At 38.5% G+C, this 72,089-nt stretch overlaps 1 long non-coding RNA gene and 1 other non-coding gene across 3 annotated transcripts; one reads left to right on the top strand and one right to left on the bottom strand.

Annotated features, from left to right (window-relative positions):
* The first annotated feature begins 16,116 nt into the window (after positions 1-16,116).
* TRNAL-UAA (transfer RNA leucine (anticodon UAA)) lies at positions 16,117-16,199 on the top strand. The gene has a single exon. It is a non-coding gene; the product is annotated as a tRNA-Leu (tRNA).
* A 6,929-nt stretch (positions 16,200-23,128) lies between these two features.
* On the bottom strand, positions 23,129-40,705 carry LOC140329987 (uncharacterized). Of its 2 annotated transcripts, XR_011920549.1 has the most exons (5): positions 40,655-40,705; positions 35,558-35,714; positions 32,479-32,516; positions 30,433-30,705; positions 23,129-23,360 (listed from the first exon to the last, which is right to left on the bottom strand). It is a non-coding gene; the product is annotated as an uncharacterized lncRNA (long non-coding RNA). The 2 variants fall into 2 exon arrangements; XR_011920548.1 differs by lacking the exon at positions 23,129-23,360 and having other exon boundaries at positions 29,990-30,705.
* Between the last annotated feature and the right edge of the window lie 31,384 nt (positions 40,706-72,089).

Here is a 72,089-nt window from a genome sequence, read left to right as displayed (position 1 = left end):
TGGTTTGCCTTCAAATCCCTACACAGTTAATGTCCCACTGACCTGGTAAAAAAAAGTACTCCCCCAGCCGCTCTCTTCACTCCTCCAATGACCTACTAATGACTTCCTCACTCATAACCCCATCACACGCACGGCTCCAAGACTTTTCTAGAGCTGCTCCGACTCCCTAGAATGGTCTTCCCTGTCCTATTCGGCTTGCTCCTACTTTCTGCTCATTTAAAAGAGCACTCGAAACCCATCTTTTCAAAGTTGCCTACCCGTCTCCTTCTGTCCCTCACTACTTCCCACCACTTCATATCTCCCTTCCTATTGTGTGTTACTTCCCCCACCTCCTAGATTGTAAGCTCTTCAGGGCAGGGTCCTCTCCTCCTCCTGTGTCACTGTCTGTATCTGTCTATCATTTGCAACCCCTATTTAATGTACAGCACTGCTTAATATGTTGGCGCTATGTAAATACTGTGTATTATTATTAATATTAATAATTTCTTGCAGGTTTAACACAGTTTTTGGAAGATGTAAATACTAATACCTTACAAAATTGGGCAAGGTTTGCCAGAATAAGGTCAAATTAGGGACAGGATGAAGTGTTCAATTTTTAAAAATTTTTAAAGCTGATAAATTGCTTCTGACAACTTTTTAATCCATTGGACCACTCTGGAATAATAAACAAACTACCTACAAGTAAATCTGACCAGTCAGGTCCATTGCAAACATCAAACACCATGTCCATATAGAAGGAACCTTAGCAAAGCTGGTCAGATATCATTCAGAATTGCTAGAACTCACAGACTGAAGCTTTCACTGAGTTTGACCTTTGACAAAACCAGGAAGGAAATGCTGAACTTTAACAGGCAGAAAATTCACCTTATTGGCCAAACGCGGGAATATAGTACAATCAAGAAAAGATGAATCATACTTCTGGTGAAACTTTCATCAAAAATAGATAACAGAGAAGTACATAAAAACTACATAAAAAACTGGACAAATCAGATTGGCAAAGTGAAATAAAATAATAAAAAGACCAATATATTAAACATTGTATTGTTTAGTGAAAAACTGCACTGCAAACTTGTTTTTTTACTTCTTCATAAAATAGGGAAGTGGTAGTTTTTGATGACTATTTATTATTTAAGAGAGTATATATTTCAGTAGCATACGTCTGCATTGTAAGGTGCAGATTTGTTAAATACCATGGCCTTATTGCAAACAACCCTTTGGGCTCCAAAACCAATGATTTGGGTTCAAACCTTTCAGCAGGGTTCTAATGACAGGGCTTCAGTAAGCAGAGTTTAACTCTTGGTGGGACCATTCTTTTGTAGTGGCTTAAAATGTTCCTACACAAAACTGGAGAGCATTTATGGAAGATTTGACATAGGGAAGGACTAGATACTTTGGGCCTAATTTATTAAAGCTCTCCAAGACTTTAGGTGATACACTTTCATCAGTGAAGCTGGGTGATCCAGCAAACCTGGAATGGATTTCTTTAATATAATTTGGTAACAAATGTTAAAAAACTTGGACCAGATTCATTCCAGGTTTTCTGGATCACCCAGCTTCACTAAGCAACGTGTATCCTGTCCAGTCTTGGAGAGCTTTAATAAATCAGGACCTTTGTTAACATTTCATGATGATTTGTGATTCAGGAGATAATGTTTTTCCATGGTTCTCTATTTGCAAATATGTAAAACAAATGCTATGATCAACCAGCCCAGTGGATTCATTTTGAAATCGGTAGCACTTTGGAATCTAAAAGTAGCAACCTTAGTTGAAACCTTGGTACAATCCTCCTTACTAAGTTTATACCAAGTGAGCTTTGATAGTGGGTTCAGAAATTTCAGGTTAAACTTCAGTAGGACCATAATTACACTACTTCTCACAATTATCATTTTCCAAGGTGGGTCCATGGTGGCAAGGAATTTTCAGGTTTGTTGGAATCCATGGGTTCTTTATACTATTTAGCGATAGTGTTATTTAAGTTTACAGCTAGTTATTTTTTTAATAGGAGGAGAGGTGCTAATAAATAGCTGGGAGTTATTTATAAGTAAGAGCATAAATAAAAGTTTTCTTCTATAGAAAGCTCTCAATAATTCTATGGTGGACAAAATGATAGGCTATGGCTTTCTTTGCAGGGTTTCCATCTGCTAGTCATAAATCATTGTAGTGTCTGTTTAATGTACAGCGCTGCGTAATATGTTGGGGCTATATAAATCCTGTTTATTATTATTAATAATAATAATAATTACAGAGCGCTGCAAGCTCATACCAACAAACGAATCCTTTAGAAAACCATGGCCACCAATAACTGCTGTACTATGGCTCCCTTGGCATGTCACACTTCATGTATCCAAAAGAGATTTGCCCTTACTATGTATCTATGTTGCTTGTGATGGATACTCCTTTCCTGTGGTCAGATAACTCTGAAGCAGATGACTTGCTTACAGTAGACCAAGTCACTACGATGATCTGGAATTTGGCAATGAGTTCCAGTGCCATGCCAAGAGAAATGATGGTGACATTCAACATTTGTGTATAAAATAGGACACAAAATTGACTTCTGGTTCTTCATATGTCTTAGAACAGTGGTCGCCAACTGGTATATCCTGCCCACTCTTCCATCGCAGGCTTAGACCTGCTTTCTAAACATACTGGGGGACACTAGTGCAATCTTTTGTTGCATCCACAGCCCTGCACTACTGTCCCCCCCCCCCCAGAATTTAGCAAGCAGGTCTGAGCCTGTGATGGAAGATTCTTCCCCTTTGAGTGACACATGACTCCCTGCACATGCACAGTCCGAATTCCATGGATTTAGTGGTATGTGAGGTCCGAATGCTTGGTGACCACTGTCTTAGAATGTTCAGGCCTATGCATAACATAGGTGAACTAGAGATGTCCATAAGCATGATATGAAGATGGAAAAAGAAAATGATTCTTTAGTATGAATATGCCCACTTTTTGTCAGCTGGGTGCAAATGGTTTTGGAAAAAGTGGACAACACAATAGGCATTGATATGGAAAGTCCAATATAGGCTATCGACTGGTTAGTTTGGGGTGTTATCAAAGGTCACAGCTGACATACCAGCATATGACTAATTCATATTTTACTTTATTAACCTCCCTAGCGGCAACCCCGAGTGTGACTCAGGGTAGAAAAAAGTTGCTACAAGTGGTAACCCTGAGTCATTCTCGGGGTTTGAACACCTAGGGAAGGTTAGTAAATAGAGCGCTTACCTGATCCGCCGGGGTCCCGTGCCATCCAGCGCCCCGATCTCCGTCTTCTTTCTTCTTCCTGCTTCTGCATCCGATGAGTCACCGAGAGAGTTCCCAGTGATGTTGGTGCGTGTGTACGTTGCTGGCGGGCGCGGCCGGGAATTTCAAAATCTATTTGTATTGCATTCAATACAAAATAACTGTATTGAATGCAATACATTGGATTTTTATGTGTAAAAGCAGTACATTGTTTTCAAGAACATTTATTTTACAGTATATATAATACTATGAGTATAATATGTATTGTTTTTTTTTATTAAATTTTTTTTAATTAAATTTTATTTTTTTTTAAATATATAGATTTTTTAATTTATTCAATTTATTGTTTTTAAATGATTTTGTGTTTCAAACTTTATTATACTTATACTATTATGTTATACTGTAAAATAAATTTTCACAAAAAACAATGTACCGCTTTTAGACATATAAAACCGGAAAGAAATGAACCGCTAGGGAGGTTAAGATGAATTGTTTGTTGGCCATCTCATGTCTACAAACATGTAACAGCTTCATTTCAACACCTATCATAGATAGATAGGCTATCATAAGAGAACATGGGTGAGCCAGCAAGTCTAGAATGGATTTCTTAAAAATCATTTGATATTAGTTGGCAAATTCTGGACCAGATCCATTCCAGGTTTGTATGATTACCCAGATTCCCCCATGACACTCTATCCTCTTCAGTCTTGGAGTGCTTTAATAAATCAGCCATGGAACGTGTGGCCAGCTGCAAGAATACACATCAAGTGTTCGTTGTTGGCCATCCTAAGAAGAGAGATCCGTGCTGGCTTGCTACAAAGGTTTGTTGAAGCAGATTTGTACCTGTCTATTATTCATCACAATGACTCAGTCACCTTCACATTACCTGTGTCATTGGTAACCCATCAGGCCATATCAGTTAGGCTGTATTATGAAGTGTAAGGACACGTGATTAATATTCAATTCACACGTCTGACTCAGGCTATGTGTGTGTGGCCTAGAGGATAAATCATAGGAGCGGTGCAACAACCTGAAAGGCATACAAGGAATATGAGTAGCAATGGGAGTAAGCACTTTTGATTAATAAATAGTAACAAATTACTAAGGGAGAAAGCATCAACTTTTCTTATTAGCCCCTGGCCACTTTTGCATGTATTTACCTTCATGTTTCATGATATTTTCCCCAAGTCTGAATAAAGCTTAGTGGAGGTTCCAAGATGGTCTGGTGAGAGCGTGCATGGGTCTAAGGCAGGGGTGTCAAACTCAAATACACAGAGGGCCAAAATAAAAACTTAGACAAAGTCACAGACCAACCTTGAAATTTATTGAAAAAATTGTGGAAGATTTTCCTTCTCATTAGATATAAAACCTTTTCATATGGAATCTTAAAATAGAGAAAGACACATTAAATTATTTTTTTTTATTTTATTTAAGAAAATATTTTATGCCTCTTTCTCTATTTGTAGCCTTCTGAGTTAAATTTCAATGGTAATCTCTTTGCACAGGCTAACAATAATAACAATATTCCTCTATGAAAATCTAATCCATGCCTTGGAATAAAAAGAAGAGAACAGCTGAGGGGGGAGTGCTGAAAATGCCAGACGCGGACAATGAGGGGCTAAATATTATGAGTGGCCCGCCGCTGGAACTCCCTCTTCATAGAAATAGCACCGCTACCAAAATTCTTAAAATTACTCGCATCTATAAAACAGTCCAATGCGGGGCAATGCATAGGTAGAGAGCCTGCTGGTCTATAGACGCGAGTGATGCCGGAAATTGTAGTAACAGCACTATTTCAATGCAGTGGTGGGCCAGCTGCAGTTCATATTTAGGATTCCTTTGGGGGCCAAAAAAAAGGACATTGGGGGCCAGATTTGGCCCTCAGGACAGAGTTTGTCTGAGGATCATCTGCTCCACTGTATCTAAAAGAATAGGGAATTTTGCAAGGCAGATAGCAAGAAGGCATCCTTCTTTTGGTAAAGCTGAACTCTAGTCATAACAAAATCAACAAAAGTATTGATAAAATAAAATTAGGCAACCTTTCAGGTAATGAATATGAATTTCCTGGTATTGCTGTAATAGGTCCTAGGAAAATATATAATTTTTGGGTAAATTTGTCTATATTGTTTTTTTTTTTGTTCTTAGATTAATAAAATAAGAAAGTGGAACTATCAGGAAAAAAAACTACACCTAACTTTACAGATGAAAAGGCGCCGATTCACCACAGTCCTAGTCCAGTCATTCCTGTGCTGGCCCGTCTTTCGTCTTTGTCCTGGTGTGGGCTGGACAACAGACGCATTCATCCTCTTCTGTCTTCCTTGTTCTGCTTGATGAGCCTTCTATAAAATATATACAAAAAATAACTGCCATTCCTATAGAGCGACACTTTTTTTTACATCATAAGGAAGCCCCCTCTGTGCCGAAGCCTCTTGGGATACGTAATGTATGTATCCTAGGGGACTCTGGGTTTGCCATTCAGCCTTTACTTACCGCTGTGGCAGTGAAATTAAAACAAACTATCATTATTATTTAAATTATTTATTTTTTATTTTTGGGCAGCATGGTGGGTCAATGGTTAGCACTCTGTCCTCCTATATCATAAAGTCCCAGGTTCGAATCTATGCCAGGACACCATCTGCATGGAGTTTGCGTGGGTTTCCATTATAAAAATGTGCAGTTAGGCTAACTGGTTTCCCTTCAAAATTGCTCTTACACTGTATTAAGATATAAGACTATGGGAGGCACATTAGATTGTGAGCTCCTTTGAGGATCAGCAAGTGACATGACTATGGACTTTTTGTACAGTGCTGCGTAATGATGGCGCTATATAAATACTGTGTAATAATAATAATTATTATTATTAAAAAAAAACACATTGTTCTTTAAACAAAAGGATTTGCATTCTTATTATATAAAGTGAAACATTTGCAGATGGTCCACTTTAAAACAGCATATGCAATTTGAATCTTAGAAATTCAGTGAATGGTCTAATAGCTTCTGAAATGAATACAAATATGAGCCCCTATTGGAGTAAGTATTCTTCCCTATTGATCTCCCTATCTTCATCCCAGGTAATAGCTACTAATCCGTTACTCTATTGTCCATGATACATTTTTTAGGTTACATTGCAGTACAAGTTTTCCTGTATTGTACACACACTCACATATAAAGTGAATTCCTAGACACACTTGAATGGTGACTGGTGATGTCGTTTTGGAATGAAGAGATCTGTATTTAAAGTGAACCTGTTGCTTAGTCCTGGTCCAAGTTAACTGTAATATAGACATGTTAGGACGTTGGTTGGTATTTGTATACATAAGTTGTGTTTTTGCATTTCAATCTACTCGAAAGGTATTCAACATAACGCAAAATGATTCTGAACTAATGAGGCGCATTCCAAATCTGTATTCATATCTGTATTGCCAAGTCTTTGGTGTATTTGATTGGGATTGTATTTCAGTCCCCACAATGAATGTCCCTTAAATTAAGCCTCTTTTAAGTAGCTGCCTTATAATTAAAAAAGTGTCCCAGCTGTAGACTCTAAGAACAGCTTTCTGGGCACTAAAAGCAATATAAAGAATATCACACAGACAGGAAACTGGATCTGATTACCGAGTACCTCCACATCAAAGCTTAAGCCTGAGCGCTATAACCTGAGCACAGAACCTAGGGAAATGACTGGAGATCACAGTGCCGGGTTGTGACACATGCTGCAAGATTTGTAGAAATAACTTGTAGCACACCTAACCTTTGTTTGCTTTATCTTAAGCTCTCTGATTCATCTTACAGTAACTGCCTCAAGTGCAATGTGAAACTGATTGCTGCTAAAATAGGTGTTGTGTACTCAAATCTCTTAATAATAAGCCCTAATCTCTTAACTGCTTGTGTGCCAACATTGAAAAGAGAATGAGCAGAAACAGCTTCAAAGGAAACCTGTGATGACAGAAATATAGGGCCAACATTGCCAATCTCAGTCTGAAATGCTAGTTGCCTTTTCTAAATCCCGTTTTAGGGAAAAATATTTTCTACTTCTTTTTTGGGGGGTCAGGTACCCAGGATTTATTAAATAAAGTGCAAGATATGGTATGTAAATTTCAGAAATGTTTTATTAAAAGTCATATTTAACTAAGTTTTATCATTTTAGTGATCCCATGGGTCTCACTTCTTCAAGAGTTGACAAATGCCTTTTATCAAAAGTTGTTAAGCCCTGATGAATCGATGGAACCCTTGAAACGTGTTGACTTGAACTGAATGGACTTTGGAAAAAAAGTCCTTTTTATCATTACATGAAACATTTGTTGCTCCTTGTACACTGATCTGTTAGAGACATATGCCAACTTATGGTTGGCACTGCCTAGAAAGGAATCCCTTTTTATATACTATACATGAAAATTAAAATAGTGTCCAAACAAATGATCTATCGTCCCAAATTTTTCTCATTACCATCAAAAAATATTAATGGAGCAGCAGCAGCCAACGAGTCCAATTACTGTATTGTGTTATGGTCATGCTTGGTAAATACATGTAAATAATGTAGTATACTTTAACACATTAAACAAGGTGCAATGGCCTTTAATTTGGCAATCCAAGGCATTTAAAGCAATACAATGGACAAATGTAAGCCACCCGTTTACTGTGGTTTGCTCCAGGTCATGGTCAATCCTACATTTCCATATACATATCTAAAATAGCCAATTTAAAATAAAATGGATGCATACAATACTGTGCAGAAAGCACCATAACATAAATGGGCCCTAAGATGTCAGAAGCAGTAGAAGACTCCCTATGTAAAGCTATGAGTTTCTCAAGGTACAGTAGTACAGTGGCCTGCTGGGATCTGGGACTGCTCTATGAATGGAATCATGATTTGTGATATTGAGAACGCTGGGTCATTGGGAATCGTTCATTCATAAGGACTTTTATATATTGTCTAAATATAGCTAAATTCTTTTGCTTTGTTGTGGGTAGAAAAGGAAAAGTTTAGAGCTTCTGTCCATTATTTGCGATCTGAGTCCAGATATAAATGATATGAAAACCAATCCAGTAACAATAATGACAAAATATAATATTAGTAGAGAGAAGATGGGTTAGAACTGATAACATTTATATTGTCCCTCTCCAAAATTTCCTCTCTGATAGGGTCACAGATGAACTAAAAACAGATATTTAATGTATAAGGCTGCATAAAATTTTAGCGATATATAAATACTTCCAAGGTCAAGACAAATCTCCCATATGTCTTTTTCTTGTAGTTTTTTACATACTATTAATTTCCATTTACCCAATTTTTCTTTAAATAAAATTTCAATTAAATTTATATTTATTTACAAGCTTTTGGTAAAAACAACAAATTATATACTTAGACCATCAGGGGTCCTAACACAGGGGTGTCAATCTCTGGCCCATGGGCCAAATCTGGCCCTCAAGGTCCTTTTTCTGGCCCCCCAAAGAATTCTGAAAATGAACTACATATGGCCTGCCCGCGTTACCACCTCATATCATCATTTTCAATCCATGCAATACATAGACATTCCTGTACACACATCATGCGACACAAAGCCTAGGCAATGATTACATGGTGCCTGATTACCAGGGGCATTGTGTTTGTTTCAATCCATTAGAGACTGCATAATGTAATATTTAGTGTCAAACAAACTTAATATGTGAGAGGATGAACAACACACAGCCTGCATAGATAGATAGAAATTAGTCTTTTCAACTCTAAAGTGTGTGTGGAAGGGTTTGTTTGTGTTAGTCATGGATGAAGTAATAAACTTTCTCAATTTTTTAAAATAAATTTCAAGTTTGGCCCCCGACTTGGTCTAAGTTTGTAATTTTGGCCCTCTGTGTATTTGAGTTTGACACCCCTGGTCTAACACAACAGTTACTGTATCCTCATGATTCATCCAGCAAGATTCCAACTTTCCAATGCACTAGAATGGTGGCTGATAATGACATCAATTCCAGTGTTGTGACTTTGCCCCGTCATTCTGTGCATCATAGCACGGGTCCTAACCTACTGTACCCAAAACAAAAAAAATGAAAAGGTGGTTTAGGTGACCCAATAGGAGCACATATTAATTACCCCTGAATGCAAAAGCAGACTGGAATTTCAGGAACCACATCTCCAAGGACATTTGATACATATCCTGAGTTTTCACTGAACAAGCAGCCAATATATAACCATTATTGCTCTGCTGGGTAACATCCTCCTGTGCTTTATTTTCCATAGCTTTGCCATTTGACTGTATTGTGTTATTACCCATCTCGCCCTGTACAATACAGCCTGGGAAACTGTCACTGTAATGATTTATTACCAAAACAGAAAACTGTTCACCATGACTATAGGGCAACAGACTACTGATAAGATAATCAAGCCATAAAAGCGCAGGAAGTAAAGAACATATGGATGATGGGGTTATATACACAAAGTGCAAACAGTCAGTTAAAAGTGATTCCGCCACATTCTAAGCCACATCGTCTGTTGAATATTGTGAAACAATGTAGGATTTTTATTTAATCAATAATGATATAAAGTGCATGTAAAAAAATCATCTCTGCAATATGTGCACATTTCCTTGTGTTCCAACTTACATACAAATTCAACTTAAGAACAAACCTACAGTCCCTTACTCGTATGTAACCCAGGGACTACCTGTATAGATGACAAAGTCTCCTGGGAGATGTAGTTCTGGGGAAGTGTCAATGCCAAGAAGAACTGACTCCCCCTAGAAACTTCCCCTATACAACCTACTACATACCTATATCAAATATATGTGTAAAATCCTACTTCAACCAGTCAAAAGAATCAATTAATAAGTTGATAGCCTTGGTTGTGGGTGTCGGTCTATGTGCAGGCTCCTATATTACAATTGCAACAATTTTACTCTCAATCTAGTTTGGATTATCTAACTGGATTGGGTACAGGTGAAGACTGGAGACTACAAGATAAATGTAACTGCACCAAATGGGGATTAATGTAGCCTATGAAGATCTCAGCACTATGCTCAGTCCACTTTTCACACATTCATGTTTGGTATAACTTTCTATTCACCACACCTCGCAAAGAATGCATAGGAAAAATCTCATACTTAGATGGGTGTGTATGTGAGATGCATGAAGGCAAATTACTAAAAATGTAAAATTATATATCACCTGTGTTTGGTATTCATTGCTCCAGGCCTACTGATTTAGTAGCATTTTATGCTAAACAGTACAGCAAAAGCATGGGACGTCATTTAAAAGAAAACTTTTAATATCATCTAGATTTGTGTGCAGGACAGATAGCAATTCCAAGCTATTAATGCTATTTAGCAAACATTAAACATACTGTAATTACTCAAATATAAACCCAAATTTATGAGTATACTGTATATACGGAAATCTGAATAAAAACCAAGGTACCTACTTTTACCTGAAAAAACAAGAAAACTAAGTATAAACCACAAAATGTGATAGTCACTACTAACATTCAGAACAGCAATCAACAGAAATACCAGTGAATAAATATTAACTTTATTTAAAAGTCGAAACAAATAAAATCATATGGGCTCAGCCTGCTTTTCTCCCCCCCCCCCCCTTTTATAGTATTTTGTATGAGTAATTTGTATTTTCAGTTGGTTATGATAGGTCTATTTCTAGTAAATGATCTTTTGTGTATTTATGTTGGCCACTAAAAGATATATACTGTGTCCTTATATAAGTGTGTAACAGGCTCTAATGATGCCTCAGATGGCAAGAGTTTGGTAGAAACCTAAATAAGGATACAGTGCCATCTAGTGGTATGTTCTGAGTATAAACCAAGACTATTTTTCTAATGGCACTTTTGGGTCAAAAGTTCCTGGTTTTTGCTCAAGTGTACATGGTAAATATCTAACTTACCTTAACCTGATTTCTGAGCAATCCACTAATGTAAGAAATCAGGGAGCGCCTCACAAAGTGCACTATTACACATAGTTTGTAATTATTCTAAAAGCTAAAACTAGAACAGGGCTAAGAGAGATTTCTCCCACTTCCACATGACATTACCTAGGCCCTAGTAACTAATATAGAATTGGTGGCAAAGAGCATTAACACATATTACTGTTCATTCACACCTGGCAGTACTGTAACAAGTGTTGCCTGGCTCTCCAATGGTGGATCAGGCAGTGTAGGCAGGCTATGTAAAGGTATTATATGGTCCCTGTAGAGAAATATTATACCTTTGCTTTTTCTTTTAAAATAGATTTAGTCATGGTATAGACATTCAACATTCTATAGAAGCCAACAACATCTCCACTTATTGACTGATACCCCCAGGTAGCCACGTACTATACACTACTTAATTAAAGGGACATTTAATTCAATTTACACCAATGATTTGAACATTGATCAGGAAAGGTGTTCTGGTTTTCAGTTGAGTGGTACAAAACTAGTGGTGTCACTCCATTTAATTTCTTGAGTATAAATCTTTTCAGTACTGAGTGGTCCAAGGGAGAAGAAAGTGCCAAATGGTTTTTGATCAGGGAAATATTGGTTGTTTGCTGTATGGAGCATGCCTGTAATTGTGCATTCCTAGCACTTGAATATTAAAAAAGAATGCAAACCTTTGAGGTTCCCAATCTGGAAAAAACTGTAATCATTTATTTTTTACTTAATGGACAGGAGAGCTGTTATATCTTGTGCCTCTGATTAATTTTAATTGGTATATGACAGGTAATGTGGTGACACCAGACAATAGGACCTGATGACATTGGGAGGCACAAAAAGATACAAACTGGCTGCTACTCTTCCTATGTTTTGAAAGTTTACATTTTACATTAACACAATGAGGTTGATCTGATCTAAAAAAATAAAGTCTTACTGTCCTATATGGGACATCTAAATTGGTAATTTAAATGGTGACACCATTCCTGTGCTGCTTACTGAGAAGGAAGCTGTACCTTAGGACCTGCAATGCAAGAATCTCCCCGCTCCGGCTTCATCAACTCTGTGGATGTGGGCTTCCTCCACCTCTCCTACTGCTTATTGATCCTTACTCCACCAGTCATTAGACCACCAGTCAACAGGGGGTTATCTTTATCTGTTTATCTACCAATATGGGCACATTGAGACATAGGGCCCGATTTATTAAAACTTTTCCAGGGTGGAAAAAGTAAAATTTTAACAAGGATGGAAACATTTTCTAAAAAATTGCAAATTTTTTTTTAGGAAATTAATTCCAGGTTTGCAGGATAACCCAGTTTCACTGTGGAAAGTGTATCCTCTCCAGCCTTGGGAAGCTTTAATAAATCAGGCCCATAGTGTAAAAAAAAGGTCAAAGTACATTAGTAAAATGTCAACTGGAAGAATCTACAGGCAATACTGGTGATTCACCCTATTGCCCTATGCCTGGATTTTTTGTGAAGGCTTCCACAGTTCAGGTTCTCTTTAAAACATTCCTGCTATGTGTGTACTTAAAAATTGTTGGGCACTTGCCCACTTCTCAGCATTGGAATAATAATTTACACAAATCATTTTTGTAAATGCACTTTAAACTGACCATTATTTTCTCATTGCACCTTCAACCAGATTACTAAAAATGTAATGTTAAGCCTTTTTTCCTTATAAACAACACGTACGTCCAGCATTCATGAACTGAAAACACTGAACTTCTCTGTGCTGTATTTTGGGAATAGGAGTTCCAAAGCAGAAACCATCAATTAGAAAAGTAGAAAAACATTCCAACTCTAGAATATCGCAGGCTGCTTATTGTGGCCTCTCAGTCAGCTGTGTCCGTGGCATGATTCAAATCCAGAATAGAAAGCAGAAGGCTAAAACAGGCTTTTCATTTATTTTATTCTGGCTGAAATAAACTCTGTGTCTGAAATAAAATGAGAAAAACAGAGGAGGTGATTGAAAAATGGAATAGAAGAAACGTGGACAAACGTGAACCTGTTGGTTATAGCAACCACAAACAGTTATTACTTAATTAAAACACGGAACTGGTACTAGAGATAAGAGAACCTTTGTTTGATCAATTGTGATCTGGGTAAACTTTGCTATAAATTTGCAAACTGAAAATTCTGAAATTCAGAGTGTAAACCAATGGCAATCCAAAACAGTAGTTCTAAACAATAGTTCTAAATTGGGGTTAGGGAAAATCATGGCAGCCATGCTTGGCAGGGGATGGGGGCCAAAATCCAGCCAAGTTAGGGAAATGCATGGCATCCATGCTTGGCAGATGATAGGGGCCAAAAACCAGCGAAGTTAGGAAAACTCATGGCAGCCATGCTTGACAGGTGATAGGGGCCAAAATCCAGCCATGTTTGGAAAAATAAAGGCAGCCATGCATGGCAGGGGATAGAGGTCAAAAACTAGCAAAGTTAGGGAAACTCTCTGCAGCCATACATGGTTTGGGAAGGGGGCCAAAAAAACAGGCACTTTCTTCAAACATTCCACCAATGATGTGAAGATGAAAGGGTGGGACTTGGTTTAACTGGCAATCATGCCAAGGGTGCCTAAGCAAGTTTTTGGTCACTTTTTCTTCAAACCTTTAGGGAACCCAAACTAACAATGAAATTCAAATCCAGTTTAGGACATCCAAACTCATTATATTTGGTCCAAATCCAACTTCATCCATCACATTTTAAACCAGACGCTTTGGATTTTATAACCACTCTTTACATTTAATAAGAACCTGTCTGGTTTTCTTTAAGGCCAAACCTGCAAAGGTAATTGTTTATTTATGTATTTGTGTGGTTCACACCTCCATGGCGATCAAATAAAATTAACTTCAGCCACACACTGCACATGTTTTCATCTACATTGTGCTGATATACATTGCTGATGTTTTCATCTACAAACTAGATGGTTGCAGATTGTTGCATTCATTCAAAGTCATGTACAGGTATGGTATTTTATAATCACTTGCAATTTCAGAGGTTTTTACCTATCTTTGTGCATTAGAGGACCTCTGTCATTTCAGGAGAACAAACCTACGGCTAAAGCAACCTAACTGACCTGACAGACCATGTATTATTCTGAAGCATCAGTGAAGCATTGTGAGGCTCGTATGTGGTCTGTGCTATGCTGTGTGGAGCTGTGCAAATTACAGGACTGGGTGGACAGAAATACAGATCATTTGGCAGATAAAACAGCTCCCATATGGACATTTCAAGCATGCTGTTTTCTTGGACATTAGCTCTAAATAACAACTCCAGAAGTAGCTGTACTGAAGACAGATACAGACAACAACTCTACATCAGCAGTGGCAGCTCATTTATTTCTATCCCTTTAAACTTGCCCAAGAATAAAAGTGAAAAAGTTGATGATTACACAGATCACATAATGGGGGTGTATTCATGTCTGAGTGTAAATCCATCAAGGCTGTAAAGAAATAAAGCAGTAAATGTGATCAAACATCAAAAGCTGAAAATAATCTGCTACAAGAAAACAGTATAGTACTGTATAGAGCAGCCTTTCTGAACCTTTTTACCCCCAGACATTCCTAGTATAATTTTCTGGTCTTAGGGAACCCCTGCTTAAAACACTTTATTAGGGTTTAGAGAGGAAAAAGTCACTTTAATTGGTGGTCAGTAAAATAAATACACCACTCTAAAATGGTAGTTAGAATAAAACTTTTATAGACACCTAATAACATCATTCGAGTCAGGCAGTTGGCTCTACCAAGAAGCATTGGCCATAACAATGCAGCCATCATCAAATTAGAGGTCAATCACTTACAGTTGAAGGAACCCATTGTCACCTCTGATGGGACCCTGGTTGAAAATTCCATTGTAGGCTGTCACATTAGCCTAGCGTTTCTAAACTAGGGTTCCCTGAAACTTTAAGTGACGCCAATGATCTTTTTGGCTATATGTAAGGATGACTTTCTCCCAATGGCCAGCAATGTTAGAGGCATTCTTCCTAATGACCATGAAGCTAATGTACTTTGATCTGTGCATACAGTAATTATAGAAGGGGTTCTCTAAAAGAACTGAGTTATTAAGTTATAAGGTATTTCAAGGGTTCCCCATGGTCCCCCAAAAGGATGAGAAACACTCTTTTAGCCAATCTCTATTTTATTCCAATGTAACTAGATATACATAAGAGAATAAAGTCAGCTGAAGGTCTTCATTCAACACTCCCCTTTGTCAGGAACGTTCGCCAGGGTAGGTCACACCATACCGGTGTCCTTGTTCGACTTACATATTATACCAAGTTACATAGTTACATAGTAAGTCAGGTTGAAAAAAGACATAAGTCCATCAAGTTCAACCACTGGGGAAAGTTGCTGTGAACTGTATCCAACAAATGCCTGCATGCACCATTAAGCAAAAGGGCACCTTAGTCATTTACATACATATATGTTTATGTGTAAATCTTTGCTGTCCTAGTTCTTGAGCTGTTCATTTACTTTCTCTAGCAATGACGCTTTTTTTTTTTTTTACAAAGGGCATTGAACTATTCACATTATTCTGTAATCTTACCATCAAATGTTCCTGCTACTATAAAAAGGTACAAAAGTTCATAAGCAGAATTTTGCTTCTGTAAAAAAGAAATAAATAAAACATATATTAAGTACACACTTGTGGTCAGTCTAAAGTTTTTTAATATCCTAACTGCCATCTAAAGTACTGGACCTGTTGTGTTCTGGCTGCAATGTGCAGCATCCCACAGCAGTAATGTATATTGGTTCTGTAATCTGTGGGGCAGAAATGTTCCCCTATGTAGAAGAGTAAGCAGATACTTGTGCAATATCTATCCCAAAATCCACCACTCTATGGACTTGTCTCTTCCAAAGAAAAGCCATGGACATAGGAGAGGGTGGAGTCCAATTGAGTATTCCAGTTTTTTAAGGTATATATATATACATTTTTTTACTTAGTATTATTGCTAAAAATGTCAGTCACCAGGATGGCCGAGTGGTTAAGGCGTTGGACTTAAGATCCAATGGATGTATATCCGTGTGGGTTTGAACCCCACTCCTGGTATAGTGTTTATTTTAAGATGTTGAGTGAATTAAATTAAGTCTTAGTTTATGGTATGGTGAAATAATAAATAAAAACTCTGGGCTTCTTCTTGCTCAAGTTATGCCTTTTTTATTTCATTTTTCCCTATTTCAAAACCTTCAGGCCAATCACATGACGTGCAAGGTCTTCTTCTCAATATGATCCTCAGCCAGGACTGGGTGGCCATCCATAATATAGGGAGTGGCATTGAAAAAAAAGTATGAGTCCAGAATGCTATGTGAAACCAACTTTTCTGTTCTTACATTATGTCCTCAGACTTCCAGGTTACATAAAACTGGTCATTGCTCAACCGGTAAGACTGGGGACTTCATGTAGTCCTCGTAAAAATACGAGGGGGTGCTGAGAAGTTCCTGGCTTTGCCTCCTTCTAGATGAAATAGAAAAATGAGTCAAATGAGGCATTTGACAGCCTAATATCTTAGTATGTAATTGTGCAAATATCAGGTCTTTGCGATTCTTAAAACTTTTTTTCTTTTAGTGAGAAGCTGTGATGGCAGAGGCACAAGCAAGTTTCACGTGGTTGGAGTTACGGGCCACCATGAAGTTATTGTTTCTCCAGTAAAAGTCAGCAAAGGACATTCACACTGAGATGTCACAAACACTGGGGGAGAAGTGTCCTTTCTAGAGCCCTGTCAAAACCTGGATATCTCGTTTCAAGACTGGGCGGTAAGTTGAAGATGAGCCCCACTGTAGGCACCCCCCAATCTCAGCTGACCCGGCACCCTGCAATGCTGTCCATGAGCTGATTATTGAGGACCGCAGAATATCCGCAAAGAAAGCCAGATACTTGACATCTCACGGGAGCATGTTGGGTTTGTTATCACCACTATCCTAGATATGCGCAAGCTTTCAGTAAAGTGGGTGCCGAAATGTTTGAACAGTGATCATAAGAAGGAACGAGTTGAAGCATCCAAAGCCGTTTTGGCCCATTTTTAAGCCAGTTAGTCAGTTAGTGACTGAGGATGAAACCTAGCTTCACATCTATAATCCTGAAACCAAGGAACAGTCAAAGGAATGACGCCACCACGGGTCCCCGTGGCCGAAGAGGTTTCCGAACCCAGACATGGGCCAAAAAAGTCATGGCATCCATTTTCTGTGACAAAGACAGTATTCTGTTGGTGGACTACCTACCTCAGGGCTCTAGTAACACCAGACAGTATTATGCTAACCTCATGGACCAGCTGAATGAGGCAATTAAGACGAAACGCCGTGGAAAGTTGACCAAAGAGATTCTTTTTTTTGCGGGACAATGCACCTGGACACACGTCCAACGTTTTGGCTGCCAAATGAAACACCCTGGGTTTCCAATTGGTCCACCATCCCCCTACTCACCTGACCTGGCCCCTTCGGACTATTATCTGTTCCAGAAATGTGAAGAAACACCTGAAGGGGCAACGTTTTGAGGATATTTCTGACGTCCAAGATGCTGCTGAGAGCTGGTTTGCGGCCCAACCTAACTTTTATTTGAACGGTCTAGAAAAGCAGCAACTGCCCTGTACCAAGTACATCAGTCTCAGGGGGGAATATGTTGAATAAATGTGTTATTTCATATCTCTGGCTCTCTTCTTTCTGGGCAAAGCCAGGAACTTCTTAGCACCCCTCGTAGATTTGCAGGGGCAGTGGCGGAGAGGAGGTAAGTATTACAGCCAGATCTGCTTCTTTTTTTAAACACAGGAAAAAGAAGCTGGGGGCAGTCATGTAATGTGGACAGGGTGCAGTTTGGCATTTTTTTTTATTATGGGGAAGGGGTAAAAATATGAAATTGGAAGGGGAGAGGTTTGCAGCAAATAAAACAAGAAACAAAAGTGTTCCATAGTGTTTGGGCTTTGGAGCCAATTGCTTGACTTGAACTCTCACATGATTGAAATCACCAAACCCCCGTTGTCACTGCTTCTGATTTCAGAACCAGCTGCAGCAAGGAGTGGCAATGCAGACATGCTGAGCAGAGGAAGGTGTGGGGGAAGAGGGAACCTTTGCAAATACATTGTCACTTTGCATGGACAAAAGGGCAGCATCTCTTTGCTGGGGCAAAACCCAGGGTTATTTTACATTAGTGTTTCATTTAGTTTAACTTTCTTTAAGCAAATAATTAGCAGCAAAGACAATGGTTGTCATAGTTTGGTATTGAAACCTATATATGCTTATATATGCTTAGGTGTCCTATAGACAGGAAGTGAGGGGAAATCTTTCCTATATACACAGAGCAACAAACCCCCACAAACTTTCTAACCCTTCTCTAATCAAAAAAATCCACCCTACACTTATAGTAAATTTCATTAGTTTCAAATTAAACTTTGTCGATAGTTCACACCCGCTACCATCAAAGGATTGGCAGGGATCAGAAATGAAAAGTCAGCATCAGAGTCCTACAAGCCAAACTTTTATTTCTCTATTTAAATAGTCATTTAGTATGAACATTAATACATCTGCACATTGCACAAGTGAACTTCGCTCCATGTTATGATAATACCTTTCCTATTGATTTTGCAGTTTTCTTTAAAGTGGAACCCCAGGTGCTGCGTATGAATGAAGAATGGTCATTGCTGTCTGTAAGGTTGTTGAGAAGTGTTTCCCTAATTTATTTAAGTCTGCTAATGTGACAGTGGTCACTATAACAAAAATTGAAGAGATTCTCAACAACAAGAACACAGACAGCTAACCACATTTTTTTAAATATAGTAGGTAAGGGTTGGAGCATCTGTCCAGGTTGTTTAAAGCCCCCTATACAAGAATGCATTACAATTATATACAGTCCTTTAGAATGGAACCATAATGCACAGTACAGTAGTAGTGCAATGACCCCCACCACACTGCGGAACAACTCATATACAGAGCCTTGTGGTGTGCCGAAGATTAAAAAAAGGTCTGTATGTTCTTCCATTACCATGCAATGGCTGCTCATTTAAATTAGCTGTTTTAATGCAATGCATGTTGTTATACAAATTACTGCACATTAGCTTACATGTACATCACATTTGGAAAAGAATAGGCAAATGTGAAGGAATGGCACTGAAATGGGCAAATAGGAATGGCACTGCAATGGAATAGGCAAATTTGGAAAGAATGGCACTAAAATGGGATTGGCAAATAGGAAGGAATTGCACTGCACATGGAAAGGGGAGATGTGAAGCAATGGCACTGCAATGAAAAACACAAAAATAGTAGGTGGGCATTGCAATGAAATAGGCAGATATAAAGGAATGGAACTCAATGAAATGGGCAAATAGAACGAATGGCACTGCAATAGAATAGGCCGTTGTGAAGGAATGGTACTACAATGGAGTAGAAAAATTTAAAATAATGGCACTGCAATGTAATACGCATATGTGGCATAGGTAATTTATTAGGGGCTTCTTGAACCAGGAAGATCTGCTGTCCTGAAATTCTATACAGCACACCATTGGGCAATGAACTGGTTCTACTTTCAGTCCCACCTATTGTTGTCTTAGACCTGGCACTGACACAAGACCTGGTCCTTGGCCCAGAAGCGCTGTATTTTCAGGATCTGATACAGAAATGCAGCGGACTGTGGTAAGCATGTATTCCCAATAGCCCATTCCAGGTAGGAATTTTTTGCTACAGTATAGGGTGAAGAATAACTGTATTTGTAAGGACAGTTACCCATGAATGGTGTATTAATAATTACAGAGGTGCATTTGTGTCTTACATATTTTCCTGAATTTTAGCTTAAAATAAAAATAGTAAGAAAGTCAATATTTCTTTCTGTTTTTTCTTTTTATTAAAGGTACGAAAGGATTTCATCGTAGCCAACCTCATTTTATAGCCCTCACTATTTTATTCAACTTTCTGTACAAATTAATGAAAAATGCAAAATCACTAATCAATTTTTCTCATGTCTAACTGAAAATAGAAAAAGAACATTTAATGCTGGCCATGACCCATACACACACGGCACCACCCCATTCTGGGCTTGGAAAGGCCATTATAAAGATAGGAGTCATTCATTCATTATATTCATGAATGAATTGCCAGGTTTAATCAAGCAACAATAAAGTATATGTCCATTCCCTCCCCCTTCTCACTATTTATTAGCATTACAAAAAAGAAGAGGAGACTAAATCTATGTACATACATCAGATAATTGGCATCTAGACAAATGGACATGCTTGTCTTGACTAAAATGTACAGCGGACCCCTGACTTTATCCATTAATCCACCCTGGTATGTGTACAAAAAATCTAATTATTTAACACCAACCCCACCATGAACCTTATATAAAAGGTACCTGTATCCTGCAATTTGGCTCTGACCTGTATTTTATTTCATATCAAAATGATTGTCCGGCTCCTGGATGTGTATTGTATTTTTCATTGGGTATCACCAGACACACAGAAAGGAATAATTGCTAGGACATTATTTAGAGCAGCCTTTTTCGACCTTTATAAAAATTTCCCTTACATTGCTGGCAAGTGGAAAGAACGTCACGCCAAAAACATTGCTACTGATAGAGTGCTACTGAATGACCCCCGCTTAGTCCACCAAGGTCAGTATTAGCTACGTCTGTACTTGTAGTTCAATATCCACCTGACATCAGTTCACCCATTACACATTATGGGTGAATGTAGGTAGAAGACCTGTAAGTGTTACATAATTATGACAAAATTCAGGTCTCTTCCCTTGCCAGTCATGGCTGTGTGATGTTGAAAAGCTATATAAATTTCAGATCTTTGCCTAATTTAGCTTTCTGTTTTTGGAAAGCTAACTTCTAACTATAACTTTTGACTGTAAAAAAAAGTTTCTAGTCTTTCATGTATTTTGTATGTAGACAGTGGGTAAGATCTTTAATTGTTTGATGGAGGTATATCAGGGTATTGAATGGTATTGGTTGATCGTCATTTGATGAAGGGAATCCTGATAAATGGGATCCTATGTGGCCTTAAAACTTTACATTTTGTATGTAATGACTAATAACATGGAATATAAAAATATAATAATTAATAAAAGTCAGCAGCTAAGGGAGGATGTTGCTATAAGCAAGGGAGGGGCTGCAGTAAGAGGGGGAGGAGGGTTTATTAAAGGGAAGTTCCCAAAGTCAGAACATGCAGAAATTTGCAGAACATCCTAAAAAAATACATAGACAATAGATGGAAAAGGGAACATCTTTAATATCTCTCAAGATCTCTCTCTAATAGGATATTTAATGAGCTTCCCTCCTTTAATATAAATAGAGAAATGAATATGTTCTAAAGGTCCACAAACATTAACACAATCATTATAAATATTGCAGGAGAATGCTTTAATGAAACCCTTATGATACTCTGTCATCTGGTTTGTTTCTAGTCTGGAGATATTGATATTGAGGCTTGTTAATTAGTCATTCCATTAGAAGGGAACTGTAAAAGTGAGAAAGATGTGAATCACTATGGATTGGCACTTGGGGTATATCCTCCATATATTTATTGCTTGCCATTAATGTAATTAGAGTCTTGCTGAAATATGACCTCAGGGCTAGCAGCTACTCCATGAAACCAAGATGAACCCCATTTGGAGCAATGTAAGGAGGATTCCACTAAGGTTTGAACCCAATTCATTGGTTTTGGAGACCAAAGGGTTGCTTGCAATAAGGCCATGATATTTAACAAAACTCACCCCCAGCAACCCACCACCCATTTTACTCTGCATCACTGCCCTTCTTGCTATTTTTCTAGCCTGGACCTAGAGTTGTATACAACTATGGGCAATAGCCCTTTGTTAACCCTTTGAATATAGCCCCACCTTAAATAGTAGGAGGAGGCAGCTGTAGATAAACTGAGAGCAAGTTGCAGGGATAAGCAGTGGGAAAAGAGAATTGCAGGGGTGATCCGGTTAAAAATAGGGGTGCAGCAGTGTTGTAAGAGGGTTGCAGAGGTGAACAGGTTTGGAAGAGGTTTTTAGGTGCAAATAGTTTTGCAAAAAGGTTTGCAGGGAGTGCCAAGGCAAGCAGATTTCAAGCTCTTCATATCAGTGAAACTTAATGGGATACTAATTAGTCCCTATTCTATGCTTATTGACAGAATGGTTCAGGTATCAGGGGAAGTGGGTTCCATGATTCTGGCTATCAAATTGAAGACAGGTAGAAATAGTACTCCAAGGGATTTAATGTGAATTGTGCACCAAAAGGTAGTTTAGCTTTAATAATCTAGTTATTTGTTAGTATCAGATGGCTCCCCTATTTTGTCACCCATATCCATTTCCTTACTGTAACCTCTCCAGCCATGCCATTAATATAATATTTTGCTCCATGTTTTCCTGATCTGCTGGTTTCCATCATCACTTTGCTCCCTAACACCTCTTTTATAGCTTCATTACCTATTTTTTAAAACTTTAGCTCCACTGTTTTATAGCTGTCAGAGAACTGTTGTGAATTAGTTTCACATAGTGCCATGTCTCGCTATTATTTGTGTTTTCGCAGTATAAACTGTGTGAGATTATTATGACGGCCGGGTCACGGTTCACAAGGGTCTCTGAACTGCCATAAATGGGGGAATATCACATTATTTGCACATTGTATCCATCGCTTATTAATCTTGAACAGTACGGTTGTGTCTGGACTTTTGCTGCTGGATTTACATGGGAACATAAAGTTGTTTTTATTTACTGAGACCTAGTGATCCAACCACTGTGACTGCAGATTAACACTGCAACAACCCCAGCAAATGTGCACACACCTGGACTTTCACCCCAGAAAATAAAAATGATCATCACTTCTCCCCAGGATCCAATGTTTAAATCCAACATTAAAGGAAAGGTGCGGTGAGATACACTTTGTGCAGCTTAATGAGCTTGGATGTGCTACGATTTGCAACTTTTCAGCCAGTTTTGTAATACGAACATGCTTCACAAGTAACACAGCCAGGTCATTGACTTTACCTTACTGCTTTAATAGTAATAAGTACATATTAGTACATACGGTACAGGTCATGTCTGATTAGGAATCAGGAAAAATTTGTTTCACCTGTTGGAATATTATGAACCATACATTAAATTTTTTTGCCTTCCTCTGGAACAACTATGCATATAGGATTCTGTCTAGAACAGCCAATTTCAGCCAGGGTTCTTCCAGAAGTTGCTGGTAGTTTGATTAAACTCCAATTTGATGGCATCTGTCTTGTCTCAGGGCCAACTGCAAGACACAAATATTTGTTTTAGCTGTTTGCAAGTGAGGCATAGATTACTATTGTGAAGAGAGATATTCGTCTTACTGTAGGAGCATTTTTCCCTCAATCCCCAATGAAATGGTTTTATCAGGGTTCACTGAGACCTATTAAATAAAAATAAATTAAAATCCTATGCCTTTGGGGTAAAAGGTTGAGAAAGGCTACAATATGCAGGTTTTGCAGTATGTTTTTTTTTCTTGTAGTTAAACCTTAACAAGAGGAAATGTCACCCAATTTGCACCTGCACAGTGCAAGATCGGGTAACATAAGCACAAGACTGATTGAGATGATTGCGCCCGCTGGTTCCTCTAAATTATTATTATTATTACACAGTATTTATATAGCGCCATCATAATATGCAATATAAGTCCATAGTCATGTCACTAACTGTCCCTCAAAGGAGCTCACAATCTAATGTCCCTATCATAGTCATATCTCATTAATGTAATCTAAGGTCAATTTTGAGGGGAAGCCAATTAACCTAACTGCATGTTTTTGGGATGTGAGAGGTAACTGGAGTACCCGGAGGAAACCCACGCAGACACGGGGAGAACCTGCAAACTCCATGCAGATAGAGTCCTAGCCGAAACTCAAACCTGGGACCTAGCGCTTCAAAGGCCGGAGTGCTAACCTCTTAGAAGCCGTTTGAGGAGAGATCAAGGGCTCTGTAAAAGTAAAGGTGTAATATTTTTCAATGAACCTTCTGCTTTAAATGTTCACTTTTCCAACATAACACTACAACTATATTGGCCACCAAAGCAAAGGTTATCACTCCGACCGCTTTGCTTTCTTCTCTTGTCCCCAAATTTATAAGATGGACATACAATGATTGATTTTTCTGTCCATTTATAATTTCATTGAGATGACCATGAAACCATTCTTTATTTTTTTTTCAGTCAATCAAAAGTGATCCATTTCATCATCCATTTCCATTAAAATGAATAAGTCAGATTAAAATTTCACTCATACCTGATGGGTTTTAATGAGCTCAATTACTTCAATTTCTGTTCGACCCAAATATTAACACTTGAGCTTATCTCCGTTAAGCTTTTATTTCTGCATCCAACAAGAAGTTAAATGGGAGAATTTATGAATCAGCACCACATTCCCTATGTACATATCCAATTTTGTCTAACATGGGATTTTTTAGGTGCCTACCAAAAAATAATCAAGATAATAAAAGAAATCCTTGTCTAGTTTATTGTATAAAGAACATATAAAGAGAATCTCAATACATATCCATGGTTGCCAAATACAATACATATGCATCATTTGAACAATCTCATTTCTATCATTGTCCGTGCTAACGTCCTGACGCGTTTCACCTGAAGGCTTCCTCCCTCAGAAGGGCACAATGTAGTAACCGCATCAATCTTTTTTTTTGAGCTTTCAAATGGCACAAAAAGTAATTTGGTGTTCTCATTCGACCCAGTAGCTTTAATTATGTTTCCCAGGTCACAGCCTCAGTGAGGTTGAGGCTGTAACCCGGGAAACATATTTTAAAAACACCTAAGGTAGCCAACACTGTTGCTTTTGTGTTACATTGGACCCCAAGCATAAGTAATGTGATAGGTCAAGTTTTTCTTTGTGATTTATTCACCGTGGTGAGAAATAATAACATAAAAAAGTGGTGTTCACTTTTTGGGTCACAGTGCTCATGATTGTAATGAAGAGCCAACTAATCATATGTGTAGAACACACTATTGGGTGGAATGAGAACACTGGATTACTCTTTGAAGAAATGTTCCATTTGAAAGCTCAAAAAATTGTTGATTGTTTATTGGTAGGCACCTAAAAAATCCTTTGTTAGACAAAATTGGATTTTCTTCTGCATCAATCACATACAACAGCAATAATAATTTTTGATTGACGATCGACATTGTATTGAACAAGTGGATCAAATAAAAAATCCATTGTGCAGTGCTGTAAGGACCGATTTGTTCATAATGTTTTCTCTCCCTTACCCAGATCCAATTAAAGGAACAGCCATGACATTGGCTTTGCAGAACATTCTGAGGTGTCTAAAGAGAGCCCAGCAGAAGCTGTTTACTTTGCACCTATCTCTTTCTAGATGAATCTTCATACGCCAAAAGCAGCTCTTCTGTCATATACACGACTTTAAAATACGAAATGTGAATAAAACATACACATACAATCTCAATTCACTTAGAGGTTATTCATGTCTACTGCCAGTTACTGTACTGGCAGACATTTTGGCAGTGGGGTGAGCAGGGCCACCATCCAGCTGCTTTAGTCTCAAGGGCAAATTTGACTTAACGTCAGTAAACAATGGATCACGTCTCCTGGACTGGTGTTGGGGAAATATTAGCAGTAGGAAATACAGCAACCTGCTAAGTAAACCAGAACTCACGTGGATGAGAATATTATTGTGTAAACATTTCATTTAGGGTTTTCCTGTCATAGCTGTTTATATATATCATCTGACTGGGAAGAAAAAGAAGCCCATGATTACCAGCCAACAGGGAAAATAACTCACATGAACTCCATGCAGACACGAGACAACTAGAAGGAGAATCAAAGACCCCCATGCTGCAAACCAAGAGTGCTAAGCACCAGACTACCATGAAAAACCTCATATTCTGAAAATTCTATTATGTGGTGCCTTTTGTTACAAATTATATTGCGTAAAGCTGGCAGACCTGAACATCGATCTTTTGCCATGGGCATAAAGTTTAATCTGCTTGTCTTTTGCCTTTTCTGGTTCCTCCTTTCCTTTAATTAATGTGCTAATGATATTACTGAATGACACTTTACATGAATTTTTTTAAACCTAGTGATATCACCATTGCGTTCTTGCGCTTTTCTATATAAAACGGGCAGATATTGGGAGGGTTTGGCAATCTGCTGGATATCGCTTTTAAAAAACAGGAAGTTGTGGTAATGCCCACATATGTTGCTGAACCTCCATCAAAGGAAAAACTGAAAGACATTGATTGAAATTGGCCATGGACACTGTGGCTGGAAAGGAAAAGGTTAGATGATGCTGGCTGTCCATCAGATGGGCTCTGTATTGTTACAGCTTGTAATACACATTGTAAGAAGGTAACAATGCAGTGAAATCAGTGTAAGCTATTTTGGTAAAAGGCTGAATGTAAAGCACCAGCTAAAACTATTTTGGGGAGGTTAGGACAGGATAAAAACCTCTGCAAGGCTTTTTATATGACAGTTTAAGAGATGACTCTTTAAAACCAGTTGCTGTGACATTTCTTGGACATTAACTTACAGGAACTTTCCCCATTTTGTGCTTTGTCGGCTTTGTCTGAAAAACATGATCTTCTTTCATGCTTTTGTTATATACCTATTAAAATGAAATGCTGCTGCCCAGCAAAAATTGACATTAATAGGGTTGGGACAAAAACTGCCACTTATGGGAACATGAACACCATTCTAATTTAATATCCAGTTACTTACGGTTCAAGGTTACCTCCATTTGTGTTACCAATTGATCTTCACTCATGAGCTGTGCAGCTGGTAGAGTATTGTCAGAGAGATGTTAAACTAGAATTCACATGGGGGACCAATCAGATAAAGATTGGTAATAATTCATTACAAGACGATCCTATTATAGCGACTTGCAGAGGTCATCTGATTAAGGGCAAGCATACAGAGAAATACCATTAGTTTTCCTTAACTCTAACTAAATTTAACAAAATAAAAAAATTGACTTTGGATCATTGGCAGCCAGTAAGTTACTGAAACAACTTGGTTGGCGTGGGTCCCTTTCTTACAGTTCATTGTAGGAAAAGATAAAATATTTTTTTAAAAAGGTGTGGAAGGGTTATAGCAAAGAAAGCAAAGTTCTAATACTTTATACCTGTACTAAAAATACATTTTGTTTGCATCCTCATTAGTAGGATTTTATCTAAGGAGTGTTATGTATTTAGCACACAGTTTGCCATGGGGTCCTTTTCTCCTGACTTAGCAGGTTGGTGAGTTGAGCTGTCTCTCCTGGCTTAGGGTCATGGATGGTTGGAGGCTTAAGACATCTTCCTTGTTTGGAGGCCTCCAAGGATGCTGGCTTCCTAAAAGGAAGGATATTAAGAAGTTTTTCAGAAGCAACTGTGACTGCCCCCTTTGGATCAATGAAATAGTTGACTGGCAGGGGAGAAATTTAGCCAAGAACTCTCTTGCCTTTGAATCATTGGTAAATATACTACTAGAATAATGAGCTCTAATGACCAAAATTCACAAGGTAGCCAGACAGCAGAGTTGGTGGGAAGAGACCTTTTCAACATTGGGGAACTCCTAAAAAAACTTTCAGGTCCTCAGGGAACCCCTGCTATATCTACTATATCCACAGCTCACTATACCTAATAGTTAGTAGGAAGAATGCCTTTTACTTTGCTGGTCAATAGGGATGAGCGAGTGAGTTTTTAAAACTTGATCTCACTGCGAATTCAGCTGTTCTCGCTTATACAAATTGTAAGCGAGAATGGGCGGTGTAAATTCGATCAAGCTCAATAACCTCTAGTGCCCTGAGGATTGCAAACAGGAGGATTCCCAGGGAATCCTGTGAATCCCCTGTGAATAATTTCCTTGATCTTCTGATAGTTTCGCGAAATTGGTTCGTCGAAATTTCGCAGAACCATCAGAAGTGCAAGGAAATTTTTGCGAGAATGACAGAGGCCATTTAATTGGAAGAATGTCATCCTTACAGATAGCCAAAAAAATCATTGGTGTCACTTAAACTAACCTGAGAGGCACAAATTTCTCAAGGAATCCCTAGAAAACTGAGGGGGAACCCTGGTTGATAAACAAAGTAACATGTCTTTGAAAGGGATTGGAAACTAGTTCAATGACAAGGACCAAATTGTGACTGTGATTTGTTCCTCACCCTTAATTCTGTTTTATAATATTAAGTATGAAACTATTTTCCCCAAAATGAGTGGTGCCTGATTTCTATTTTTCAAGGTGGAGAAGAACCCCTGAGATATAATGTTCCTAGAATCTTATAATATGACTGAGCTGAGGACTAAGCCCAATCAAGATTGTAGATACCTAGTTTCCTACCTAGTTTCTGATTTGCCAAAATGTTCGATTCTGACCTAAATGTCATGGAGAACTAGCAACAGACTAACTGTTAAATTGGAACCTTCAAAAAAAAAATTACCATTTACCCTCACTGTTGAAAAGCCTGGAGCCCTGTGCTAACTGAGTCCAGTATTTGCCACCCAGGCTTCCAACAGGCTTGGCCATCTTTCTTCTTCCAGCTTCAGTTCATCTAACCAGATCTTGCCCTGCCCAGGCCTAAAAAATGTAAAAAAAAAAATGCCAATTTCACTGCGCATGCATGAGATCGGCAATTTTTACATTCCAGGAAAACCCCTTAGGACCCTTGCTCGATATTGTGCATGCACAGAAGGAGCAGCCCTCAATCTCTTGGGGTACGTGAGGTATTTATGGCTGGAGGATTTGGAGGATCTGGTCCTCCCGAAAAAAAAGTACATTTAAATAAAATTTAAAAACCCACATTTACCCACAGGTTAGCCTCCCTTTTGTTAATAATGTGATGATAGTTCGACTTGAAGGACATATTTTTGCGTTTCCAATTCGATGTGTTGGTATATATCCATAAAAACAGAAGATCAATCAAATCTTATTGGATTTCTGAGCAGTTTGTTTGCAAAAGTGATGGTCAGATGGGCAAGCTTGTTCATTGTTTTGGAACTTCCAAAAATATTAGATGTAAATCAATAATAAGGAAAAGGTCCTCTGCAGAGAGACCACAGGCAATCCTGGAGGCTAGTCTTTTGCCGTTTTTGAGGCACAGCTCCCACGGTCCAAGTCCTCTTTAAAAGATTGCCTTAAGCATTTGCCAGTTTTATGAAGTGTAGCTGTTCCCAGCATCACAGACCGCTGATGTGACCCTGAAAAAAGGGAACAGTCTGCAAAATCACCAAAGTGACCGAATAAACCAATTCCAGATGTCAGGGGTCACAATTCATATATACTGTCAGCTCTCTGCATAGTTCTATTTATAAGGCTAATTAGGAATGAAATTGCATGCAAATTCTGCTTTTTAAATCTTTGTGTTTGTATGCTTTTGCCAGAACATAAGTGTGTCCATATACACTAATGAAAAGCCATAAAGCTTGTTTGTTCTATGTTCTGGATCATTGTTATTTTTAGTGAATTATTTATTTTATGTATTGTATTAGATTTCTGACAATGTAATCATGGCCATTTCTTTGCAGTGTAGTCATCTTCTCCCCACTCAGCTTCTATGACCTTGTCAGCTCTACACACAATAGACCTTTTGTGATTTGTATGCTTAAAGGGGCACAATCACTTTTTTATCCTTCATTTTTAATAATTATATTGCTAATAGCTTTCTGCACTAAAAGAAATGCCATCACTAACTTGTCATTTAGAAACTGTTAGCTGGTAAATGATCCTGTTACTCCTATGGCTTTGGTACTTTTTGAGTCACTGACCTGGAACAAGGCTGCAGATTAGGAAATCTGTCTTCACTACGAGCACAAAACTTTTTTAAAGGGGCCATGAGGTTTTGGGGGCACAAAAGTGTATTCATATATATGTTCTTTTAATTTATTTTGTAATAAAGTTACTACACCACTTTTTATTATCATTACACAGTATTTATATAGAACTGACATATTATGCAGCGCTATACAAAGTCCATAGTCATGTCACTAATCTAATGTCCCTACCATAGTCATATGTTATTACTGCAGTCTAGGGGGAATTTTGGGGGGAAGCCAATTAACCTAACTGCATGTTTTTTGGAATGTGGAAGGAAACCAAAGTACCCAGAGGAAACCCACGCAAGCACAGGGAGACCTTGCAAACTCCATGCAAATAGTGTCATGGCTGAGATTCTGAGTGCTAACCTCTGAGCCACCATGCTACCAATTTTTATGCACCTTCTTTTTAATAGTTCAATTGACTGACAATATCATTCTGATTTGACATTGGTACATTGGAAATATCATATTGGATGCAGGACTGGAAGTCATGGAGCATGGCTGTGTTAGCCTAAGGTTCCTCAGCAAGTACCTTTTATGGAGACATTATTAACAATAATGATCTCAGACAGTATGAAACATTTTTCATCAGGCTCTGGAACACTCATTGGTACAATGGGCAAGCACAAAGAGTTGGCTAAGCCCCGGAGAATGTCAGATTTCTTTGCAGGCTGGCAGGGATAATGGTCTTCATTCCACACAAGGGACTTTGAAATTCTATGTCTATGTTTAGGGAGACAATTTTGCAGACCAATCTCTACGCGTTTCATTAAATATGTGCACTTCCTCGGGAGTCAGAGGAGCTCTGAAAAGATTAAACACATAATTCAAATCAAATATATTTTTTTTTAAACACATAGTATCTTTGCAAAATGTGTAAAACAAAAATGTGTATTGACTTATATTGACTCGTGGTGGTGCACAGGTCTCAAGAGTAAGTTGGAGAGAAGGAGGTTGGTCACAGGGAACTTCAAGAGACTGAATCAGTTCCCTGATAAAATGGTTTAAACATGATGACCAATATGAAGTCAAAGGATAAGAAGATAATTACCAACCATGTCAGTGAGAATGGTAGCTCTTATTCACCTACACAGCCCGATCGTTTGTACTCCCTCTTTTCTCCGTGTACGTTCACTAGCCATTCACTTATTACAAGGCATTCTGTGATTGGCCAAGGAGAGAAGGGGCATCAGTGAATAAGAGCCACCACTTTCATCAAAGTACATCTGAGCTTTACTGCACATTGGAACTAAACATTGGATATTTCTAATGAGATCACCTGTATGGCACTGCAATTGATAATTTTTTATTTGCCTCTCTAATATGTATAGCTGGTTTTGTTTTTTAAGTTTACCCCATCCACATATTTCTAGTGTATGATTTAGCTGCAAGACCAACATCATTGTCACCCTGTTAAAGGAAGTAGATAAATCACAGTTCTATTAGTGGAATAAGCAGTTAGTAAAACTATATTACAGGGGGGCTCAGAAAAACAAATACTGCATCATATAGGTTTTTTTTTTATTTTCAAGAATGATACTTTAACTGACAATTTGGGTCATAAATATATATATATATATATATATATATATATATATATATATATATATATATATTTATTTAGCAACATTTTTACAAATGTAATCATTATAAGATAATATTATATATATGTATTTAGATATCTTTGCAAAAATGTATTGAATCTGCATTTTAAATTTTACTTTAATCTTTAAAAACTCTTAGACATCTGCCTGCATAAACTAATAAAACTTTTATACGAACAAGCAAAAACCTTTACCTAATTTATGTTTTGTTGGCCTTTAACAAATAACTCCAATGCCTAAATGTGAGACAACACTTGAATAAAATTTAGTATATAATTGAGACTTCAAATAGAATGTGTGTCCCATGCCATTGACTGCAGTCAGGTTGAGACATAAGAAGAGTGGTGTGGATGTAGGTACAAGTGTCTGATGCCTTGCACAGGAAGTAGTTAGAAGGTTGATATAAATGCCATGAGTTCACATTAGCTGATGTTGATGGCTTGCAGACCTTCAGGAAGTGAAGGGGTAACCTTTGATCACACAGGCCCAGACTCAGGGTACATCAATCACTGTGTCTGCCATTATGACACTGTATCAGGCTCCTAGCTCTCAATGCCCTTAAAGAAACCCAAAGCATTTTGTTTTCCATTGAATTTGCTTGATCTCTATGGACTAAAAAGTTGGATAATAATAAGCAAAAAAAAGATGTTTACAGCTATAGTGTTTTCCATGGACATCAGTTTGCAATTACACATTTCCTTGCAAATGTGTTGCTGCCATACAGTCATAAAATGCAAATGTTTTCTATATATAGGTATATTGCTGTGCTTTTCAGTTTGAACCCCAGTCCACTAAGTGATGTATGCAAGAGCAGGGCAATGGGGTGGGAATTTTGTTAATAATTATTAATGGGCTGTAAAATGTGGAAACACCTTCTTGTCACAAGTCAAAATGTGTCAACCAGAGAGGAAATTTTCATTTGGCAGGTTTAAGTTTAGACTGGTACTAAACACCCCCTACCCCACCCCACCTACCTTTTTTTGGAAGGGTGGTTGCATGTCACTTTGTTGTTCTGTAGACACAAAGGAAAATGAAATGAAACATCTACATATTGGGGAAATTCTATCTTGGAATAGTTGTCATCAAATCAAGGTTTACCATTGGAAGATTTTCCTTATGTTCCTTTTCTAATAAAAACTCAAATTATTGGATTTTCTTTTCCTTTTAGTAGTAGAACAAATAGAATGGCTCTTCCTAATGATACAAACAGCAATAAAACTAGATAGGAGTTCTGAGTCCTCTATGCAGGGCTAAAACAAAAGGTTTCTTGGATTTATTTACAGTTCAAAGCCCACCTCCAGGCTATTTCTTATGCTTCATCAGGGGAAGACATAGGGAGGTGCAAAGTGTGCCACTGCAGAGGGGCACCGTACCCTCCTTAGCTAACAGTGATCCCCCCACAGGGGACTCATGCCAGTTGGGCAGTCGGGGGAAAATCAAAATGGCCAACTGTTGGCCCACTGGCCATACGAGTGTATAAAATAAAAGCTCTGACTGCAATACTCATCTAAATCTAAAACTATACCCCACATTCCCTTTACTTTTCCACAAGATGTCCTCAGTCACTAAACCTGATTGACTGCGAATGTAGAGCGTCATGGCTCTGCCCCCTGAGCATCAATCCAGAACTGCCCACTAGAAGACCAATGAGGAAGAAGACCCAATGTATCAAATGACCAGCCTTGGAACATGTAAAAAAAAAGTTGGTAAAATAGAAAAAAAAAATTATAAAATATAACTGAGAGAGCGTAAGGGGGTAAGAGGGCTACTGCTAGGAAGCCCAGCATTGGGGTCCATGCTTATCCCTATAATATGACATTTAAACACATAAATCATTTAAAACCTTACAACGACTATAGCTCTCATCTAAAGCTGGCCATAGATTGGTCAATGGGTGCACCATCCGTATAAATAATTGTTATCTCCTTGATGATTACCACCATGCAGTCATCAACCAGTGGAGCCACTGTGCAGCCGGTATAACACCCTGAGTATCACTCTTGAGTTTGCATGTAGTCCTTGTGCTTGCCTGGGTTTTGTCTGGGTACTCCCAAACCCCAAAAACATACTGGTTGGTTAATTAGCTTTCCCTGACCGTTGACTGAAAACTGGCATAGCCATGGTGTTCATGTAAACTGCAAGGAACACTGCCATTGGCTAGGGGTTGTTAATGAGCGTTCCCTTCTGTCTATAAATCAATCAATCAAATAATGTGAATTACCAAATAATCTTTAACCAACATAGTAATTAAATATTGATTGAGAATGTCATAATTTCAAATGCATTTTAGAGCCTCTCTCTGTAAGTAAATACTTTGAAAGTGACCCTTAAAATGGAACAAAATTATTTTTAATAGTTTCATGAAATTAGATTTTTCTTAATGAAATTACACGATTTTCCATGACTTCATTAGATGAAAAGAGATAGGTTTTCCTGTCCTCACTGAGTGCAGCATGGCACCGTGCCAGTCTATGAAAGCCTTGCACATACACTGTACTTCTCATAGGGTAACACATGAAACATGCTCGCACTTTGTGTGCAGGAAAAGCAAGCCTTTGTTTTCTAAACTGGGCTTGAACTGGCTCCAGTAACAGTGGATGCTGATTAATTAAATCAGATGCAGGCTACAGCATTAGCCCCAAGCATATTTTGTCCTATAAAAAGAAGAAAAAAATTATTTTTGTTGCACAATGGACTCAGGTTACCTAACCTGTTATTTTCTAATTGCGTTATGAAAGGCATGTTGAATGTGTTTGAGTGGGACTCAGGACTTCACTTGAAAGTTAAAACTCCATTTATTCTAAATGTCGTATATAAAATTCTCCATGTGTTTTATTATTTCCTAGTAAAGTCTAAAGCCGGTGACTTTTTAAAATATTGTTTTGAATGATATTGCTCCAGGAATGTTTCTGAATATCACTGGACCTGTCAAGCCAGATACAGAACTATTAAACATGGAGTACATGTATGGTGCCAATCATCCTACTTTCTGAGTGGGTGGGTGCAGCTGATATAAAGTGGTTCTATTTGGTTAAAGAGGGACAATTCCCTACTGAATAACTTTTATAGGTTCTCAAACATTCATGGGTAGATACTGATATATAATGGGGCTGAGTGATCACATGGGAACTTTCTTCTACGAGCTTAGATGGCACCTAAAAGATGGTGCCCATATTTCTTCACCCGATGTCTATACTCTGGTCAAACATTACCAAATGAGCCACCTACTAATTCATATCACCCTACACAAACTTCAAAACCACCACACTATTTTTTTGATGGATATTAGCCCCACGTCAAAGTCTTGCTGCCTAGCAAGTCATGGACTTGAACCAATCCAGTCGTTCACTATTGGACTCTTTAGCTGCATTCAGCCATCGACTTACCATATACTAGAGCAAGAGTGAGTGTGACAGTACCAAACATTAGCTATTGTGGGTTTCCATGTTTCTTCATAGGTTCCTTTTCAAATTTTTTGTGACACGGGTTCCATTTTGAAGAAGTACATTCACTGTGCTTGTAAATTGGGACATAGCTAGAACTTGTTAACACAGACCTGTAGCGTTACTAAAATGTCTATTTTATTGCATATGGAAAATTGTCTGTCCTTTCTGTTATTAAGTCTGCTCACAGTTTTTTAATTTGGAAGGTATTGTTCCACTTCAGCACCAAATTCAGTAAAATACTCAAGTTTTATGGTGCATGTCATATCCAACTGACAGATACAGATCACAAATCTGGAAAGTGGACCTTCCACTAAAGTACGCTTATCCATGCCAGGCCCTCTACACATTCTTGAATCACCAACTATTTATGTAGATGAAAACTTTCCAAAAACATACAGTTAAGTAATTGGCTTCTCCCTAAATTGACCTTAGACTTTGTTAAAGACATATGACTATAGTAGGGACGTTAGATTGTGAGCCCCTTTAGGGACAGTTATTGACCTGACTATGGACTTTGTAAAGCTCTGCGTATATGTTGGTTCTATATAAATACAAGATAATAATAATAACATACCTGTAAAGAAAAAATAATTATACTTTCCCCTACCTGCAGCATTGCTGGGGGCACATAACTGTTGCTCCAGGATGAGTCCTTTGAAATACAGAGCAGGTAAAATCTCATCAGAAAACCCTCCAGTCTGTTGTATGGATGTCTTCTCTTGACTTCAAAATTTTGGTTTTCCCCTCACTTTCAACCTTGGTGACTGTGGTCATCAAAACAACAACATGGAATTTCTCTTTTAAAATGGGATGCAGACAGTAATACAGAAATCTGAGTTTCTAACCCTTTCCTAATCAACAAAATGTTGAATATACCCTAAAAATGATGGTTCTCCTTTAAAAGAAAACTGAAAATATAAATTTCATTTTCAGAACCTAGTATTAACATACAAAACCAGTGGCTGATGTAGCCAACAGTGGGCCCCTTTGTGGAACAGGCTTAGAACCTGCTGAACAAACTTGGGGTCCCTATGAGCTATAAGCTCTATTGCACCTCCCTATGTCTGCCTCCCTACAAAACAAATACAACTATTAGTCTGGTTGGAAATAAATACAACTAGTGATATAATTAGCAAAATGATAGATGCCTTCTATGTTTACAGTCACGTGAAAAAGAATGGACATTCCATTAGAATGGTTGACTTTTTCAATATATTTTCCCTGGCAAACATTAAACTCTTCTATGCACTGCCTATAAAAAAAGCAAATAACTTGCACAAAAAAGGAAAATAAGCAATAATTTCATTAAAAAAAAGATTGATGAATGTAATGGTTTATTGTTGAAAAAGTAAGTGCATCCTTGGCCTCAGACGTTGGTATTACCTCCATGAAATGTTTGAGATATTATCTCCCAGAAATGACCTCTTCATCAGCTCTTTGCATATTTGATCACTCAATTACATGCAATACATAAAGTATTGAAGTGTGTTCTAGGTCCTGGATCACATGCAATATTCCTTCAGTTGATGTTTGATGGTAGATGTTTCTGGGTTTCCTTGCATGAACGTCCCATTTTAAATTTCCCCCCAACTTTTTAATGTGATTCAAACCAGGGCTAATACAAGGCCCGATCTTTAACATGTATTTCTTCTTTAGTAACCATTTATTAGTGGATTTGCTATTGTGCTTTAGATTCTTATCATGTTTTAAAGAACCATTTCAACTATTAACTTCAACTTTCAGATGGCCTCCCATTCTCATTAAACTTATTGGATATCATGCAGAATACATAGATGACTTGAGCTGCCCTGACCCCAAAGCAGCAAAGCAACCCCTTACCATATCATTTATGACAATACTTCACAGTTGGTATGATGAGGTTTTCCTCTTGAAATGCTGCTTAAGGTTTGCACAAACAATGTCTACAGTTATTGTGGCCTCTGTTCTTTTTGGCAAATAATTTTTCCTGGCACACTTCCCGATTGATTGTAGATTTGTGGACTTTGACACTTGCTGAACTTGTGGTGAAAGTTTTTGGTTCTTGGAGAATTCTTTTAGCATGACATAGTTCTTGGAATGAATGTTCAGATTGGTCAGCCCTAGATTATTTTCCTTAGTCTAATTTCAAATAATTTCACCATCTTTTGCCAGCTCATAGACATTTATAACCTTCTTTCTGAGGGCACCCTATGATCGTGGCATGATGACACCAATCATCAATGACGAGGATATCACCAGACCTTCCATATCTGTGGTTTTAGGAAAACCAGTTCTACCTCCATGTACCATAAATAGGTTCTATTCTGTGACACCTACTCTGGAACATCTGATTCTAATTTATGGATTGAAATGGTGGTTAATGTAGGTGTGAACTTTATTTTTCTGTGTGACAAATCTTAATTTTCATTAAATTTGATTATAGGAATGGACACAGCAAATCAATATTACAGTATGTGTCATTCATCTAAATATATCACCTTTTCCTGTAGACACTGTCTGATTGAAGATCTAATGTTTTCCAGGTAAAAAAATCAACACTTTTTATGGGGTGTGCTCACTTCCTCATATGCAAGGTAGCTATGGGAGGTGTTGACTGTTGAATGGTACAACATCAAATGGGAAAGTTCTTCCAAAAAAAATGTTTCAAAGGGATGAACTTCAGATGTACAGGATGGGACACATGCCAGATTCTATCACCCTAATGGTTAGGTTTAACTGGGGATAATATGGCTTCTGTTCTAGGCCTGGGGGCTTCATATCTGTGGGGCACATACACCACATTGATAGAGACTTTTCCTTACTTTTAGGGCCATTTCAGACCCACGATGAGCAGTCTTTACTTTCCCATTCAAGTAAAGGAGAGACTTATTTTTTGCAGATTGCTGCAAGGTTTGCAAAAACTATTTGCTGTAGGGTTGTGGCCCAAAAATGTGCACCATGGCTGTGGTTGCATCTTATTCTTCTTCTTTCTTATATTGGGTCTGATTGGGTCTCCAAGACTATCATGGGAGAACCTGGATGATCAAGCAAACCTAGAATGGAACATCATTTGCTATTGTTTGGCAAATGTTTTCAGTCCTGGACCAGGTCCATTCCAGGTTCTCCCATGATAGGCTATTTTCTCCAGCCTTGGAGAACTTTAATAAATCAAGCCAATTTTCTTTAGATTTTGCTTCAGTTCCCCAAATCCTCAGCCTCTTAATAGAAATGTTGCTACACAATAGAAATGTTGCTACACAACATTTCCCAGTCATATAAACTGTAAGCATGGCCTGTTTCATCCCATTGAAATTTGTTACTGTAAACTTTGTGCCTCGGGGTTATATAACACGTCAGTCAGGCTGTGCCTGTCCAACCTCTGGGAGATCGCTGGTCGTGTTCCTACCTGTCATACTCAACTCATTCTATTCTAGGAGGAAATAAGATCTCAGATGACACAAATTATTAAGAAATATTCTTAGGAATATGAATTTGGCTAATTAAAGCAAAATTATAAACAATTTGTGTGTTAAGGCGCGCAAAACATAATGATGATCTATAAGATGTGGAAATGTTTGCATGTCTATTAGTTAACCTCTGCAGATATTCCAGGGCTGACCGATAGAATGAACTTTTTCAGGTAATTGCTATTGTCCGTAGAGATCAGATGATATATTAGCTTTAGAATTATTTTAGCTTGAAATGATGTTTTTTAATGAATAACTGATCTGTATTGTGAAAACCAGGACATGATCCGTCAAAAAAAACCAATCGATTTTGGAGTAACATTCTCCAATTAGTAATTGAAAATAGTCAATAAAGAATAACTTTTCTGATCAATATTTTTATCAACCATTTTGTGTAATCTATTGTTCAAACAATTGAAAACAATGCATAATGTATAGTTAGCATTACTCTGGCTTGTTCTGTAAACTTAACACTAATCCTCTTTGTATCCCTAATGTTATTAATTCTCCTAAAACCCTAACATTAAGGAGACCCTGCATTTATCCCTTTCTTTAACATTATACTACATATTAACCCACCCTGTAACCCTAACAACAACCCTTTTATTAACCCACCCTATAACCCTAACACCAACCATCATATTAACCCCCACTGTAACCCCAACACCGAACATCATATTAACCCCCACTAAAACCCTAACACCAATACTCATTTTAACCCACCTTGTAATAACCCCCACTGTAACCCCAACACCGAACATCATATTAACCCCCACTAAAACCCTAACACCAATACTCATTTTAACCCACCCTCTAACCCTAACACCAACCATCATATTAACCCCTACAGTAACCCTAACACCAACCATCATATTAACCCCCCACTGTAACCCTAACACCAACCATCATAATAACCCCCCACTTTAACCCCAACACCAACCATCATATTAACTGAAACCCTAACACCAACATCATATTAACCCCCATTGTAACCCTAACACCAACCATCATATTAACCCCCACTGAAACCCTAACACCAAACATCATATTAAACCACCCTGTAACTCTAACACCAACCATCATATTAACTCACCTTGTAACCCTAACACCAACCATCATAATATTCCCAGTGTAACCCTCACACCAACCATCATAATAACCCCCACTGTAACCCTAACACCAACCATCATTTTACCGGCAGTATAACCCTAACACCAACCATCATAATAACTCCCCCACTGTAACCCTAACACCAGCCATCATATTAAACCACCCTGTAACCCTAACACCGACCATCATATTAACCCCCACTGAAAGCCTAACACCAAACTTCATATTACCCTTAGTGTAACCCTAACACCAACCATCATAATATCCCCAGTGTAACCCTTACACCAACCATCATAATAACCCCCACTGTAACCCTAACACCAACTATTGTAACCCCAACACCGAACATCATATTAACCCCCACTGAAACCCTAACACCAATACTCATTTTAACCCACCCTCTAACCCTAACACCAACCATCAAATTAACCCCTACAGTAACCCCAACCATCATATTAACCCCCCCTGTAACCTGAACACCAACCATCATATTAACCCCTACTGAAACCCTAACACCAACCATCATATTAACCCCCCACTGTAACCCTAACACCAACCATCATAATAACCCCCACACTTTAACCCCAACACCAAACATCATATTAACCCCCACTGTAACTCCTTGTAACCCTTATATTAACTCTCTCTGTAACTCTACTACTAAACTTCATATTAACCCTCATTGTAATCCTAACACTAAACCTCATATATTACTTCTTTCTTTAACAATAACCCCCATACAACCCTTATAATCCTAACGCTAAACCTTATACTAACACCAACCATAATATTAACTTTTCCTTCAACTTTAACCTTACCTTTTTTATTAACCCACCCTGTAAACTCTCCTTAAATTGCCAGTAACTCTAACTCTAAACTTCAAATCATTTCACTCTGTAACAATAACCCTTATATTAACCCTCATTGTATTCTAACTTCGAACCCCATACTAAGCTTTCCTGTAAACATTAACCCCAATAATATCTTTCCCATAAACCTTAACCTTAATTCTTGTAATAACCTTCCCTGTACCCCAACACCAATCCTTATATAAACCCTCCCTGTACCCCTAACACTAACCCTAATATTAACCCTCCCTGTAAATGTAACCATTTCAGTGTATAACTATCTGTCCTGTGCTTAAATACCTTGAAATAAGGGAAATTCTTCCTGGTTTACACCAGACAGGTGATGCAATGCTGGGCGTAAGCAACTACTACAAGGATTGAAGGTTAAATCCTGCATGTGGGCTGCTAATAATCGGATACCATGGACGCCATAAAATACATTTATTTTTACAGAACAGACGGTAGCTGATTTGCAGTGATTATGTATTTTGTGTACATTGTACATAATATTTGTTCTCTTTTCATTTTCAGCACAAGATGAATAAATAATTTCCCCCACCCTCACAGTCCCATCCCTTGTTCTTGGTAAATCCCCATTTCGGAGTCCATAGCAGGCAGTGACTTTTTCTGTGCTATCATTGCATTGCACTTTTCATTGCATTGTGCTGGAGGAAGGTGTGTTGTAAAACGAGAAATCAGATCTCGGATCCAAGGTTTAATCTGCTGGGGATTTCCAGCCACCTGGATGAGCACAATCATGGACGCATCTTCCAGGGAAACCCATGAAATTGTATTATTTACAGATCTGTCTACACATGAGATGAAAACATTCAACAATCCCAAACACAGAACTGTTTGTATCTCCCAACACCAGATGAAACCAATCATAGGGCTACTGATGGAATCCAGCAAACACTGCAACTCTGCTAAGAAAACACTCAATCTACTTTTTGTATGAAAAAATGCAGCATATTTCAGCCTATTGATACTTGGATATGACGCTGCAATACATTGATGTAGAGCTTTTTATTTTCACCTGGTGTCCCTGCCAATATTACACTTCCTGTCCTAGCGTGACAATGCTCACTCACTGGGCCTGATTTATTCAAGTTCTTCAAGGCTGGAGAGGATACACTTTCATCAGTGAAGCTGGGTGATCCAGCAAACCTGGAATGGGTTTCTTCAAAGTCATTTTCTATTTGCTAGCAAATGTTTTGAATCCTGGACCAGACCCTTTCCAGGTTTGCTGAATCACCCAGCTTCACTGATGAAAGTGTATCCTCTCCAGCCTTGGAGAGCTTTGCTAAATCAGGTCCACTGTATCTGTACAAAAGCAGGATTGTCATCCTTGGACAGGAAGTGTGTTCTAGGTCCTAGAACAGTTCTAGGCTTGGCAATGTTTATTGGTAATACTGGTTCAAAAAGAGAGAGTTTCTCTCTGTCTCTGTATATTTCTTGCCGCCCATTTTTGTGTTGTACAATAAATATAGAGAGAACGAGAGTAGAAGGGTTTTTGATGGCTAAGATTATAATTATGTAATTATAAGCAATTCATCATACATAATTACATGTAAATATCCATTGCCCATTGTGTGATCATGGGATTGGGATATTCTTGCTATACATCAAAATACTACTATCATTAATATAACGGTGTCAATCTCTTTCACCCGACACGTTTCACCTACACTGGCTTCTTCAGGGGTATTTTATGGCCTAGATAAATCAAACAGAGAGGTATGGTACAGTTACATAGGTAATATATTCATTATAGACATTGCATTTACCATATTCTTGTAGCATGATTTGATTACTACATATGATGTCTAATAATTTAAGGTGCCAAACTTAAAATAATGTATCAGTCTATGATTCCCATGATTTATCAATGTATATACATACTTAGCAAAGAAATATAAAAGTTTATATTTCTTTGCTATTGTATAATTATATGTAATTATGTATGATGATTACCCCCCCCATTTGTGATTTATTTTATTAAAAGTATAAAAATTAAATATGTAGTTGTCATCAGAACAAAAATAGAAGGGAAACAATCCATGGGGGGCATTCAGTTTGGTCCCTTACTTTGGAGAGATTTTCCCTGTGTTCTTGTTGTGTCTAGAGGACAAAACATTAAGGTAAATTTTACCTAATTGCACAAATTTCAATGGTCACATATGGAGCCATTATTCCAACTCATCAGTGTTTTATATATATATATATATATATATATATATATATATATATTGGGCTGAATATAGACTCAGGTCACCATAATACCTCTCTATACATTCTGTATTGTCCCAGCATGTTCTTTTACAGTGCCCCATGCAAACGACCTTAGGATTCCCTATGTTATTATGCGCAGTCATGGCTCCATAGGCCAGCTGATGACATAAATGTATAGGTCATTCTCAATGAAGCATATCATCATACAATAAATCACAGGCCCCCAGCCATATTGCCATCAGTTGTATTGTGGCGTGCTGACGCTCAGGAAACTGACTCATTGGAGCAGATCACTAGTACAGTATCAGGGAAACACCATCTAGAGATAGCGCTGTGTGTACATTGTATATATTTATAGACTTTCTGATAACTCTACTGGGCTGGGGCTTCTGCTCCACCGGTGTCATTGTTTTTATATTTCTGTCATTTGCAACCCCTATTTAATGTACAGCACGCATAATGTGTTGGTGCTATATAAATGCTATTTATTATTATTATTATTATTATTATTATTATTATTAATAATAATAATAATAATACCACCCATTATATAAGTATCTGCTACATATTAGGATATGTCCACAGATGAATCATAGCAATGAAATGATAGTTGGTTACTATATCAGTAAGATTTCCAAGAAAAGAGTATTGAAAAGCAAATACCTTTAGGGAGTGTTCGTCCAATTATTGTAATTTACCTACATTTTTTTGTTGCTTTTACTTTTATATTCACATTTTATTGATGTGTTCTGACACATGATGTATTTTCTGCATATGGATTTGTAGTTAATCCCTTATCTGTACACAGCTACAAACACATGTCAGATAATTGTCGTCCAAGTGATCTGTCATTATAGCGTGTGTACAATGGTCCCCTGATGTTGTTCATAATTCTACCCTAGTGGACTGATGAATGACCAATAGGGAATCACTGTGATTTTCTAAGAAGAGCACAATGGGGTGCCGCTAGCTCATCCTTCTCCTCCCCTCTCCATAGAACAGCATGGAGCTCTGTGTACAACACTCGTCCATTTAGATAGCATCCTTGCTGAAGGAGTGTCATGATAAATTAATTTACTGTGTTCAGTGAATCACTATATGTCAGGGTAGACCCATAACTTAAAACAATAAACAAGAAAAATGGGACTTTAAACTGGCAAAAACTTGAAAAATTATCAAAATTATTTTCAAGTTCATGCCAATTTAAAGACCTTTTTTTGGACCATATGGGTCTCTGTTGTACCATTAATCACTTCTGGTATCTGGCATTTATAGATCCCCTATCCTATAATTTGATTATTATATTAACCTATTAAGGTATATTAAGATATCAAGAGCAACCTGTTTCACCTTATCCCATTCCCTTTTCATGAAAATATTTAAAATGTATAAATAATGTTAAAAAAAAAAGATAACAGGAGCAGTAAAGTGTTCTCCCTATACTATCTCCCCACTCAATGGTAGATGTAGCCAACAGTGGGCCCCTGTGAAAAAAATGACTTGGGGCCCCCTATTGGCTGAGCAGGGATCTCAATCAGCTGCACACTTTGCACCTCCCTATGTCCACCCCTGTCACACTCCACTCTTAGACTCACCACCACACTTTCCCTCTCATCAAAAATGCCCACTAGGTATAGGAACTTGTGCCATCCTCTCCTTCCTCCCAGAATGCATTGCCTGGCACTGGATCAGCTAATTGTACAGCCCAAATGTGATAATATGAGGGAAAAGTAGTCATTAACTCATCATAATGTGTAAGCATTAACACGCAGGTATTGGAGCCAACACTACGGCAGGTGACTAGGCATGGGAAAGGCGACTTTCAATAGGTGAGGAGTGGCCTATCAAGATAACATGTCACTTTGCTCAGAATAGGCACAGTGCCAGGTTCCTTGCAGCTAACACTGAAAGCATTATTACAGGTGACCGCAGTTTCACATTTCACACGCAGATTCCCGTTAAAACCATACTCTTAAACATACTCAGTAGTATATGAATGCACCATATGAGCATCAAATGCCTTTGTAAACCCACTACAGAGCTGTTGGTGTACCACAACATGTCCAACAACAGCAGGCTACCTGCAAAAACTACAGGGGGCGGATACAAGACCAGTCACCCTGCAGGGGAGGGGGGCAGCACCGTCCAGTCTTCATTACAGGAAGACCAGAATATAAAAAACTTGAATGGGGCTCTAATCTCCCTGTACTCTACCCATAACTAGTAAAAATGTACTAGTTTTGGCTATGCATTAAATATAAGAAATATAGTCTGGTCACTGACACATTATAACTTGCTGATTGTACAGAGAAAGAGTAGAAGCTGAAGTCATCAATCTGCTCACTTTACTCAACTCATCAACTCAGAAAGTTACTAGATGTGGCCTAATATGGCAGTTGAAATTAGAGAATTCTGACTCACAATCTGGGCCAAATTTACATTCCCAGGAGCCTATAGGCACAGAAATTGTTAGGTCCTAAACCCCACCCCTGAACAGAGGTCACACCCCAAAGCCTGACAGCTACCTTCTCATTTACTATTTACTCTTTTTTAAAACTACAGCCGTTAAACCATCAATCCTTTTTACTCAGGAACCTATCAGGATTTCCCAGGAGTTTATAGGCACAGAAATCCTGGGGCCCTAATCTCCAACTCTGATCACAGGCTACAGTCCAATGTCCACAAGCTTCACCCCTTTTTACTCATTAAAATCTGCAGACATGAGTGCAGCAACCAGGGCCCCAGTTTGTCATTTGTTAAGATCCCACTCTGAGCACTTACACTCTGTATTAAATCTCAAGAGCCTATAGCAACAGAAATCCTGGGGTCCTAAACCCCACCCCTGAGCAAAAATCACACCTCAAAGTATACAAGCCACACCCCTTTTTACATATTAGAAACTACAGTCATGATTGCTCCAAACTATACTGTAAACCTTACCTTGTTATCTTTTAGGATCCCATTATGTTCACTCACAATCTGATGTACATCTCTGGAGCTAGGCACAGAATTCCCTAAACTCTAAACTCCACCCCTGAGCACAAGACACACCCAAGTCCAAGGCCACACACCTTTTTACTCATATTAAAAGTAAGTAGACATTATTGTTCTAAAACTCCAAACCCAGCTTGTCATCTCTTAAAATCACACTATAAACACTCATATTCTGATTTACAACTCAGGAGCCTTTAGGTGCAGAAATCCTGGGATCATAAACTCCACCCCTAAACACAAGGCACACCCCACAGTCCACAAGTTTTGTTCCAGAAGTGCAGCAGCCGGACTGAAAGCCTCAGCTTGCCATTTTTTTAGGATCTCTCACTGAGCACTTGTATTCTGATTTATATCACAGGAGTCTTTATGCACAGAAATTTTGAAGTCCTAAACTCAGCCCCTGAGCACAAGCCACACCTTAAATTCTTCAAGCTTCTCCCCATTTTATTTATTACAAACTACTGGGATTATGGCGTCAAAGTGTAGCAGTCAAACTAAAAGCCTCAGCTCGTCATTTCTTAGGGTCCCACCCTGAGTATGAATGGAAAACTTAGCACCCCCCCATAGCCAGGAAATATCCAGGTTTGCCACCCAGCTTGCACCCCCCCATGTGACACCACTCTGAACCCACCTACAATTTGCAGCATATCATAATACTTGTATGTAGGACCCCTCCTTTGCGTGCTGAGTATTGCAGCATCCAATGCTAGGTCGAGGAAGGGGGGCTCTTGACCAACTCATAGGGCCAGGGGTGTAGTAGGGCCAGGGGTGTAGCCTCACTTTTTTCGGGAATGAGGCGTTTACATAACAATGATGCACATATGCGCTCGCCATTGATAGTACCGTGCCCCCTCTTCTTTTTTTACGACTACACCCCTGCTGTTACTTTTTTTGGGAAAATGACAGCCCTGTTTTTTCGGTGTTAATAAAAAAACGGCAAGAATTTTAATTTTACCAGCTAAGCCAACTGGTAATGCTCGCAACCAGTGGCACCTCTAGGCCCGTCTCCCCTATGCCTAAGGAAAAATCTGTCCCTGCTCACAAAGCCGGTCTTCTAAATAGTGCTCTTTCAATGTGGCTTTTTTACTCATGATTATTAAATTAATCTCCTTACCAGGGGAAAGCAATGTGTGTGTGTGTGAACAACTTCGTACATAACTAGTCAGTCATTATACGATAACTGTGTTGCCAGGTTGCTATGGTAACAGCTTTATTAGTTTTTCCATTACATGCACTTTCTTGCTTCATGTACTAATACAGATAACAAAGAATAATGCTAATAATCATTCCAGTTTACCGCAGACTAGGTGGTTCCTCGTCTATTTCCGGCGTATTGTCTTTTTTATTGTACTGTTTTGCAATAAACATATGGAACTTTACATTTAATAGAAAATATTGTTCTCAGTGTCCTGTTTATAGAAATATATGGCACAAAACATTCACAGGTGAATGTGATAGATGTAGTCAGTCAATCTTTGCTTACCCATTATTCACTGACATGGTGGCTGTATGGAATCAAAAACTCAGAAAAGTGATATGTACTTTTTCTTTTATTCCCTGCAAGTCCTCAGTTCTCAGTGACTGGATTGTACAGACTGAATTGTGTCCAGGGCCAAATCTATCAAAGCGTATCCAAACCCCAAAAAAAGGTGACAACACTGTATCTATGGAAGAGCAATGTAGTCACCATAGTCTGCTCTTCTGAACAAGGTCCCTTTTACACCTAAGATGTGAAACCTTGCAATTGTCAGCTCCTGACAACTGTGCGGCCAGAAGCAGCAAACCGCACCGCAGGTAACCAGATTTGCACAGGGCTGAGGTCAGGGTACAAATCTTCAAAAAAACAACCACACGGCCTAAAGGGACTTGTTGTGTTTGGGAACCACTGTGCAATCTGCTGCAGTCACATGCAAAAGAAAGGTTTCCAACATCTCCCATTATTGTGAATGGGAGAGGTAGGGAGCATGGATGAGCCCATGGCAAAATGCTGTGGCTCACTGTGGGTCTGAAAAACTTCTCCCTTTCCTCACCTCCATAACACAGCCAGGGGTGTTGGTTGCTCCCTGAGGATTGCTGGGAAGGTATGAAGGTATGAAAATCAGAAGTCCCTAATATCATCCATGTTTCAAGTCTGTGACTCCAAGTATAAAAAAAAATGCCAGACATCCTGCCTTTTCAGGAAAGGTCAGCAGTAGCCGCCATGTTTGGTATTTCCCCTTAAAAATGACCTCCTCTGGTTTGGTGGAAGCGCGGGTACATTCATACACAGGTTTACTTACGGTGATTGTAGCCATTTTAGTGCATTTGCAACAAGGTAAGTACTGGCCGCTGGTCCAATGTAGCTAAAATAAAAACAAACATTCCTAGATTGTAAGCTCTTCGGGGCAGGGTCCTCTCCTTCTGTGTCACTATCTGTATTCGTCTATCATTTGCAACCCCTATTTAATGTACAGCGCTGCGTAATATGTTGGCGCTATACAAATCCTATTTATTAATATTAATAACAAAAATTAATTTGGACACATTTAAAGAGAACCTGTCATCAACATAAATTAGATCAGTTACAGTGCTTTCCTTTCCATAATTTTTCTTTTTTTCAAACTATTAACTTTGGCTTATGCATTCATAACACAACCCCCTCCCTTCTTGCTCATCTTATGCCTCTCCTCTTCTTGTAGTGTATTATTACTGCATGCGGGGCAAAAAAGAATACCATATAGGGTTCTATTTATAAAGCAGATGTTTCTGATTCCCTGGTGGGAATCTTCCAGGTCCATGTGTTTTATTGGCAATAATTGAATGTTTGAGGGAATGTCACATTCCCTGTTTTTTAAACATAGTACATAGTGTCCCTTGAGTCTGCGAAGGCTGCTGGCATCACATCCAAGACAATATAGGTTATTTGTTGGAGTTTGGAGTTGAATGATGATGAATTGGTCTGGTGACAGGGCCTCTTTATGGCAGATTTCCCTAGATATCTTGTATTCCGTGAGAACTCTTTACCCTTCTGTTACAAAAAACATTTTTTTTCCTACCCAATGAAGTGCCTTCAGTTCTTCATAAATCAAAGCGTAGGTAACCTACAGACTGCCCGAACCTTGCAGGTCCCTTCACATATAAACACAAAAACAGCTCTTTGAAGTTTGGAGAAGGCTGTGACCTCCATCGATTCCTCTATAAAGGGCTCTTGTGCTGGACAAACACGGTGCAGTCAGCCAGTTCATAGAGCGGGCTCTGTACAACAAAAATACCTCCTGTTTATTTACTTCGCTGAAATTACCGGGCGCGCTTCGATTTAGTATGTACGGTGGGACAAATCTCTTATTAAGGTCACTCTCGGCAAAAGGATCCTTTCAAGCCTCGAAGCAAAGCTTTCCTGCATGGGCCTGCATCTAGGTGTGAAATTCTATATGGCCGTGCCGTGTCTATTGAAAATATTTTTCAGTGAATTATTAGTTATAGCATGAGCCTTCCATTGGATCTCAGTAGAATGCTGGGCCTGTTCCTAGCATTATGTAGCTTCTTACCGGTATGATATTATTATAGGTGAAGCCACAGGGATTTGTTATCAGTTAAATCACCAGAGCGGAGCCCATGGGTGCTCGAAATCACCTGGGTACACCGTATACATTGCCTCTGTTTAGCCTCTTCTAAGAATTCGAGTCCTTTCGCTGAATCAGCACCTTTGTGTTATGTTGATTTGAGGCACGCAAAACATGAAAGGATGACCTAAATTTAGAAAAACATGTAACATGAAAAGTAATGTGCAGGATGAAGCAGATAATCCTGTTGTGGGTGTTGTATTGGTAACCAATAGGACTTTTATTTTAAAGGAAACTAAAGTCTAAATCAGCCATTCTTGAGCAGGGTTTGGAAGAACCCGAGGGATCCTCCATAGGTTGCCAGGGGTTCCTTGAGCTGTGGTTGGTTAACCTTTTATTGGATGGGGCCAACACACCAAGTGAAGCTCACTAATGATAGTTTTACTTGTTTGTAAGAGTGGCATTCTTATCACCATTGTATAGGGGCCATTGACTACCAATGTAAGGAGCATTGGATTCTGCAGGGGTTCCCAGGTGCAGGAGGAGCAGCAGGATCCAGGTATCTCTATTATTATTATAATAATAATAAACAGAATGTATATAGCGCCAACATATTACGCAGCGTTGTACAATAAATAGGGGTTGCAAATGACAGACAAATATAGACAGTGACACAGGAGGAGAAGACCCTGTCCCGAAGAGCTTACAATCTAGGAGGTGGGGGAATTACCACACAATAGGAGGGGGGATATGTAGTGGTGGGAAGGAGTGACGGTTTCAAAAGACTGAAGAAGATGGGTAGGCAAGCTTGAAAAAATGGGTTTTTAGTGCTCTTTTAAATGGGCATAAAGTAGGAGCAAGACGAATAGGACAAGGAAGACCATTCCAGAAAGTTGGGGGTGGCTCTAGAAAAGTCTTGGAGCCGTGCGTGTGATGAGGGTATATCTCTATGGCGTCAGGTTTGATCTCTTTTTAGCTCCAGTGGTCATAAAGTTTTTATACCTCCCCTACATTTCCATAAGGGGCAGAGATTCTTAGCATACAGAGCAACAGTCCAGTCCCACCCTGGTTTTTGTCTTCCCACTCCTATTGACATTCCGTAAAACATGCAAGGGGTTGGTAAAAAAAAAATACTAAAAGAAAGTGAATTAAGGCTCCTGGTAACACAATTAAAGTAATACCTATAGACTTCTTATAAAACATTAACTCATTGAGATGGCAGCCCTACCATCATCACCTTTCACTAATATCGAAAAATATAATAAAACAGATGACGTATCAGTAACATAAAATATGAATGATGATAAAGAGAACATGTAATACAAATATGCATGGATAAGCTTTTTTTAACTTGCAATTTCTATAATGACATACTTTGGTACTGTTTTGGGGAACAAAACTCCAAGATAGATAACTTGATAGATAACAAATAACAATAAAACAAATGTATCCCTAAACTTGATTTTCGGGATTTGGCTCCTCTCCTTCCTTCTTCTTTTCTGAATGCTGGGATAGATATTGTATCTGGTTCATCATGATTGAATAAGCCCTGTACAGACAGCACAATTCTGTTTAATAGAGAGGGGAATGGGTGGACGACTTAGAGGCAATGTGGCGTATTAATGAACAATTTTTGGTGACTGCTGTACATGTCAGATTTTTGTCTGAACAGAGCTCAACCATTTGTCTTGGGGGACTATTATCTGATGTGTGTATGTAACAAACATCAACCAAAGTGAACTCTTTCAGATCTGTTCATTGACAGCCATTGAGCCCTGTTAATAATATACACAGCGGAGAGCGTTCCCATTGGCAAGATTATTGTCTGGGGGTAGGAACGCTCCCACTGTGTAACAACTCCCTATGAAAAGCTTCTTCCGAAACAAAGCAGGAGGAAAATACTTCTAATAGTTTATATGGCAGAGGAGGAAAGAAGAGGAGGTATAAAGACTTTTAAAGAATTGTCAATGAACTCCATAGAAAGAGGTAGAAGAAGTTCACTTTTCATAGGAAGATGTTCAATTTATATAACATTGTTCTGTGTGTATGTTTTTTTCAGTTTCAGAATTGAGTCCTGCTTTATAGTTGATGAATTGTGGACAATAAAGGTATTAGGATCGATTTATGAAAAAACAATAGACTCACCTAGCAGAGTGAAGAATTAAAACTTCATTGGCTTACAGAATCTGACAAATTTCTGCTTACTTCAAGTATCCAATCACATGCAAGCATAAATCCTGTTTTTTTATTTCCTTGCACTAAATTAGGTAATTTTTGGAAAGTGAATTATCACCGCATTCACTAAGCTAAGTAAAGTTTCCCCTGCAAGGTGAGAATCCTTTATTTTAATTTTTTTGAATAAATCAACCTAATTATGTGTGTCCAGACCTGAATCCAACCCAGATATTTCAAAAAAAAAGTCGCTTTCCTCCTACACAGGGACCCGGTAAAGGTTATATTTGCAGTTTTGGAAATTCCCTTCTTGGTATCTAATGTGATATGTAAGTTGAGAATGATTAATAGAGCATACACATACACTATGCTGGCAGGAGAACAGTCAGATTTTTTTAGGTGCGATCTGTTAAATGCAGAAAAGAATTAATGGAAGACATTTGCTCTATTTTTGTTGACACCTACTTGAATTTCTGCAAAAAAAAAGAAGCCAAATAGAATGCACCATATTGTTGCTTTGCTACAAAGCTGAAAAATTATTATTATTATTACACAGTATTTGTATAGCACCGTCATATTATACAGCGCTGTACAAAGTCCATAGTTTTGACACTAACTGTTCCTCAAAGGGGCTCACAATCTAATGTCCCTACCATAGTCATATGTTAATAATGGAGTCTAAAGTCAACTTTTGGGGGAAAGCCAATTAACCTAACTGCATGTTTTTGAGATGTGGGACAAAACACATGCAGAACCTGCAAACTCCATGGAGATTGTGCCCTGGTTGGGATTTGAACCTGGGACCTAGTGCTGCAAAGGAAAGAGTGCTAACCTCTGAGCCACTGCACTGCCCACAAGAATATCTTTAATTCCCCCCTTGTCCCTTTCCTCCCATCGGAGCCCTAAAATCTGACTCAAGAAGTGGCCGGCTTCCTGAGTCAATCAGGTTCTGCAAGATTATTTGTCTTTGTATATCAGATGTCAGGATCACACACCTGTATCTATTCCAACAAGACTAAGGCATAACTACCAAATTTCTCCAACCTGGATGGATCTTACCACCCACTTAGTTTATGTATAGAGCTCAAGGCAAAGAATCTAGAGGTAGAGCTTTAACCATTTCCAAGAATGCTATTTTCTGGCACAAGACAAGCTTGAGAAGACAGTGGCATAATTCATCGTTATATGTCAGTGCTGCTGTCACAGAGGAAGGAAGAATAGACAGTGCCAGTCCCCCGGGGCTACTCCAGCACTAACAGGATGTATTCTGTGTCAAAGCTAAAAGCTGCATTATGATCCTGGATACACCTCCAGCTGAAACACAACAATAAGACACAGCGCTATACAATACCTACTTTCCAAACTTTCAGAATGAAATATGTGCAATGTGTTTTATGTGTCTGTAATTTTTTTTCAATCATAAAGCAATTCCCCACTTTGACTTTTAACCAATGAGCAAACAATTTACACTATGAGGCTGATATATTAAAGTACATGGTGTTGCCTTTGCTAAAAAAAAAGCTATTGTTTTGGGGGAAAATAATAGCATTATTGTGTTGCCTCATAAAAGTAGGGATCAGTGGTGATTAGCATGGGCAGATAGTATTTGCTACTTTAATAGTAGGCCATAATAGATATCAGTGTTACTAAAGGCCATTTTTAAAGAGATTAGAGAGAGAATAGAGATGTAATGAAAGTAAATAAGGGGTTTATGCCCCCTAGAAATTTGGGGGTCTGGTATTGAATGAGAATGGAGTTTCTGATTGTTACTTTGGTGTATATTAGGCACCACCATATAAAATCTCATTGATTTATAAATATGGCATAATTAAATGGCAATCAGATCCTTAAAATTGGTGAATGAAGAAATGGTGATCTGTTATCTTATTGCCATCTTTATAATTAGGCTTCTATGTATCCATGCTGGGCTTTTACAGATCCAACCCCTTAGAAAACTGTTTCTACACCAATACAACCATTAGTGCAGTAGCTTTTTTTTTGTTCCTGTTTTTCTTTTTATAAAGGGCCTGGTCAACTTTAATACCTCAAGTAACTAAAATCATCAAACAATGGCAATGACAGAGTGGAAATGGCACAAACTAGAAGCATTGAACTATTGGTACCACTGCAGTCCTTGCAGGTTTATAAAAGAATTATTGGGTTTCTGAATGGCTTCTTTCAGAATTATACTTTGTAGTCTATTTTTTTCACACAAACATTAAACAACTTTCACCCAAGGCTCACATATTTTTGTATTTGGTTCAATTTGTAAACATACAAATCCTGGGCAAAAGTTATGTGAACTTTGAACTTTTATTAAATTGTAGAGAACCCTAATTTTTCCCTTCCAGCAGTCTTTTGGAAAACATGCTGACTGTGAAGTCCAACGTTTGAGTGCACCATTTGCTCACAAAAATATAATGTTGTAAGCCAGTAAAAGATCAAAGGCTAGACACAGCAGGAAATGCAAGAATATACCCCGTAGACAATGCTTACCTATACAGGTGTCACCATTACCCTTCTATACCTATCACTTTCTGTCCCACATTGGTCCTTAGGACAAATGGAGAGACTGACACCAAAAGCACACAGACAGTAAAAGAAACTCCTAAAAGATGTAGCAGTATAAAAGGAAAAATAAGCCTAAGGCAGCTCTCCAAGTAGGCCAAATACTGGCTCTTCACTCAGGTAAGTACTTGGTGTTAGTGGTGGGTGAATCCAGCCAGGTTCGATTTGCTTCAGTTTCAGCAAACGTTTGTTGGGCACAGTTGGTATAAAATTTGAACCAATTGTTTGGCAAGGTTCACACCCCTTGTTAGTCCTATTGGGCTAATAGTTGTCAAAAGGCAGGACCACCAAAGTTGAAATTGAAACTTGAGCCTTTTCCCAAGTGGGTGTGCAAAAAGAAAAAACTTCAAAAGCAGAATTTATAAAGTCAAGATTACATTTTATTCTGTATCCTGTATCATAAGAAACAACATGTTTCAGGGATTCAAAGAGCCCTTCATCAGGGCTGATTGGAAGTGATTGGAAATGGAAGGAATCTGTTGGATAGTTATTTTGATTTCTCAGATGCTGGTTAAACAGCAACGACCAAAATCCAGATAGGGGTTTTAACATTTTCTCACTGTACCCAAAAACTGCAAAAAACAAACAGTTTTAGATATATTTGAATTGGGCGCTCTCTTAGACATACAGAATTGTTATCCTAAAATCAGGTCAGGCCATAAAAAATCAGGTGAAGCCTAATCGGATCTGCTCAGTGACTGTTGGAGGTGTTTCATCATGCCCTTCATGTGCCAGCCGATTCCAGCGTGACAAGTGACGAATGTAGGTACCTGCCACTGGTAAGTAACAATATGCAGCTGATAGTATTCTGAAGAAATACATTGTTTTAGAGATATGAATCCAGCATAAAGGATATGTTTTTTGGAAACTGGTCTTGTTATGTTGGTAACATAGATAAAGAATCTTATATACACAAAGGGTTCTATAAAGCTTCCAAAATGGTTAGCTTCTGTACAGATAAAACTACCTTTAATAAAGAACCACAAAACTTTGATATTGTAATAATAATATGCAATTAACATATGTAATGACAATATTTAATATATATAAGATTATATTTTGTTGCATTTCTAATGCTTTACCTATATTTTTCTCTACATTCACACACAAGCCAAGGTGTTCGGTAGCAGTGACCGAGACAATGGAAGAGACATACTACAACACAAACAGCATTTTTTAATTATTGGCCCATTCAGATAGGTGCCTAAAATTACTGGAAGTAACTGCAAATCACTATAAAGCAAGACATTAAGTGTTGGGCAATTGTGTGTCAGATTCATTCCTTTATTCCAAGAGGGACAAATACCAGAAAATGTGGCGCACCAGGTCCTGGGTCCTCTTTCATCTGGACCCTACCAGATGGGTACACCTGGGTCCTTTCTTACATGCTCATATCATTGCCTGATGACATAGACACATCTCATTGGCTGTCCATTGGCGGGGTTCTGATAACTGCAGTGGCAATACGATGTCACAGGGACAAGACCAGTTGGATCACCAGTTGGTCTATACACCTGTCTCACAGTGACAATGGACTTTTGGAAAGTGACAGTGGGTTTTGAATATTTTTTTTAACTTTTTGTGGTTTGGTTTGATTGTTGGGAAGGATGGGTTCAACATTTACCTAGAGATGGACCCATCTGAAGCTCTTCTTGTGGAAAAGGCTCCTTGTTAGCTCTAAGTACAAGTACAATACACCCCCCCCCCCCTTTACAGAAAAAAAATTCAAAATGAAATAAAAGAAAAATAAGAGAAGATGGTAGTTTTTCCAGCGAATTTCACCTAACCTCTGAGCCTTTTTCACCTGCTGGTGGGATCAATATGTTTTTGGCAAATTTTGCCAAAATCACTCACATCACTCATTTCTGTCCATCCTAAAATTCCAAGATTTTGTGAAATTTCTAAATAACAAACAATTGTTATGTATTTCTTAAAAAAAAGCAATTCTACAATGGCCCTGATTTTTTAAAGCTTTTCAAGACTGGTGAAGATAGACTATCATGGGTCAAACTGGGTAATCCAGCAAACATGTAATTGTATCCATAAGTTCTTGATTGTGATTTGTATTGAGCAACTCATAATTTAATATTAAAGAACACTTATAAATGCAATATTCATGGTCACATGACCACAGCTACCTTCCTATCTCCTGGTCCTGTCAAGACAGTAGACGGGATCTGCTGATGCTCGGAGGCTGGGAGGAGTGGGGACATGTCTACTGGTGACAAATTCTGAGAAAATGGACATGATAACATAGGCAGATAGGGATTAGCATCAACAGGTACAAACTTGCAAAAGGATTAGATATGACAAATAGGAGATTTATATGTATGATAAATAAACCTTTCATTTTATTTAACTTTTGTACTTTGCTCCCTCTTTTGCCTAAAGTTCTACTTTACCTAGTATTCTGTCAGTTATTGCTGGTGGTGCTGAAAAATTGCCCAAAAAGGGGCCCAGATATCGATAGGCGTTATTTTTCCATCACACCTAACACATCCAACAATGTTCTTCTAAAAGATACCAGGAAAAAATTGCAAAAAGTGCCATATGTTTTCCAATAAGCAGGAAAGTGGCCCCAGTCGGAAGGATCTGGTTTCAGGTATGCTTGGCCACAAAGTTTCAGTGTATATATACAAAGTGCAGACAAGTAGCTGTTGTTCTTTATTAAGGAAAAAAATGGTGTATTTTAGTCACATGGGGTGGATACATTAGTCATCATGAACACACTGTGCAAAGCTTTGTTATTACTGCTGCTCTCATTTCAATGTAGCCGGCCAGTCGGGGCAGGTTTGAAGTTAATTTGAAGAAATATCAAAGTACAATAGCTTGCAGGGGGGAGCAAGTGTCAGCCTGCTTAGAGAAATATTACAGCAAAGGCTGGATCATAGCTCAGTTTCCTTGTACAAAGAAGGATGCATCATGCACAGTTGTGTAAGAAGAGCAGCTTTAGTCATCTTTGGCTTAGCGATTAAAAAGAGATATACTGTATCTTGCTATAGATAGAAAATAGAGGTCACAAAGGACCATCGCAGTGTCAGCCCCAAGAGTTCGGTAACTAGCGATTAATAATATTCATTTGGAAAATGTACCCAACACACTTTTTAGTACATTTTTATGTACCAACCACAATCTAGTACAAATACCTGATTGGACACATATTGGTTGGATAGCTTGGATGGGCTCTTTATTTACATGGTCAACCTAATGAAGATTGGCATTGACCAGCTTAATTATAAAGACATTTCACTGTTATCAAAACTGATCTAATAAGTATCAGGATTATCAAGAAGATTGGGGGGGTTACATTAAAAATGGGTGAATTCCATGCAATTATTTAGGTTTTGCATAAAGTGAGGAATGGGTAAACCACCTTAAATTAGCTTTAAGTCAGTGATTTTCAACCAGGGTTCTGCAGGACTTTAGAGTTCAACCAGAGGTGGGGGTTCCTTGAACGATGAGCAATCTATGCTTCTTGGGTCAGTTTTTGTGACACCCATGATCTTTTTGGGTATATGTAAGAGTGATATTCTTCATAATGGCCACCAAGGTAAGAGGCATTCTTCCTGCTGGTCTGAATGCCACCTTTACTCCCAGCTAAAAAGTTCCTTGGTATCATGCAACTGGCTCTGGCAAATGGTGTTGGTCCACGAATAATACATGCACTATTTTATGGGAGGTCAATTAACCACAGCCCAAGGAACCCCAGCAACTTCTGGAGGAACCCTAGTGGCTCTACACCAACTCAATGGTGGACCATGACATGGTCATGGCATTTTGTCTCTGTAGGGGCATAGCTGACAATACAGGCTCATTATAGTTATCAATCCATAAGAGGAAGTGCCCGAACAAAGGCCATATTGGTATAATCCATTATTTTTTGAAAGAATAACAGATGGTTATATGTTAAGGTTCCTTTAGATGTCAGGTAGATTCTGCCTTTCTATTATAATGACATCCAGGGCATTGCTGGGAACCAAATATCTGTCCTACGTCTCAGTTTCTTTTTACATAAGACCTAATGTATTCCATTCTTTAGAAATCCTCCCAACCTGAGTGCACGCCTCTGTGCACCTGCCAACAAGAGACTATATAACTTCAGACACATATCTGCTACTGAAAAATAAATATCATGTGTTATTCAAGCAGCAATATGCAACTTTCAGAATATTTTACTTTTAATTGGAGTCCTCAATTAATTATAGGGTTATGTTGCTGTGATAAATCTTAATGAATAGTTAACAAACATTGCAACATTAACATTACTTTAATGTCATGTAACCGGCTTGTATTTTATCACATAGGAGAATGTGCGGCATTGCGGCGTCCGTGTTTTATGTAATTGTTTCTCCTGCCTCATAATAAGTGCCATCAGCCCTGAGGCCCATTAAGCAGCTCTCCGCCTATAGACAGGCGTGGCACCTTTTATCAGGCCTTCCATTACATTGTCACTTGTATTGCCTATTATCATGAAATATTCTTCCTTTGTAATTGGCTACAAAACTAACATAAATTATACAACTACTTATGTTATAGTAAGAAGCTCTGCTGCATCTCCTGCTGTGTTGAAATTCAATTGCACATGAGAAATGACACGTATGACTATGTGAATGTCTGCCCATAGCAGTTTTTGGGTTTTCTGAATATTTTAGTGTAATATTTTATTTGGATACATTTGGATAATATTTTATATGGAATACATTAGGTCTTATGTACAAAGAAACTGAGACGTAGGACAGATATTTGGTTCCCAGCAATGCCCTGGATGTCAAATTACATCGGACACCGATGTAATAGACACCAAGAAAAACAAAAAATGCTGTTGCTATTCCATTTATTAATTGCACGAGCCAACAATACAGTTTGCATATTTACCGTGTTTCCCCGATGATAAGGCAGGGCCATCAAATAAGACAGCCCCCCCTTTTTAGAGAAAAATGTAAAATAAGGCCCCCCTCCGCAAATAAGCCACCCACCGATACCTGCGCTTACCCGAATCGGGTGGTACGGTGGGTGACTCCGTGTGGTTCCTCCGTCTGCCTCCATGGCTGCGTGCCGCGCCTTGTCATGAAGAGGAAGTGACAGGACTGCAGTGCGCGCACGTGACTCCGCCCAAGCAAACACAGGCAGCTTCCCTCATCCCTCCCTAACGGAGACTGCAGGAGTTTGTTCACGGCCAGAACATCCAAAAGTGAGACACAGACAGGTTTCTTTTGCTGTGAGCAATACCACTTACTGTATATAAGCTTTAAAATGGGACATTAAATGGTACAGTATATGATGAATTACAATGGGACATTTAATGGTACGGTATATTATTGATTACAGTAGAAGGGGACAATGAATGGATCAGATTAATCAGAAGGGGACAATGATTGGCACAGATTGATCAGAAGTGGACATGAATGGCACATGAACAATAACTGTGTACTGTAGTCTTCTTCATGGGTAAATAAGGCATCCCCCTGAAAATAAGCCCTAGAGCATATTTTGGCCTTCCAAAAAAAATAAGACAGTGTCTTATCATCGGGGAAACAGGGTATGAAAAATGACTTACGTTATATATAGATTTCCTAATTTTCATATTAGTTAATAATTTGGTTCAACCTGTGACCCCTGACAATCAGTGTAGCCAGATCCATGACCTCACTCCACCGTAACTCATACAAATTGGTCCCTGACCAGCCCTGAGCCTCCTGACATAAGGATGACAATATGGGGCCATAGCTGCCCATCTCACATTACTGCCTCCCCTTTCCCAGTCTGTGTTCTGGTGATCAGACCATTACGGGAAGGTAATATGAAGACAGATTTGTTTGCTTGTAATAGATTAATTAACAAATAAATTGAATGATTTTTAAAGAAATCCATAAATGGATTAAACAGACTTTTTTTTAATCTGCCGGAGGTTAAGATTTAGGTAGGTCATTGCAAGTCAATTAGCCAGATGAAGAACAGTTTGTGGCCGGATTTTAAAGACTATTGTTTTAAACTCATTCCTCTGAGCTTTAACATTTTCAAGCTTTTACTATTCCTCAATAAGTTTCTGACACAAGTAATCCTGCCCGCAGGCACCGCACTGCAGCTCTGCACACCGGCCAGAAAAATGCTTTTAATTATTTGTTTGTGATGTTAGGGAATAACATTAACCATTTATTTCCAGGCTCCGCCAATGGAGGGTAAAAGAGAACCCGTCATGTATTACAATGCCAAAACATTTTTCCTAACATTTTACAATATATATTCCTCTGTATAAAAGAAAAAAGACTTGAAACTGTTATCTTTAGACCTACAGAACAGTAAGTCATCATCATTTTGGAAGTTGTCACTGTTGGACATTTTTTGATATTTAATCATTTAATTCTTTACAGGTGTTCATATGTTTAAATTGAAAAAAATGCAAAAAAAAGATTATTCTTACACCTAGTCATCCCGTCACATCCTTTGATTAATTCAAATGAAAAAAACATGCAGGACTTTCAAGGCATTAACAAAGAGTATCATACATATATATTCAATATTTTATCTAAAATCCATACAGTAAAACAATCATATTTATTCTATTTATATTTCAAATCAACATAAAACTTTTTCACCATTAGGGTGTATATTTCCAGACAAATGGGGACTAGTTGGTATGTTTTTCTCTACGCGTTTCACAGAAAACCAGTTCGCTTCCTCAGGAGATCTGGAGAACCCACATGATGCATAATCATTATACATATATAAACAAATATTTACATTATCATATTTACATTCACAAACACGTCTACAAGCCAAATACATAATAAATCATTGGTAACTAACATATTCTTATTTTCTAGGAGGGGGAGAGCAAAAAGGAATATGTAATAAGAATATGCAACATGGAGATCTAGGAAACCCACATTTATATGCACCTGGAATCTATTTACCTGGCTTAAGCGGACATTTTATCCAGACTTGAAAATGAAATTTGCTAAGACTTTTATATTTGTGGTATTGTTTTAAACATTAACCACCAGAGACAGCAGTCAGCAGGTAAACAGAGAAGCTGTGAGCTACACAATGGGCCCTGATTTTTTAAAGCTCTCCATGGCTGGAGAGGATACATTTTCATCAGTGAAGCTGGGTGATCCAGCAAACCTGGAATGGATCTGGTCCAGGATTCAAAATATTTACTAGCAAATGACTTTGAAGAAATTCATTCCAGGTTTGCTGGATCACCCAGGTTCACTGATGAAAGTGTAACCTCTCCAGCCTTGGGGAACTTTATTAAATCATGGGAGAACTTTGGGAGAGGCCGGGCATACAGCAATATGACATTACTTGGCATTAGAATATAAGTATTTCAAATCAATAAAATCATATATAAGCCTTGCCATGTTAATGAAATTTCAATTATTAGAATTTTTCATCTGTAGCTGTCTTTAAAATAAAACGTGATGACCCTGGCACCAAAGCTAGCCTGGCATAAAGCTTTACCTGGCATTTAAATATAAATAAATGAAATCATTTCAATCATGTATAGGCTTTACCGTGTAATTGTGATTTCAAAAGACATTTTTTTTCTTTTTTCAAATAAATCATTTTTATCATTATATAATATTAATAAATAATACTTGGTGATCCTGGCACCATGGTCCCTGTTTGGACACCTCCCGTTATAGGCAGACAACACTTTGTTCATTCTTAGATTTCAACACATTGCACAGGCATGAGACAATTTATTTTTATTTTAAATAATTGTAATAACTTTATATGCACAATGTATTATTAAAGTAAATGTACAGATGCCCTCTGTAGACCAATATCCCTCCCCTCTTATAAAAGTGTAGACAAGTTGGCTTCTGCTGGTTGGAACTCCCAAGTGCCATAGGTTTCTTGGCATACAGCAATCATGTGAATGGAAAACCATTTCCATGCATGGGATGATGGATCAGCATAATTCTGCATCAGGGCCCCCATTGTCACATGCACAGTGCAGCATGGGAGTTGTGTTTGCACAGCTGTGGTTAATATATGACTTGTTAAGTATTTTCTACAGTATAACCACTCCTTGCTGGAGCCTGGTACAGTGTAACCGAAAGTAACCCGAGTGTTTGTTAGATAATTTTGTTAGGACTGATAGAAATGTAATACCGCTTTATGAAGTCATTCTATACACTTTGTATATAGATACCCACATCACCAAATCTCAAAGTAGTTCCATAGCCCTGAGTGCTGGCAGGAAGTGACCGGGTCCTGGTTATTTGTAGCACCAGCAGACAGAAACCATTAGGTAGATAAGAGAGCAGAATAATACTTTGTACTGAAACTCTGCTAATCAGAAAGGTTAGGGCTGAACTCTGGGATACACGGGTGTTGTTTAAATATGAGAGTCATGTGCGTTTACTTTTGTGTGTTTCCTTCTGTGTGTAGTATTTCAGCATTAAAAACAATTCCTACACTTTGCTTGAGCAAGACTTTCCTGTAACACAGACCAGTCAGCGCTGCTCTCTCTTCTTGTGCAAGGTCACTGGTCTTGTATCCGCCCCCTCTGTATGTTTCTGCAGGGAGTATGTAATCTGCTGGGCTCCTCCCACGGCTCTTCTCTTTGCACATTCTATGTACAGAATATTACAAATGCAAGAAAATATGTAGGCTTGCAAAGATATTTTGCGCACACAAATGTAGATTTATATATTTGTGGCTATTGAGGCTTTTCTACCCAAAGTTCAGCTGTAAATCAGAAGATGAATTTTTTTTATTTGAAGGGAGTGAGTTTTTATATACTATACCCTGTGATAGGTGTAGTGATGAATAATAATTGCACAATGCCGAATATATTGCAGTGAATTGGTAACCTGTTAAATGAATCCCCCCTCCTATTGTGTGCTGCTTCTCCCACCTCTTAGATTGTAAGCTCTCCTGGGAAGGGTCCTCTTTTATCATTATGTGAAAAATACTATGGGTGAACAGTCAGGTGGTAAAACACTGCAAGTCACTGCACTGAATGGGCCCCAAAGGATGGTTGTGCTAATCTAATCACTTCAGGTGCATGGCTGTGATCCAATTCTGTATAAGTTATTGACCAAAAACAAGAAGCCAGATCAAGTTCCAAAATCATCTAACTTCACTTGTTGCCCACTTGTTCTAAATTCTTTTTTTTCAGCAGCATACTACTACAGCTCTCCTTTTGGAAGCCATGCACAAGCATTCATCAAAGTACATTTCAAACATAAAATTTATGTTATCAAATGACTTTGATTTGCTTACTGCCAACTTTATTTCAGAGCTGGACTGTAAGCTCTGTCCCCTACTTATTACATAAGGCCTTATAGAGAACCATGCATATTGGGCCATGTCCCAGAGGAACGCATCTAATGACCCAACCACACTCATATATACAGATAGGGCAATCAGAGATAAAGACATGTAACCTACTACTAAGTGGAACTATAGCATAGAACAGGGGTCAGCAAACTCCGGCCTTTAGGCCAGATACTGCCTAGCCAATAGTCCGTTCCGGGCTAATGCCCCCCTGGTCGATCCGGCCTAATCCCATCCGGCAGGGGTTGGCAACCCGTGGCTCTGGAGCCTCCTTGTTATGCCTCCCTTTCTCCCTTCCCTATTTACTGCGGCCGGCGTCAACACTTCTGCCGCCGGGGTAAGGGGACATTCCCTCTTCTCCGTATGCATTGCAAAGGAGAGGGATTTCCCTTTAGGAGTGTTCCTGGTGGGGGGCGGAGCCATCAGCACGGAGTCCGGCCTAGTGTGCTTTCTTGATTTCCTAAAATGGCCTAGTAGCCAAAAAAGTTTGCTGACCTCTAGCATAGAACGTCTACAGATATCTAATGTTCAGTGTTGCATACCAACCTGGGTCCAGTGATGAAAGCCAAGAATGCCAGATGATTAACCTCTGTTCAGCCAGATTTTTGTGTACTGGTCCTATTCTCATCTATGAAAAAAAACTATGTTTATCAGCCAAAACCTCAGAACCATCTACAAGGCAAACTAGAAAGGAGCCTAAAGTCCAGTGGTTTCCTAGTGGGATCAGCTTTAGGCTTTATTCTCCACCAGTAAACCAGGACAAAAGCACAATTTGCAAATGTAGCAGTCTGCCACTTCACCAGGGAGGTTGCATTGGTAAGCTGTTGGTGCCTAAAAAATGATCACTGCAATGGCAATGCAAATGGAGAGGCTTCTCTGTGCCTATTGCAATTCTTCTATGTTAGTTCAAGGGATGGGGATGAAAACTACTATTTATAGCCTAGAACCCCATTCAAAACTTAATCCATCCTTGGTAACAACCAACACAAATGAGATCATCATCATGGTGTGCAGCAAAACCTCAGAGTTCTCATAAGGATTTCTGGGTTTACAATAATGAAAAAAATTAATGAATCTGTAAATATTTCAGGGGTAAAGGGGGTTTGGGTATTTTATTTGGATGCCCTTCAGGTGACTTTAGGTCTAACAAGAAATTCCTTGAGCAGGCTCAGAACAAGCTCTAATGGTCTTAAAACCTTTTTTGGAACCTGCGGGTATGGGAGTTGTGTAACCACACACCATTAATCAGTAAATTAGGCATTAAATGGTCTATTCTAAAGGTAATTAGGTAGAATGTAGCTTTACATAAAAAGATTGTTTTTGAGCAAAAATTATCCAGAATCATGTCAGGAACATCCATACAAGCTGACCTGGCCTGCAAAGCTTGAGGGCGGCATTATAGTCTGATAAACAGACATATCCTGCAGGTAAATAGACACAGAGCCCCGGGTCATCTCATGATCTCTGACTACAAAGCTCTTTGACCTTCCACTCTGCTCTTACTTCATAATAAACAAACACTGGAGGGTTATCTCCTATGGAAAATCCACCTATGACCCTAACATGGATCAATTTACCAGCACTGTATTAGCTGGACCTTCTACTACCACAGGTGGACAATTCTGACCCAGATAAGGCAAATCTCAATCAAATTCATAAAAAGAATGCAGGGTTTTCTAAACATATTTTCCTAATTATAATTATTTTTTTACACAAAACAATGTTAACACCATTTTTTTTAAGTTGTGATCCTCTAAACAAAAACCTGGTGCTCAGTAAAAAAGCAAATGTCCAAAAACACACCACAAAAACTGGGGTGCCATTGTGATCCCTCCTCTAAAGAGGAAGGACCACCCAGATTCCCCAGACCCCCGGGGTCCTGACAGGGGCTGGGTACCAAGACCACCCAGCCAAAGCTGAGTGGGCCTACTAGCCTATAAATAAATATATATATATATATATATATATATATATATTGATTTAAAAGTAAAACTAAAGATAAGTGGCAATTAATTATGTTAAAGTGTGTATGAACTAAAGGAAATTATGAATAATCCAATTAACATCAACTAATTAACACATACCCTTCTTTTTCTAAATCATGATTAACACAAGCTACAACATGGGGATGCTTATCTGCCTCTCGCAATATTCCTGCTGTGCCCTAATTAAAAATTTATAAGAGAAGAGCTTATAGGTGATTACCTATTTCAGTAATTTTTCAGTTTTACTTATTTGCTTTTGATTATTTTTATATTCATGGAAAAATAGTAGATTTTCTGAAACATTAAAATATTATCTGATTGAACTAATTGAACAGAATCAGAACCTGATATGATCTGTTGAACAAGTGGATATACTATATTACCAATTGTTGTTGCAATTATAGACCTCCTCTTAGGTAGCGGACTGACTCAAAATGTGTAGAAGTTTGGATTACCTTGTTCCTAGAGAGTTTTCCACAAGGAGATCTATATCAGTGCTATACCCTTATATACCCTATATTGTAAATATATACCCTAATTGTCTATTTGTGACCCTCAAAGTCCCGTTACTTGGTCGGTTATCTGGAAGAAAATCTTGTTTTGTGTATAGGGCATATTAGCCTGTCCGACCGAGATCAGACAACTACTGTTCTCTGTGGGTTGCCCGAAGCGCGCCCATCAGATACTAAGCTGGGAGCTCTCCCGAAGAGAGACTCCTAGTAAGGGATAGAGCTCGACCATGAGGCCAAAGCGCTTCCCAGACTTCAGGGCTAGCCCATAAAGGAACGGCACCCTCTATCTTTGTGGCAAACAACACCACACCAGTGACAGTGACAAAACATAAAAATACATAAAAATATAAGTGCTCAGTGCGAAACACACAATGTTTAGCATTGTTTAGCTCTCCAAAACCATTAAATTTAAAAGTTGTACTAAAGGTACCAATGCATGGAATTATTTTAATATTTATATAATGCCAACATATTACCAGCTTTACCAAGTCCATACCCATGTCATTAAGGGGGCTTTCAAGACCCATTGTGTGTGTAGTTTCTCAGTCCTGGGCTCACAGATAACTGTTTCTGTGTAGCCAAATAGGTGCAAACCCAACCCCAGGCAACCACATATGCATGCATCTGGGGTGCAAATCTTCAAGGAACAACCACATAGGGACTATAGGACCATAGACACCTGCAAAAATGATTCCCAACCTCTCCTGTTGATTTTAATTGAAATGTTTGGGGCCTTGGTTGAGCTTACAGCAGAACTCTGTGGCTCACCATGAGTCGGAAATGGCCCTAACTGTCCCCCAGAAGGGTTCACATTCTAATGTCCCCACCATAGTCACATTAACAAAGTCTAGGGCCAATTTGGGAAGGACGGCAATTACCCTACTAGCATGCTTTTAAGATGTAGGATGAAATCGGACTTCCCAGAGGAAACCCAAGCTAACTTGGGGAGGACGTGATCCAACATATTTAAGGATAAAAAAAAAGATAATAAAAAATGAATTATACAGTAATAAATAAAGTGAAATTCAATGTAGATTTCAAACCTGAAAATAAAGGGCTTTCAAAACTGAAAGAAAATAGGAAGTGGCTAAAAATAAAGTGGAACTGAACTTGTTGGTGGGTTGTGAGCTTCTGCAACAATCAGCAAACATGCACACCATGCCTATTATGGCACAGGCTTATTGGTTTGCAGCCAGGACAGATCCAAGAGCTGGTCATTGCCAATACCAATTCCACAATGGACTTCCAGGTCCATGATGATCCTTTTTAGCCATTGAATAGCTACTAATAAAGCAATTGTCCCCAGGGGCTGTCTCTGTATGTGGTGGTGGCGCATACATAAAGTGCAGTGTAAGGATAAAACAAAATGCCACCAGGAGCAAGAGCTTTTTTTTCTTTTTAGTAAAAAAAAAAACTTTGCATACCACTTTTCTTAATTATCCCTACCTCCCGGTGATTGTTTTATTTTTTTAGTTTAGGTGAACTCAAAAAGTAGTATTTGCAATGATTTGGAATATATTTGAAAATACAATAACAGTTAATACATACCATTGAAATAATACATTCATATAAACATAAAATAACGTAATATAAAATATATATACATAATATAAAATAATACATCCTAATATCTGATTGGATAGTAACTATTTTAGCCCTAGCTCACACTTTTAGGGCATTGTATGGACTCATTTTATTTTTCAGTCAACAGAAATTACACAATTTCATCAGTGAAATAAACGCCCAATTAACTTATATTTATTTCTTGGCTGTTCCTTTGATATTTCTACTCTCAATTTCTAGCACAAATTCCTGGTGGGGTTCAAATCAGGTGATTGGGTTGGCCAGGCGAGATGATGAACACATCTGATTCTATATCGCTCCTGCTCAATCTTTGCTCGGAGCAATGGGGTGTTGTCATCCTATTACACAAAGTCATGATTTGGAAAGAATTCAGCAGAACGGGTAAGCATCTTACATAGTTACATAGTAGGTTAGGTTGAAAAAAGACATTAGTCCATCAAGTTCAACCACTAGGGAAATAAAAATATCCCAGATATAAATCCCAGATATAAGACATATTTGGTCCAGAGGAAGGCAAAAAAAAACCCTGGTACAATTTGCTTCAACAGGGGAAAAAAATTCCTTCCTGATTCTATAAAGCAATAGGATGTTCCCTGGATTACCAGTCACTGTTATTTTTACTTTAAAGCCTTAATCCCCAGTTATATTCTGTGCTTCTAGAAATCATCCAGCTTTTTCCTAAAGCAATCTATAGTAGTTGCTGAAACTACTTCCTGAGGGAGCCGACATTTTCACAGACCTTACAGTGAAGAATCCCTTCCTTATCCGGAACTTAAACTTCTTTTCCTCCAGACGCAGAGTGTCCTCTTGTTCTTTGTAATGATCTCAAAGTGAATACTTGGGAATCTTATCCGTTAGGATTCCGATGTACTTGTTTGCATTGATACTTCTTCCAGCAACACCAGATGCGGTCATACAAGAGAGAAACCATAACAGATGTTGGGTACTTGTGATTTTCTCTTGGTGCACTCTGGTTTGAATTCTTAACCACCATTTTTACATAGGCAGTACCATATTTTTCTATAATGAAAATGGTGGATCCATCAGTAAATAACCATTTTTCACAGTTGGCCAAAGTTGATGTCACTTACCCTTTTTATATATGCGAAATGCGCAGTATTGTATTGAACTGAATGAATGGTCTCTTGGCTTATATTCACTATCCAGCCTTTGGTTTACACCCAACATTGTACATAAGTCCAAGAGAGAATACACTTTCATCAGTAAAGCTAGGTGATCCAGCAAGCCTGGAATTGATTTTTTCAAAGTCATTTGCTATTTGCTAGCAAATGTTTTGAATCCTGGACCATATCCATTCTAGGTTTTCTGAATCACTGATAAAAGGCGTTCTCTCCAGCCTTGGAGAGCTTTAATAAATCAAGCCCTATGAGTGTAGCTTGAATTTTGGGTCATTTTAGCTTGGCAAAGTTTTACATATGGTTTACAGTTATTTTGAACCCATTTGGTATATTTTACCTATATTTTACCTATACTTACCTATTAGAGTAGACAAGCTTTCTGCTGGCACCCATATAGTAAGGACTTGATTGACCTCCTTGATTCACAACCTCTAAGTCTATAGAAAATTAAGTGAATCCTGTTCCTTGAGCAATAAGCACTTTGTGGCTCATAGGTTAGTTTAACTCAGTGGTCGCCAACCTTTTCGGCCCCGCAGACCACTAAAATTTACCGACCGGGTGTCACTCAAAGGGGGAGAAACCTCACCCATAGTGATGTCATTGTTACATAACCCCGCCCACTGTCCAGGTGCACATCCCGCCCACTTCCCTGAGCCTGGAACTGTACTGGGGACATGGTCTGCGGCTCCGGTCGGTCCATCCCCCCCAGCGGGGTCCTTCTCCTGACCTCGCTCTTGGGTGCACCGGCCAGAGCCGCAGACCACCAAAATTTTCCACCACTGGTTGGCGACCGCTAGTTTAACTGACATAAATGATCTTTGTTGCTATCCGTAAGGATGATATTCTTCCCAATGGCCAGCAATGTAGGATGAATTCTGCCCACTGACCACCCCACTAATGTACTTTGAGCTGTGGATATAGTAATTATAAAAGAAGTTCCCTAAAGACCTGAAAGGTATTTTAAGGGTCCCCCATGTTAAAGACCAAGAAAGGTTGTTCTAAGTCTTAGAAGCACTTGGTTGTCTCTTCCCAATGAACATGGCGGGCTTTCACTGCATTGATGATGATGCACAAATCCGGTTTCCTTATGAGGCTGAATTTTCCTGGATACAGTAGAATGTTGACAATTCATATTGCAAGCAATTTGCCGAAGAGTCAGCCTTTCCCAGGCATAATGGTCAGGAATGGACTCTCCAGCTCCTAACTGTCTAAACTTACAGAGCATAATAAAGTGATTGTTAACATTTTTTTATTCAAAACTTGACTTATTACTAGTTCTGATAGGTTGAAATGTTTGAAAAATGAGAGATTGAGACCTTGGTTGAGTCTACAGCAGAAAGCAGTGGCTCAATGAGTCTCAAATGGCCCTAACTGTCCCCCAAAGGGGTTCACAATCTAATGTCCCCACCATAACCCATAATAAACAAAATCAAGGGTCAATTTTAGGGAGGAAACCATCAACCTACCAGGGTAATCTACTAGCATTTTTTTGGATGAAACCAAAGTGCCCAGAGGAAACCCAAGAAAACACGTGAAGAACATGATCAAACATATTTAAATTATGTTTCCGGTCTTCTTCCAACCTGATGGGATATGCTGTACAATAAAATATGCAGAATTAAAGCTAGGAGTAATATCAAGGTTCTGTTTGGGGGTTTGAATTCTGTTTTCTAAATTTCCTTTTAGGTATGTTGGAATTTTACATAGAATTGTTGCACAACTTTAGTATATGTTGAACCTGCATTACATGGGAGGAGATGAAAATGGAAGCATTCTGTAGATTCAGATATAAACTGTTCCATGCATTGCACCAGAAGACCAGGAGAGATCAGATTGCACAAATTGCGGAATGACTCAATCATGTACTTGTTAAGAACTATCACATGGATTTACTTAAAAGACAGAAATAGCATTTTTTAAGCTCCATGGCTGAAGTCTAGGTTTGTAGAAAAGGAAGGGGATTATGCAGCTCTGTATCCATTATTACATCAATACATTTATTTCTGAAATACAAGCAGTGTGAGTATCTGACCTTTTGCAGTCCATATACAGGGGGGCTTAGGTGTAAAAGGAAGAAGCAGCACAAGGAAAAAAAAAGCAGTTAAGGTGCAGACAAGAACTATACAAATAAGAAGAGAAAGCAGAATGAGAGAGAAAAGATCATCACTGTGCAGCTTCTCATTTCACTATCCATTCACAGGCTGGGACAGGTCCAGATAGACCTGAGTTCAGAGTAAGTGGGTTGAAAGATTTTGGCTAAGGTATATAAAAATACCGCAGGAGGAAATCTCTGCACTGAAGGTGAATATTGTTTTAATTGCTGGGTTGACATTTTATTTTGGTTGTAGTACTGCCACAAGGACCCATTCACAAAACATCACTGCAGCATTCTGAATGCCAATGGATGGCTTGTGTGTCCTGAAGTAATTGTGGATTGCCTCTGCTGCGGCTGTGTTTTGGGTGCCATTATACATTTAAAAACCCCCAATGTGTCGTTCATTGGGGATAATGTATAAAGATGGTCAGAGCCCCAGCTGTCATGTGACAAACTAATACATTTGGTATTATTATCTAATTTGTCCCCTAGGAAAGAAGGGGAAATTTTCATAGGTAGCCGAGTTGTTAAAATTAAAAAGTAATAATCACTGCCATTGTCCCCTGAAGATTCACAGCTCCAGTTCACTTTCAGGCTGAATGACGCCTAGCAGTCTTTTTTCGTAATATTTTATCAAATTATGAAAGATCCTATCCAACGACAATTATTGCATGTGCGTACTTAGCCTTATTCTCTGGGAACACCTTTATTCATCCCACCTATTCCTATTCTGTCAATTTATATGAAGCGTACTCATTTATATCTATTTTCTTATTTATTTATGATATACAAAGGGGAAATCTTCCGTAAGACAGAACAAAAAAAGAAGTAAAATGTCATTAAAATGTCATTAGACAGCACTTTGTCTGGATACAAAGTTAGGAATAAAAGAGGAAATATGGAAATAGAAATGACATGCCACACCTACTCTTGTGTAATATTACATCTACATTAGTCATTATCTGTTAAAATAATCTAACAAATCATTTACCACAAAGAGACAACTTTATTGTGGGTTTGTTTGGAGGGGCGGCCAAACAATTGGTTTCTTAGGAAATGTAAAGGAACCACCAAAGGATTTCATTATCACTAAAAAGAATGAAAGTTTAGCAGGTGGTGCTGCTGTGTTACAGTTTTTGAACTTTATGAATGTTCAACCTGCTAAGCATTCAAACATTTTTTATGTGCTTGAAAGGCGTTTTTGGACGTTTGTGAGAAAGAAATACAAACAAATGTGTTTCTGCACCCTATACACCTCTAATATTATTATTGCACAGTATTTATATAGCGCCGACATATTACATAGTGGTTTATAAAGTCCATATTCCATCACTAACTGTCCCTCAGAGGGCTCACTGTCTAATACCATACCTTACCAGTCCCTACCATAGTCACATGGCATTACCACAGTCTAAGGTCAATTTTGGGGGGAAGCCAATTAACCTAACTGAATGTTTTTGGAATGTGAGAGAAAAGCAGAGAACCTGGAGGAAACCCACACACACACGGTGAGAACCGGCAAACTCCATGCAAATAGTGTCCTTGCCAACATTCAAACCTGGGACCCAGCGTTGCAAAAGCCAGAAGGCTAACCCTGCTTTTGTATTTTTTAGTATATTGC

Source organism: Pyxicephalus adspersus, chromosome 4 (genome assembly GCF_032062135.1).
Source record: "Pyxicephalus adspersus chromosome 4, UCB_Pads_2.0, whole genome shotgun sequence".
Taxonomy (NCBI): domain Eukaryota; kingdom Metazoa; phylum Chordata; class Amphibia; order Anura; family Pyxicephalidae; genus Pyxicephalus; species Pyxicephalus adspersus.
This window is presented reverse-complemented; position numbering and strand designations above follow the sequence as displayed.